Here is a 72,089-nt window from a genome sequence, read left to right on the forward strand (position 1 = left end):
GGGATCAAATTCAAAAACATATGGATTAACTCATTGTGAATTCTAGGATTCAAAATATATAATAATATGTAATATATAAAATCACAGATAATGAATAAAAGTTAACAAAATAATTCAGGTTAATATAAAGCTGATCTTCGTACTCTAGCTTTAGAATACACAAAGGTCTTGTTACTACATTAAAAATTACAAGCTAGTGACTCTGGTTACTAATATATGGTCTACATTTTAAAGACATATACCAAATATGATTATGTGAAATAGAAAGTAAACTCAATTTTCAAATAAAAAATAATAAAACTTGAATTTAGAAGACTTTATTTGATTTTTGTTTTGGCTATATTAGGAAATTAAACTTAATCGTAGGAATAGATAAACCAAAAGGAAGTTTTCCAGTATGTTTATATGAAAATGAAAGACTCTAAAGCAAGCAAAACTGTCACTCACAGATGCTTATGTTTGTCTCTAGTTTATTCAAAAGAAGTTGCTATTTACCAACAAGAACTTATATACTTAATTTTGCCTTAAGTCCAAAGTTACAATACAGAAATATATCATTGTTTTTAACACTCAAAAAGTAAGGAACTTTCCATAAATAAATAAAATTTTAAAATTTAACCTGAGCAAATAATCTAATTATGATCATTATATTATTAGGTTCCTTCTACTAGTCTGTTCTTACTACTATCAGAAGCTTATATAGACTACAAAAAATTAAAGTCATTCCCCAAATAACATAAAGCTTCTTTGGACACAATTACATGTGTCTATGCAATTTTTCACTTGCAAAAATGTTGTACATCATTATTATGTAAAAAATATTGTCATGAGTATTGTTCATGATTATAAATAAAATACAATTTTATTTTTATTTATAAATATGGATGTTCTAATCCAAAGTGTTCATCCATATTAGTCCAAAATAAGAGTCATTTTCTAATAAAGATTTCCACTCAGAAATCATATTAAAATTTAAAAATAAAAAGCAAACCTTGTGAATTAATCAAGACATGTATTAAACTCAAAATTATTGTAGTAGATCTCTAACTTCCTTGCATCACTCAATTCATATTTTAGGAGACAGAAGCACTTTAGATATATTCTTACAGGAATCACAGCCATTGTTCAAGATATAGTAAGTTTTTCAATTATCTCAAAAATAAAGAAAATAGTTTGCTCTTTTAAACATAACTGAGCTAAGTAATTCATAGTAATTAATAAAATAATAAAGTAAAACGTTATTTTTTCCTTGGAACTACATATGGGATTTGAGGTTTTAAAAATAATTTAGTTTAAGGACCCAAAAACATATTATAAATTTGAGTATGTTGTCCCCTGGGTATAACCTTTCTACTCAAAAAGCTAGTTAACAGGAGGAAATTTTTGAAGTTTGAACTCATCATATGATACAGAATGACAGCCTGTCTCAAAAATATAGCAAGAATAAAAAGTGAATACTATGTACACTGCATTTCATACATTTGTACAGTGATAAAGCATTAATCAAACATTTTAGGAAGCATATTTATGTAGCGCAAAATAAACTTGATTTGACTGTTACACACACTATTAAATGTAGTGAACTGTCCTGTTGTATTCCATAAATACATGCTTTTTTAAAAAACTCAGATAAAACAGGAAACGATAGTAGATTACACTTAGACAGTAAGTACTGTTTCTGACATTTTCAGACCTTACATGGGTCCTATAGCCTATACATTTTTCCACACTAGACTAGTGAGTGACCAACACACTCACCCAAACAATCCCCAAACTTCCAGCCCTAGATGTACTCATGAATATAATATACCTGCTCAGCCAGCTGATCACACTAGCGTGATACATGGAGTCTTCATCCCCTCATGGCCGATAAATAGAAGCTATATAAATGGACATAAAGTAAAATGATCACTTGCTAAGATGCAGGAAATGGCTGTGACAAAATTTCACAGCCCATCATGATAAAATTTCAGAGAGAATATGCTAGAAAGGAATAAACTTCAATGTAATAAAGGTTGTGTATGACAAACCCACAGCTAATATCACCTCAGATAGAATAAACCTTAGAGTAATCTGAGGAAAATCATGAACAAGAGAGGACTGTCTGCTACTGCCATCCTTCTCCATAGAATGTGTGTAGCCCTAACCAGAGCAATAGCAGAAGAGAAGGAAATAACAGGTATATAAGTCAAAAGTAGAATTATTGCTATTTGCAGATATTGGGATTCATTTGTACAAAAGTGACCCCAGAATTTCCACCGGAAATTTTCTTTAAATAAGCAGCGTGTTCACCAAGATGGCAGAAAAAAATACACTTAAAAAATGAGAAGCCTTTTTATATTCCAATACTAATCATGCTCATAAAGCGAAACATGAAAACACATTTATACAACATTTAAAACATTATCTAGTAATGAACATTTCCAGGTAAGTGGAAGATATCCACAGTGAAATGTTAAATCTACTTAGAAGGAAAAGAAGATACTAGAAGATGGAAAAACATCCCCTGCTCCCAGATTGGCAGAATAAACATTGTGAAAATGACCATCCTATAAAAAAATCTAAAGATTCAATGCAAATACAATCAAAACTCTGTAACATTTTTCACAGAAATGGAAAAAGACTGCCTTAAAATTAGCTAAATAGATTCTGAGAAAAAAAATTGCTTAAACAATTGCTGTACTATATTTTAAGTGATATCTCAGAGTTAAAACAGTAAGGCTAGTATGGTACTGACACCAAACCAATCATTGTGGATCAATAGAATGAAACAGAAGGCTCAAAGATGAGTACACAAACTTCAGGGTTTTGTTTTTTGTTTTTTGTTTTTGTTTTTTTTTGTTTTTTGTTTTTTGAAACAACGGAAACAGAGTTTTTTGGATACAGTAGTGAAATCAAAATATGACTGCACATCCATTGTCACAACAGGCACAAGATTGCACAAACTAAGGACAGAAACAATCCTGGAATAGAAGTAGACGGTCACCATGAACTCATTGTGAGAACCCATTGACATTTGATGGTTGCTAGACAGAGTCAGGGTCACTTTTCTTTAAGTATAGACTTTTACTATATGGGTTCCTGGGATTCTAGTCAAGCTTCTCTGCTTAGAAGAAAAGACAATTACTGAAAGAGCAACTTCTATAGTCATTATATATATTATGTATATATATATATTATGTATGTGTGCATACATATATGTATGCATATTCATATAAATATATATGTGTATATATACATACATATAGATAGATATCATCTGTGTATGCAAACACACACAGACACACATATACAGACACACACACACACACACACACACATATATGTAATATGTTATGGCTTCGAGTTTTTTGTTTTTATGAAATTCCTGTTGGAGCACACTTGTGTGTCTTTGCTTCTTGTTCTTTTACTTTGACTTTTTTTCCTATTCTGACTATATTATTTTTGTTTTATTTTATTATATTTATTATCCCTTGAATGCTTGTTTCTTTTCTAGTGAGAGACAGCAATGGAGTAATTATATATAGAAAAGGAAGTGGGGAGAAACGTGGAGGGGAATGGGGTAGTAGAAACCATAATTACAAAATACTTTGTAATTTTTTTTCAATAAAATAAAAAAGTTAAAATGTATTTGAATAATATTTTAATAAATTCAGAACTAAGAAATTGTTTTATTTTTGATAGCTTTATTAGACTAAATCTAGAATCATGAGACTGTATTCAATTTTTTAAGAATATTTTACAGCGCATGTTAATGATATTTCTTCTAGCAAATTAAGAAACTGAATTTCAATGATTAAATGTATGATTAAACTTTAAATTAAGAAATACAAGAAATATATTAAGCATTAAGAAAATGTTTACTTTTTCTCAAGTGGTTTCAGTGAGGAGCTATCATTTTCTGTTAAAAAATATTAGAAATAAGGGCATAGAGAATGGTCATAATAGAGCAATGGTTGTCAAATTCACCTCTCTGTAATAAATAACAATCAAATCACACATACTAAAAGATAATAAATACATACATACATACTTACATGAAAATACATACATGCATAAATACATACTTAGGTAAATAGGTATGCAGTATAGTGGTGAATGTTGCTTGTTGATATAATAGGATTTTGTGTCACTATGGAAATGAATTGGGGCATGTGTGTGTTGCAGAGTCTAGATTGGGCTAGTTGAAGTGGAAAGATGTATCCTAAAAGTGGGTCATGCTGCTATGTGAAAAGGGATCATACCCTGAATAAAACATAACACAGAGGAAGCAAGGTGAGAAGTGGCATTTCTTCTCCCTGTTCTCTGTCTGGTTATGCAATGAGACTATCTAACTGTCCTGACTAGTTTTATATTAAATTGATACAACCCAGACTCATCTGAGTTCAGTGATAACATGCCTCCCTATGATATAGCTTGTAGAGAAATTTCTTAATTAGTGACTGATGGAGAAGAGATAAGCTCATTGTGAGTGGTCCACACCTGGTGTAATGATCCTAAGTTCTAGAAGAAAGCAGACTGAGCCAGCCACAAGCAGCATCCTGTTCCAGCTGCATCAGCTCTTTCCTTCCAATTCCTGGCCTGTTTGATTTCCTGTACTGAGTGATTTCAAGCATAAGCTATGATATTCATATATATGGGACATACATTCTTTCCTCCCTAGGTTGTCTATGGTCATAGTGTTTCATCATAATTTTAGAAATCCTAACTAAGATACTACCTCTTGTGTCTTTCCACAATGGTTTCCTTACAGTGAGTGATAGACACTAAAAGTATAAGAAAAGTAAACCCAATATCCCTTAAAGCCCTATTGTCAGGTATTTTAACATATCTACATGTAAAATTACTTATACAGACAGATTACAAATGATATATAGAGATAGACAGACATTAGAAAGATTATTACTATGACATGAATGCTGAAGAATTTTGATTCCCAACAAAGAATACTATTCAAATTGAACCAAATATCTAGTTTCTCTACCCTTCCTCTGTAAGGAGTATATCACTTTTCTACAATGAACTTTTTTTTTTTTTATTGGATGATTTATTTACATTTCCTATGTTGTCCCCTTACCCCATCCCCCACCACCCCCTCGGAACCCCCAATCCCCTCGCCCCTCCTCCTTCTTCTCTGTGGATGTAACCTCTATCTACACCCCCCCCACTCCCACCTCCCCACCCCCAAAATTCCCACCCCCTGGGGCATCCAGCCTTCATGAGGTCAAGGTTCTCTTCTTCCACCTATGCCCAGCAGGGCCCTCCACTTTTACATATTCAGCTGAAGCCCTGGATCCCCCCCTAAGTGCTCCCAGGCTGGTGGTTTAGACCCTGGGAGCTGTGGTTGGTTGGTATTGTTGCTCTCCTCATGGTGCCACAAACCCTTTCAGCTCCTTCAGTCTTCACTCTAACTCCTCTATTGAGAACCCCATGATCAGTTCAATGGCTAGTTGTGAGCATCTGCCTCTGAATATGTCTGACTCTTGAAGGCCTCTGAGGAGATATCCATATCAGGCTCTTATCAGCATGCACTTCCTGACTTCCACATCAGCATCTACCTTTGGTGATTGCACATGGGATAGATACTCAGGTGGAGTGGTCTTGAGACGGCCCCTCCTTCAGTTTCTGTCCCTCACTTTGTCTCCATATTTGCTCCCTTGAGTATTTTGTTGCTCTCTAAGAAGGACCGAATCACCCTCACTTGGTCTTCCTTCTTTATGGGCTTCATGTGGCCTGTGAGTTGCATCTTGGGCATTTCAAGGTTCTAGGCTAATATCCAATAATCAGTGAGTGAATACCATGTGTGTTCTTTTGTGATTGGCTTACCTCACTCAGGATGATAATTTCTAGCTCCATCCATTTACCTAGGAACCTCTCGAATTCATTGTTTTTAATAGCTGAGTAATACTCCATTGTGTAAATATACCACATTTTTTGAATCCATTCCTCAGTTGAAGGACATCTGGGTTCTTTCCAGCTCCTGGCTATTATAAATAAGGCTGCTATGAACATAGTTGAGCATATGTCCTTGTTATATGTTCGAGCATCTTCTGGGTATATGCCTAGGAGTGGTATAGCTGGATCCTCGGGTAATGCTATGTCCAATTTTCTGAGGAACCGCCAGACTGATTTCCAAAGTGGTTGCACCATCTTGCAGTCCCACCAACAATGGAGGAGTGTTCCTCTTTCTCCACACCCTCGCCAGCATCTACTATCACCTGAGTTTTTAATCTTAGCCATTCTGACTGGTGTGAGATGGAATCTCAGGGTTGTTTTGATTTGCATTTCCCTGATGACTAAGGATGCTGAACATTTCTTTAGATGCTTCTCGGCCATTCGAGTTTCTTCCGTTGAAAATTCTTTGTTAAGCTCTATACCCCATTTTTTAATAGGGTAATTTGGTTGTCTGGAGTCTAATTTCTTGAGTTCTTTGTATATATTGGATATTAGCCCTCTATCAGATGAAGGATTGGTAAAGATCTTTGAACTTTTGATACCATGTCACAGCAAATGAAATAGAAAATACAAATTAGCAAATTTTAAATAAAATCTAACAAATAAAATATGGAGACACACTTGGGGAGGTTGAGGTATGTTTGGGTGCAGTCACCACAGAGGACAAGATTACAGAGAAAAAATCCAGAGATGCATGCACATCCATACTTATTTTTTGTCCTCATAATAATCACAAGTATGTTCAGATTTCAAGAAATGAAGAAAGAGAAGCTATAAAGAAGTTAGGAAATTATGAGAAATTTAATTTTTAACATAATTGAGCAAGGGTGGTGTTTCAAATATTTAGGATCTCATAAAAAGTCTGGACATCCTCTTGGGGTTCCAATTATTCCACACAGTATATGGCTACTTTAGACTTAATGATATCTCCCCTAATAGTACATTCTAAATACTCTATTTCTAGTTTTATTTGTGCCTGTCTAAACTGGAACACAATAATTATTTGATATTAAACCACATCAATCCTTATATCAATAATGTAGAGTTTAGTGTAACAATTATGTAACATCTACACAGTTCAGCACATAGATTTTTAAATATTAGACATAGGCACTGAAACAAAAGTATAAACTGCAAATAGAAAAAAAAGTCAATTAGACAGACCAGGAGATGAAACACTTAGGTTTGAATTTTCTAGGAAATGACTCTATTAATTCATTGCGAGATTTAGAACAAAAGTTGAACAGTAAGAATGAATAGAATAATGAAGAAAATCATCTCTCCTGCTCTGAGATTTTTCTCAGTTGCTTGTATTTCTTTTTGCAAGGTTGAAGCTTTGTTGCCTTTTCCTACATCCACGTCTGCGCACCATTGATGTCATTCTTGTTTAGCTTATGTTTGAATAGTACCATTGGTGAAAGTTTATGAATGTAGTTTCTGATATCACATGAAGACACAATCTCACAGTCAATTCCATGGTCCTCTGGCTCTTATAACTTTTCAGTGTCCTCTTCTGGAATTTACTTTGAGCCTAAAATGTGGTAGTGTGTTATAGATGTACTCACACTGGGCTGCACTGTTGGGGGATGGTCTTGTGCACTATGTATTTAGATGCAGATGTCTGTATCCCGAGATCTGGTTTCAATGCCCAGACATATGTCTATGTTCTGGGAGTTGGCATGGTCAATCATCTCTGGTCTCAATACTATGTAAAACTGTTTTCTATCATCTCTGATTGGTCAGTAAAGAGTTGATTCAGCCTATCACTGGGCAGAGGAGATAGGAAGACTGCACTTCTTATCCCAGCAGGGAGTCTCAGGGGTAGAGGGAGGAGATAGGGAAGGACTGTGAAGAAGAGAAATGGCTATGGGGGATACTGTACAGAAGGAGTCCAGATGATCAGATCACCAAGGGATTCCTACAAGGAAACACATGGAGCAGAGCAAGCCAAAGCAAGACTCAAACTGCAAGTAACATGTGGCCTGAGGCAGGAAGGTAAATGACTTAAAGGGAAAGAAAACATGAATATTTACTCTTTCATAGTGCTTAAAGTTTGTTAATAAACTTAAAAGGTACTTGTGTCGATTATTTGGGGCCTAGAAGGGGAACAGATAAGATTTCCATCTGTAAATTACAGTCTATTCTTCATAACTGCATTTTGATTGGTTGTGGTTTCCTGTAGTAGAATCCATCTGGAGAGATAAAGGGGAATGGGTAAGTATTGCAATTATATTATAATCTCAAGAAATGAACAAAAGCAAATAAAAGAAAATACAAGGCAAGTTCAACAAAGTGTGAATACTTGGTATTGATTTGATGGGGAGAAATAATTAACACTGAGACCTTTGGAAAAAATCTTTCAAATAGGACAAAAATGACAATGTGGTTACATTCTATTTCTCTACTAGTAAACTACTACACAGAGGACAGGTAAGAAAATTATGTTCCTCAGTATCTTCACATGATCAAATGTTTTACTTATTATAGATAAAAAAACAAATTATTCCCAAGAATCCATATATTCGTAACTAAGCAACTAGTTATAGATTAACAAAGTGTAAGCAAGTAAGATAATATTCTTAGTCAGTTTCTCTTACTGGCAAGCTGAAATTTGCAGTTATAATAAATAGATCAATTATTTTGTTATTTACCTTAAAGAGTAAATTTATAAAAATCTTTTAAAAGTCACAAATCTAAACTTTTACATTAAACTTTTACATTACCTTTAGTCATCAGAGATTACTCATTAACAATTTTTTTAAAAAATATACCAGGAAGCTGAAAGCAAAAATAGGTAGAAGTAATTAAATATCCCCTTGGTTATCAGCACATCTTCAGCAAGAGAGGCATAGCAGTCAGTATGAGTCTGGATACTGTTTTTCTTGTTCCCAAACCCTAAAAACATCCCTGACTCAACAATGAGAAGTGTATCTTTCTGAACTCTAAATTATTCCCTAAGATTTTTCATGTCAAACCCTTATCAAAAAAAAAAGTTTCTACTCAACTTAATCAACAGTCTACATCTCCAAATTCTTTCCAAGTATCCCTAAGTTCTCTCTGAAGGGGTTGGAAGAGTCTTTAATCTGCTCCAGCAGCAATACTCGAAGAAGATCAATCACATTTAGTCCTCTGGGCTCTGCATTTCTGATGCACACATGTTGTGATTTTGCTAAACAGTGGGCCATATTCCATAAGTCCTAATGCTGTTTTGCAGTTCTTTTTGCATGCCCTCAACAGAGAAGTTTCATCAACAGACATCAAAGACAAAAATCTGGAGCTAAAATTTCTTGATTGGACATAAATTATGGTGTGTGTGTGTGTGTGTGTGTGTGTGAATATGTGTGTGCACTCACATGTGCATGTGTATCCTTGCATAAGGTATAATGAATTTTTGATTGGATATTTTATTTATTTACATTTCAGATGTTACCCTCTTTCCCATAGTGATTTTTAAAAATTTATTTTTCTTACTTGCTTCTTATTGCCATACTGAGAAACTAGAGAGAATGTAAGAAATGAACAGAGACATTGAGACATATCTGTATTTGTATTTACCAAACATACAATATAAAATCCTTATAAGAAAATAAGAGAAACTAAAAGCTAAAAATTCATCCAATATTAAAGGTAGTACATTCCAATTTTGATTATCATTGGTGTCAATTTTTGTAAATCCAAGACAGGATATATGATTTTAGTATAATATTTCCATTTGCAACAATGTTTACCATGTAAAATCAAGTGTTTCTATTTTGAGAGAATAAATCATTTTCATCTCATTATGAAAATTTACACAGTATTATATGGGAAGTACTTTTTGGTAGATGCAATATAAATAGAACTCGAAATAATTTTTCAAATTCATTGAGAAAGAAAGCAAGTCAGTTCATCTCACTGGACATGGCTTTAAGAAAAGGAAACAGGAAATAATAGGTAAGAGATTTTCCAGTGAATGACCAGGAATCTTCAGCATCTTAGAATCCTTATTCAGTGGATATTCCACAAGTTTACGCATATATAAAACACATGGAGGGACCCATGGCTCCAGCCCCATATGTAGCAGAGGATGGCCTTGTCTGACATCAATGAGAGAAGAGTCCTTTGGACCTGTGAAGGTTTGATTCTCCAATGTAGGTGAATGCCAGGGTGGTGAATTGGAAATGAGTGGGTTTGGAAGCACAATCATAGAAGTAGGGGGAGGAAGGATGGGATAGGGGGTTTCTGGCAGGGAAACCAGGATGTAAATAAATAAAATATCCAAAAAAATCCTTACAGCATATAAGTGATAACTCTGTGAAATTTATTTGTCATATATTTAATAAAGCTACAAAATGAATCAATTCATTGTAGACAGACTATTTATTTCATATCTAAATGCAAGGATATCTAGGTAAAAGATTAAAAATGGTTTCAGTAATAGAAAATAAATTTTCTCTATCTGTATTAAGATATTTATGAAAAGCCTACAGTATAATTAATAACTGGGTATTAAATGCCTTCCAATCATTATGAGAAGAAAATCAATTTTAACATTTGCCACTATATTAGAGATAAGAAAGCAAAGAGGAGTAATGGTATGTATGCATAGAGATTCATAATAAACATTAAAAACAGACAATAACTAAAGTTAATTAAAATGTACAAATTTGTGAATCTCATACACGTATATATGCTAACTCAAAATTGCTTATTTTCATAAAGCATGATCAACACATCTGATAAGAACAACATCTTAAATTGAGAAATTGCAAATTTTGCTTACACAGAATTTCAAGATAGGTGGTTTTTTGATAATTCATTTTGAATGTCTAGAAGTCATATATTGTGGATTAAATCAGTATCCTGATTTTGAAGATAAGAAATAATATAATTCTATAGTCAATTACTCAAATAACGAATTAACAACAGTATTCCAGCTGATTGCCACTGTGTCTAGCCTTTACATTTGCCTTTTCCTGTTCAGCTTCCAGAAATATCACCCAATTGCAAAAGCATCAGGAGATGCTCAATGTATGGCAGGCATCTTGACACTTCAATTTCTATGTGTGTGTGTATTTACTCATGTCTGTTTATCTATCTATCTATCTATCTATCTATCTATCTATCTATCTATCTATCTATCATCTATCTCTAACCATATATATATACATATATATATACAGATATATATATATATATGAGCTTTATGTATATGAATTATATATATATGAGTTTACATACACATATTTTACACACACACACACGTCTTCCCTCTAAGTTAGATAATGTCATAGGTAGGATATTCCTAAAAAGAACATTGATTCATTCATCTGCAATTGTTTTGTAAAGCTATTATCAAATTTAAATTAAGAGGTGAATTTAAATAACTTATCAACTTGTTACATACCTTTCTTCCTCAGTGGACTCTCTGTGGAAGAACAATTGGATATTCTGTTACCCCAGAAAATGTTGGTAGAAAAACAAGTAGAGATTTACACTCCTGGGTCTTCAGCACACACAGGAAGCTTCCAATAGGGATTCATATGAACTTCCATATGGTAGAATGATGTGCAGAATGCTAGGGAACCCCATAATATGTGACATAATTAAACGAAGTGCTACATTTATGCTCTAATAATAAAATTTATTGCAAGTTTGTAAATCATGACAATGGAAAAATGTAATAAAACCAAACAAGAAAATAGAAGAGGAAAGAACAATAAAAATATTTTTTAAAAAAAGAAAAACAAAACAAAACTAGGTGCTGGGGAGACTAGAGAAAGTATAAATGCATGATTCTATGCTTTTCTGAGTCAGCATTCCTAGTTAGAGAAACTAATTCCTTTTTTGTTAGTATAATTGTACCAACTGGAAGAATTAAACTAGAAAATTTAATGTAAGATTTGGAAGATGGATTAAGCTTGGAATTAAACTTAGTAAATATCCCTCTCCATTGTTTTCTTATAAATTTATTTTAAATACTTTTAAAAAATATTTTAATTGGTTGTTTAACTCATTTACATTTCAAATGTTATCCCCCTTCTTAGTTTCCCCTCTGAAAACCCTCTATCCTATCCGCTCTCCCTTCTGCTTCTTTTAGGCTACCACCCCACCCAACCACCCCTATGCTAGATCATCAAACCTTTGCAGGACCAAAGGCTTTCCCTCCCATTGATGCCAGATAAGGGCAGCCTCTGCTACATATGCAGCTGGAGCCATGGGTCCCTTGATGTGTATTCCTTGGTAGGTGGTTTAGTCCCTGGGATCTCTGGGGGTCTGATTGGTTGATACTGTTGTTCTTCCTATGGGGTTGTAAGCTCCTTCAGCTCCTTCAGTCCTTCCCCTAAGTCCTCTATTGGGTTACCCATGCTCAGTCTGATGGTGAGCTGAAAGCATACTCATTTGTATTGGTAAGGCTTTGGCAGAGCCTTTCAGGAGACACCCATATCAGGCTCCTGTCAGCAAGCACTTCTTGACATCAGCAATAGTGACTGGGTTTGCTGGCTGTATATGTGATGAGTCCCCAAATGGGGCACTCAGTAACCTTTTTCTTCAGTCTCTGCTCCACTCATTGTCCCTGTATTTCCTTTAGACAGGAGGAATTCTGGTTAAACAGATAGATTTTTTTTTTTCTTCAAAGAAGGTAGCTGATGGACATAGAGAAAAGAATCAGTGTAATGTCATTACATCTTGATGATATAGAATTGGTTCAAGTAATATTTCCTATTGCTCCGTAATAATCATGGCATATGCCATGTCATAAAGATCAAAGATCATATTTATGATAAATTAAAATATGAATGAGAAAATTTATTTCTAAATTGAGATTTATTTCACCAAATTTTTGATATAAAATCATTATTGTGATTTCATATTTGATCTTTTCGATGATCCTCCAGTTTTACTGTGATTACATTTAGAAAAGAGTATTATTACTTGTTCAAATGTCAGAGTGATAGCTTTGCTTTCAAACATCAGGCGGACTTACCATAGTGAAAATGAGGTAACAAATCAATTGTCTAGAAACTGAGAGCTACTCATTTCAGGAAATCTCTAATACAATAATAAAATGGAAGGCAGTCTTCTGGAAATTACTTTTGATTTACTTTTGATACAGTTTCCCAGGAGGAAATATTTAGTTATGAAATTCATAGAGAAAAATAAATAACCAGGTAAAATACGGGGTAAAATGTCCCTAAATCATTACTGATAGCTTACTAAGAAGTCAGCATGAGACCTGCACTGTTCATAAACATTGTCCTGCTTCTACTCCTGTACAGTAAGGAAGAAAACACTGTGTTCTTTTAGGTCTTAGATACTTGTGCAGCCTGAAAATCAAATATGATATAACAAAGCAGTTGGAAGCACCCTGTATTTTGATGCTGGATGTGGTAATAGGAACTAAGTGATGGTGAGATAAGTCTGAGAAGTAAAACTAAGTTTTAATATATTGATACAGAATGCTATTTGTAATGTAAATATTGGCATATCATTCGGGAATATTCCCTTTAAAACAAAAACCAGAAAAATACAAGCAATATGGGAAGGTGTGTTTATTCCTTTTCCCAAGCTTCTTCCTGGTGTTTTTAGTTCAAAGATCCCAGATTTTTACTTCAAAATGATTATGAATTAACACAAACTGATGCTTTAAAAATAAAACACTGAGTTTCAAAAAGATTAAAAAGCAGAGTCTTTCACTTGTCCTAGATACTTTTCTATTGTTGTGACAAAATGCTGTGAGGATGTCACCTTGGTTAGAATGAATTGTTGAATTGATCTTATGGTTCCATAATGGTGTAGATAGCACAGCATCTTGTGTTCAGACATGGTAATGATAACTGAAGCTGAGTCCTTTAGATCACATCTTAGACCTAAGAGAGTCAACTGGTAATGGTTCATGGCTTTGACGATTCAAACCCACTCCCCACCACCAGTGCCGTATTTCTACCTGCAAGGAAATACTGGACCAAATCAAGACCAAAACAAAGAAGGAAAAGCCCCTAGATTAATATTTACTGTCTTTGCCTTAGTTTGTTCTGTGCTTCCAGTACAGGTCCACCTTCCAGGCTTGTTCCACGATTTGTATGGGTCCATGTCTGCTCCACAGGTAGGCATAGCTGCATGGGGAGGTAGAAGTGGAAATGCTCAGTCTGAGATGTAGGCAAGCTGGAGCTGTTTCCAGGGTCTCCAGGCCTGGGATGAGATGGGGCATCAGGTTCTCTAATTCTTGGACATCTAGGCTCTGCTGAGCATTGTGAAAGCACTGAGAATGGAATGAGGAAGGGGGTGAGCAGGAGAACTCAGGTGTGTCCCAACTTTGATTGTCTTTAGCTAGGTAGAGGCAGGCTTGGTAGTGGTTGTGGCTGGGAGCATTGAGAAACCATCTACAGAATTAAGCACCAGCTCTGTAGTCAAATGCCTTCTTCATGGCTTCCCATGGTGGATCTTGACCATTGAGCACATTTTTTATATGAAGAGTGTGCCAAGCCAGTAATCTGGCAGTGCTGGGGAGACACCTAAGCCTTAGGTGTGTGAACACCAAATCTCCAGGTCTCAACCTGCTCTATACTACCAAATTTCCTGGCATGGTTTTAGGTCCTGCAGCCCTGTGTGCAATTACCTAACAGCTCTGGAATCACCAAAGTCTTGGAATCTCCAATATAAAGTAGGCTTCACTTCCACTACTTTACATGATGCCCTTTTGTAGTTTCCAAGCTTGGATTCTCCTGTCACATGTTGCCTGGTCTTCACTAGTCTTGAAACTGTGAAGGACAATGCTATGACCCATTTACTCTTGTATGCTTGCCACGTGAATGACACTGCCAATGTGTTGTTGCCAGCTTGGAATTGGACCTGGTCCTCTAAACCTCTTTTCAGCAGAGTTTGCTTATTGTTGCTTTTTAGGACCATGACAATACTTTTTGTTTCATAAGTTAGAACTGGATCCAGGTATTCTGCTAGAGCAGGAAACACTTTTCAGCACTAAGTCATTAGCTTTCAGTTCCCGAGCTTTCAACCTTAAGCACATGACTTAACTTTGATTTAAAGTGAAATGAAACTTTTATAATTTACTCACATAACATTTTGTTGGCTCCTTAAAGCAGGCAGGTCCAGGTGAGAGGAGAGAGCAGTCCTGGTCCAGCTGGGTCTCTTTGGGGCTCAGCTCGATGGCGAGTGTTGGCAGCCCAAAGAAACACACTCAACCTGGAGTCTTTTTGAAGCGGGAACTCAACTTTAAAGTAACAACTTCTGGTTTATATATACTTGTAGCATTGGGAGGAAGAGTTTTGATAGGGTGAGAGGACATAGGGAGCGGGTGACAGAGGGTATAGGGTGATGTCAGGGCAATTGTAAAGCTCTACATCAGCAACAGCTGGGCAGAGGCAGGGCCAAATAGGTCCTGTTAAATCACTCCAGTGTGGAAGTGTCTAAGACAGGTCTCAAACTCTAGCCAGGATTAGACTCTCCCGCAAGGCCACAGAAACTAGAGTCAGGCTCGTGTTTGTCCACAAGGCCCAAACCAGGGCCAAAATGGGACCCAAAAACATTTGTTGCTGACAAATTATATTTGATAGTAATTACATTAGTCGAAATACTGTGATAAATGTATATAATTTCTTCATATTAGCAAATCATTTCCTTTAACCAAAATGTAACACTTAAATCAGGATGAAAATGTGACAAAGAATATGTATTTGTTATTTATTCTTAGTTCTTGGCAGAGAGGTTCAAAAAAAAAAAACCTTACAATTGCATGAGTAATAAAAATTTGGAATTTTCACCTTCATTCTTTAGATTTCCAAGGATAGGAGATAAAGTGGAAATTGAACTATTCACACATTCTAAATGATTTACAAAAGCTTAGCATCTACAAACTATACATGAATGAAAATAGATGGCTTCTGAGTCATTAAACATATCTACATGATGGAAGGGAAACTAGAATTCCATGTGTCTTTTCCATAAACATTTCTAGATGGTTACCAGTGTACAACATCTGGCTGTTTATCTCTACAATCTGTATAACACTTAATGAAAAGAGAATACATACAATTCAAATATTTTCTTATATATCCACCCACATTATTAAATTATTACACATGTACAGGATGTCATGAAAACATTTTATTTATAGCCAATTATACATAATTATCAATGATCTGAGCAAAATATAATCCTAAACTGTTATTGTACAGATTCCAGTATCACATCCATGTAGACCATGTTAGATATGAGCAATGTCATTGGACTTTGAGCTCAAAGACATCTAGAATTGGGTGCTAGAAAAAAAAACAACAAAAAGTCCCCAAACCTTGCCATCACAGATATTTTAAGTATAAGTGGATCATACAAATGGTACCCTTGGAAGGAGTGTGATTTTTCTAAACCAAAGAAACCTGTGATTTGTAAAGAGAAGGGTCTAAAGGGCCAACCCAGATCAGACACATTATCCCTAGGTGGTTTTCTAGTCACCCTGCATAAGGATTTCACCTATTCTGCATTTGCTTTTTGAAAGTAACAGTAGCTTTTTATATTTAGAAATGCTGGTAGACTTAACTCCAAAGCAGTTAGTTTATTGGCTATGTAACTGACTACAGAGTGGTAAAATACCTGTTAAGTTCAAAATTATTATCAGATGGCATAGTTAGGTGAAAGGAAAAGAAAGTATTGGTCCAGACCTTGATTACGATTTTGGTTGATTTAAGATCTCTATGATCAATAACCTCAAGCTTATCACATTGGGGAAAATTACTGGTAAAATATAAACCAACTCTATTACTTATAATCAATAAAAATACTACTTGCCTGCTGAACTGTCTCAGGCCCCTGGTGATGAACTCACAATGGTAGCTAAGGTTATGTTGAGAATCGGTAAAAATCATATAATGTTGATGCCATTTTAGAGAAGGTTTGGATTAAAATGTAAAGTTTTTAAATGATCTTTACATGAGGTAGTGACATCTTCCATAACTGAAAGTATTAATGTGGTATATGTCAAAACAATATTGTTTTCTTTAATACTGAGAGCTAGAATGAACTATCTACCAGTAGAGTCTTGATTCAGACATGCTAAGTTGGAAAAAAAAACCTAGGCTTGCTCTGCCACAGCTCACATAAGTACCATATACAACATAACATAGAATGCCTATGCGTTAAATATATCACTTCAATTCATGAAGTCCTAAAACCTGAAGTGGGTGTTTGTTTGTTTGTCTTTCTTTGCTTTAAATCATCCTACATACCCTGTGAAATGTCTCAGAGAAACTAACAACAGACTGTGGAGGATTAAGTCAAATATATCTATAAGCTCAGTCAATCTAGGGGTGTTCTAACAGGTGAAGAAAATACAGTAGGTAAGAGGAGGCTGATAACAAATGATTGATCTCAGAAGTTCTTTATTCAGTCCTTCAACCTTGGATAAGAAGCAGACGCAGTTAACCTTCACATGAGAGGGCACAAAATATATGTTTGCTGTAGTACCACAGGGATATCTAAACTTATGTATTTACTGAAATAATTTTATATAATGGGATTTGGACAAGATTCAGATTTCAAATATAATTCAAGTTCCAAGTAGAGTGTTTAATGGACATTAGTATATAAGAAACAGAAAAGCAGGCTAGGATTGGTTGAATTCATTACTGACCCACCAAAGTTGGTTAATGAATCCAGCAGTGATCCGAGGTTCTACACAAATAATGAAATAATTAATAATATTCTGATGTTTCTCAAGAAACTTAAACAAACCTTTATCCATTAATTAGCATAAGGAAAACAAGAAACCCAAAGTTTATTCAGTTTATTTATATTTTAAAAATAGACATTTTCTGTGATTATTATTCCTACATCCATGTGACTTCGTGTCACTCATTCAATTTCTTACCACTGAATAACCCCAGTACTGTTTGCTAAGGTGACTCAGTTTATGAAGTGAATTAGACTAGTGTAAGAATATTCTTGTTTATATCAATGTATTGAATAAACTATATCAGAACCAAAGTAATATTACTCTACCTGCTAATTGTCATTAAAAAAATAATTGTGGTCATCAGATACAGATTTACATAATACTTAGGCAATTGTTTTCCACTTCTAGAAATGCTATTAGTCACATGAGAGAATTATGGTATGAGATTCTCTATCTACAGTGGACATGATAAAAGACATGTGCTATAGACTTTTTTTTGCCATGAGTCTACACAATTCATTTGCTGAAATTCTACCACTAATGAATAGGGAAAATAGGACTTATGAGATGGTTATATATTGAAGTTAGCAACTTCATGAATGAAACTAATGTCCTAATGAAAGAAGTTCCTCAAAGCTGCCTTGTCTATTTACCCTCAGGGTGATGCAGCAAAGGACTACTCTCTGTGAATGAAGGAGCCAGCCTGTGATTTTTTTTTCTTGGATTTCTCAGCTTCCACACATATAAGTAATAAAAGTTTGTGGTTAAGCATTATACTCTATGGCATTCTGTCATAACACTCTACCTAGATTAGGATGTTGTCTTACTGATTCTGTGGGTATCTTTCTTACCTTCGATTTATGACTGAAATTAAAAATGAAACGAAAACAACTAGATTCTTAACATGATGGAGCCCTTGCTAAAGCAACCAGTTCTTAAGAGTGGATCACATCTTTTATACCTAATTGCTGTTTTTATAATTTAAATAATCTATATAAAGTTCATTACAATAAAAATCATTCCAAATCATACTACAACTTTCTATGACCCCCCCCCCGAATTGAAGTATGATCTTCTGTCCTTTTGAAATTAATCGGACTTTGGGTTGGGGATCTGGCTCTGTGCTAATAATATTTTCTATTCTTTTGAAGGACCAGGCTCAATGCACATATCCCTTACCATAAAAGCTTACCATAATCTATAAATCTATAATTCCAGTTTCAGGGATTCAGACCAACTCTATTGGCCTCAGGAGCCACCAGGCATACCAGTGTTACATAGACATACATATAAAAAAACATTAAAAATAAAAATAAATAAACCTTTAAAAATAGTAATTTGACTTTACTCCAAAATTTTTATACATATTTTCGATTAAATATAAAGTTACTGTACTCATTACTTTTCCCTCCAACTCATCTCCTAGACTTTATAACATGTCTACTCCCAACTTCTCTCTTTTTCTTTGTATATCCCTCTAAGTACATTTTGTAGTGTAAACATGGGTACAAATATAGTACCATCCACTGTAACATGGGAAATCTACCAGTGGCCACACCCACAGGCAAGAATTCTTCTCTCTGTAACCAGTAACTACCAGTTGCTGTAACGTGTAGTGATTCATTCATCTGTGTCAAAATTTTGGCTAGCTTTATCCTTTGTAGGTCTTCTGCAGGTAACCAGAGTGGCTGGAGTTCATGCTAGCCACTTCACATTCAGTGGACACCACTGCACAACACTCCTTCTCAACTTCAGCTCTTACATTGTTCCCAATTTTCTGTGAAAATACTATGAGCCTTGGTGGTAGGAGGGTACTGTTGTCCCATTTAGAGCTTAATCTTTTAACTTTCAGCTATTTGATGATATATTCATCTCTCCACTGACTGATGTCAACTATGAAAAGGGACTTTTCGATGAGTAAAGGATGGTGGTCCAGAGTGGGAGGTCCCTAAATCCCCCATGACTGGAAGCATGAACTTAAGTTTTACCATGTGATTAAATGGAGGATAATAACAGAAAAAAAAAGAAAAGGGACTTTTCAGAACACTATTGAGAGCAGTCAATACCTATGAACATAAAAATGAATATTTAGACAACAACATGATCATTTACTAAAATGCTAATACCAGGTTGTATGCTGGGGCCTATAACTTACATTGACATGGATATTTCACTAGGGTTACAGCATGAGCAGGAATCAAATTCCATAGACTATTGCCTACATTTTGTCTAGAATTTTGACATTGTAGTACATAGACTCCAGGCAGAGTATGAACAATGATGTCTTTCACCTTTAGTAGCTCAAATAACATTGTATGAAGCATAGACAGCAAGGTGGTAGTGTTCCAATCTATTTGAGATGAATTTATCTATGTTCTCCAGTCAAACTAACAAGACTTTTCACAAATAGGTTCTAAGCATGTAGTTATGCCAAAAAGGCAATGGAAATAGTTTGTGTAACTTCAAAGACCTCTTGGGTCTCCTAAACAATAATTTGTAGAGAAATGTACCTTGCATGAAATTTTCAATTAAAAACCTAAGCTTTCTGGGAATGGCATTGCTCACCCTTGGAGTATAATTCTGTTCAAACTCATTTTTAAATTTATATTGTGCATTTTTGTAAGAGATCTTTTGTTTTAGAGAATGCATCCACTACCTCCTCCTTTTACCCAGACTCTCTCTCATTCTTACTTAATCCCTGACTCCTAGCACAGCTCCCTTCTCTTTCATCTCACTTAATTCTTCTATCTTTCAAGTTATATAATATTATTTGTATTGGCATAGCAGATTTTCATACATTTTTACATATATTTGTTTGGATTGCCTTTTTCCCGAACCTTCCTGATTTTTCATATACCCTGTAGAGAGCCATGGAAAGCAGAGACATCTCTGGCAATCCGGTGCTCTCACAAGTTCTGTAATTTACTGTCTTTGTGTGAGGGGAAAGCACGCGAAGTCACAAGCCCTTCCCGGGGCATATAGGATTTTATGGGCAATTAACCAACCAGATATGTACACATCACTCCAGGGGGTATTTAACCAGGGACTTCTCGGGGCTCGGGGCCTTTTCCGCCAGCCAGTTCCCACCAGCCGGCTTTTTCCCAGCGGGTCTTTCCTCTATAACATCGTAATAAAGATCTGCTGAAGAACTTTGGTGTCTGTGTTATCTCGCGGGCGAGAACACGCCACCAACAATTGGGGCCGAAATCCCGGGAAATTTGAAGGCACCCTGCGGAGAAGGACCTCCCAGCCGGAGTAAAACTTTAAGAAACTGCAGTGGAAGACAGAATCAGTGAGGTATGTTTAATCCTGAATCTTTTCATATTTCCCCTAAGTCACAAGCTGCAGTGGAAGCGTTGGCTATCCTGGTACCGGCTTTAATTTTATTTCTATTGCTGTTATATTGCTTTCACTGGTACGCCTGTTAAAATCTTGCCGCTGCTTGAGCCAGCCCTGCCCCCCGCTTCCAGCAGCCGTTCTGGGCTGCGAGGTTCAGTAGGCAAGTGAAACTTTGGCCCTTTCCCTTCTTCCAGCTCTTTTCTGGGGTTGTTACAAGACAGGAAAAAGTTTGGCTCTAGCTGCTTTGATCCAGCAGGTTTTACGAGCAGGCAGAGGCTTAGCATAATTAATCAGCGGCGAGTGAGCTACAGAGCCCTTCTCCCTGAGAGTCAGATTCTCCCGGAGATAAGGGAACAAACAACTTGTGGCCTTGCAGTCAATTGTGACCGGCTCTGCAGAAAAAAAAACTTTGTTAAGGAGAGAGATCCGTTTGCCTGCACGGGAACGCTGACACTCGCCTCCTGGGACAGGCTAAAGGGAGATCTGATTAAGGAACAGCAGAATGGAAAGTTGAGGCCAGGCACACGCTCATTGTGGAAATTACAGGATCAAAAGTATAGTTCAGCTATTGTGGCGAGTCAGGAGATACTGAAAGAGATTCAAGATAAAATTTTACCAGTAACTGAATCTGGGAGAGCGCTCACAAGCTCATAGAAGCTTGGGTAGACTGTCTACAGAAATTCCTGAGACATAGATCTGCGGGAGGGAAGTAGGGACCCCGGAGAGGTTCCTGGGAGAGTCTTTTATGAAGGAATTACGAAGGAATTGCAGTCCAGTAGAGGAATTGCAAAATCTGGAATTATATGAATATGAATCGGGGAGGTCTGGTTCTTCCAAGCGGGAACCAGAGAAAGATGGAAAAATAGTCCGTTATGAGGCGGAAGGATATAAAGAAGTAGTCCTCTTTGAGGCGGAAGGGTTCCATTCACGTGGGCGGCTGCAGCCGCAGAGTAGAGAACAAAAGGAGGCGGGGATTAGAAAGCGCGCACTTACAGCTCCCCCCCCCCCTGGAATTCTCAGGCAGCACTCCCTGCTGCAATTTTGAGAGCACCACTGCCTTATGCAGACAAGCTCGGTGCAACTACCTTCCTTTCAGAGAAAGATAAAAAGAAAGATGTTTCAAGCCTTTCCAGTGTTTAAAGCTACAGAAAGGAGTTGCGTTTACACATCGGTAGAATATACTTCTATTAAGGAACTTGCTGAGTTAGTTCAAAAGCATGGGTTTGATGCTAATTTTACAGCCATGAAGTTTGAGAGATTTGCCGCTATGGCAATAGCTCCGAATGTTTGGCAAAATACAATAAAAGCTACTCTTCCCAATAAAAATTAATAGATACTGGGACTGATGTAACAATTATTAGAAGACAAGAGTGCCTTTAACTTGGTGTTTGTCTGATCCCTTATTCAACTAAAAGGAGTTGCTTATTCAGTTAAACCAAAAACAAAGTTCAAATTTAAGATTTATGAAATTAATGAGACATTACAGCCTGTCTTGCCTACGTCAGTTACCATTCTAGTAAATACATAAAATTATTATGATTGTTTTTATTGTTTCTTTACATCCTGGTAAAGGTGATGAGATTTAAATCCAATGAATTTATTAGTGATTCTTGAGAGCCCATGAAACAATATCTTTAAACAGGTTGCTTCAAAGAATGATTAATAGTCTTATATAAGAATTTGTTATTGCTTTAATACAGAAATTAAACATTTAAATCTCTCAGTGTATTTTATTCATTTTGTTAACTGATATCTCTAAAAAGAGTTTTTCTGTACGCCCTTGCTCTAATACAATGAGTTTTGAAATTTTAGAGTACTTGTTGCTCCAGAAAGATTCAAAGACAGTATCTTTATAATATTTGAGAATTCAGTTATATCTTAAACAGATTGTCACACAGAAAATTCCAATAAGAATGGATAATGGGGGCTAGAGAGATTGCTCAGCCATTAAAGGCTAGGCTCACAACTACAAATATTTAGAGTTCACAATCATTCGTAGTGAGATTTAGCGCCCTCTTCTGGCTTACAGGCGAACATACAAAAATTGGTTTACTTTTAATGATTCTTAAAAATCAAGTTAACAGATATTAATTGGCTAAAACCTCATCTTAAACTTACCATAAGAGGATTTAAACCTCTGTTCGATGTTTTTCAAGGGAGATACAAATCCTAATTCCCCTCGACAGTTAACTGATAGGGATAGATACCTTTGTAAAAGTATAGAATAAGCTGTTGGTCATTAAAAGATAAATTATCTAGACCATGATACATTGTTGGCTGTTTACATTATTATTACTCATGTGCTCACAACAGACCTTGGCCAAAGAAACCATTAATGTGGATTCATCTATCTACAAGTAAAGTTTGAACATCTTATTTTGAAACTATTACAGTATTAATACAAGATTGTAAGATAGAATCCTAAAAATATTTTAGATGAAATGCTAATTCTTTATTCCAAATAAAAATTAAGTTGGTTATTAGAAAATAATGATATTTGGCCTATTACTTGGCAAAGTTTTTAGGCAAAATTGATAATCATTATCCATAAGACAAGTTGTTAACAGTTGTTCTCTATACATGCCTTTGTTTTTCCTATAAATTTACATGCAGCCCATAGAAAAAATATTTACTATATTTACAGATGCCTCATCAATTTATTAGACAGTATATGTAATTATATCACATGTTCATTTTCTTGAATTTTCCCCTGCTTCAACACAAATAAATTATGTGCTGTAGACACTGTTTGAAATGCTGAAAATTCAAGCTTTCAATTGGTACACTCATAGCCAGTATATGGCTCATGGTTTGTAACTACTTAAAATTGTTGCCCTTTTAGATATTACTAATTCTCAAATTTTGCAGTTAATTATAAAAATACAGCTTAATTTAAGAAACATGTACTGTTTCTTTATAAGACATTTAAGCGTTCATTAGATTGCCTGGAGCCCAGGACAATGCCAGAACAGATTTGCATACCAGTCAAATTATAGACCATATAGAAACAATTGGCCATACAATCTTATTCTTTATATCATCAAAATAATTATAGCTTGAGACAATAATTTGATATTTCTAAAAGTTTTACAAGTTAAATAACAAAACTTGTTCTCAGTGTCCTCAATTTTCATAATGGTGTTAAGCCTTGAAGACTTACACATGATTAATCATGACAAATAGATGTTACTCATGTCCCATCTTTTGGGAGACTTCAATATTTATATGTTTCTATTGACACTTGTTCCAGAATTATATTTGCCTCCCCTTTATAGGGAGAAAAGACAACACATGTTATCCAACATTGCCTTGAGGCCTGGAGTGCCTGGGGAAAGCCTAAAATTCTCAAAACCGATAATGGACCAACATATACTTCTCAGAAGTTTGGACAATTCTGTCGCCAAATGGAGGTGACCCACCTGACAGGTCTACCGTACAATCCTCAAGGACAAGGCATTATAGAACGGGCTCATCGTACTCTTAAATCTTATTTTTTAAAACAAAAAGGGGGAGTCGAGGAGGCTCTACCCTCAGTGCCACGAGTCACTGTTTCTATAGCACACTTTGCTTTCAATTTTTTAATTTTGGACAGTCAGGGCCATTCGGCTGCTGACCATCATTGCTTAGAGCCTGATAGGCCAAAGGAGATGGTCAAGTGAAAGGACATCTTGACCGGACAATGAAAGGCCCGGATCCTATTTTAATAGGATCCAGGGGAGCGGTCTGTGTTTTCCCACAGGAGGAAGACAATCCATTCTGGCTACCAGAGCGACTGACGTGAAGGCTCGTGATGACTGAAGATGACACTCCGAAGAATTCATCTACAGATGCTTCCAGTCCTAATTTGGATCCTCCAGAATTGGGTTCCTAGTATATGGGGAGAACAATGATGGGCTATATTATCTGCTTTTCCTAAACCTATACCTGTTAGACATGATGCCATGGTGTTTCCAAGATTTCTTACAACTAATAGAACCATGGGGCTGCCTTAGCTTCCCTATGATAAAACGCAGGCCCCCCTGGGAGAAAATCGTTCCTTGCCTGAACGGGGTTCTCTCTGTTTTCAGATTACTGAGACAGGAAACTGTATAACTCTCTCGAAGAGAACCTTGGGGTGGTTTTATGAAAAGAGAAGCTGGGTTAAACTAACAACTAAAATGAATGATAATGAAAAAAGACAATAGTTATGTCAAAGAGTTCTCACAGTCCTTTTTGCAACCAGCCATTTGGATAGATGGAACATTTTTATCACCCAAACTTATTGATGGAGAACATCCTCGTCAACCTAAGGTCTCTCCTTTTTGTAGTCTAGGAGATGAGGGAGCTGTTCTACCTTGGTCTGATTGTCAATCCAGAGTAACACGATGGGCAGATACCAATGAAACTTTTTCCTTTTCACCCAATATGTTGGGAGATCCTGGAGCTGACGCGGTAATGAGAAAGGGTCCTTTTCTACAGAGCGCTAGTATGAATCCTTTTCACAAATGGCTACTCTGTGGAGTTAATGGCACTTGTACCGACCTCAACTCGCTAGCCTTTCTCCAGGGTGGAGCGACAGGAAGAACATCCTTTACAGGAGTTATTAATGGAACTATGGTGAAACAGAGTTCAGATCTGATCCCTCAGTTGACAAATCCTATTCAGTTAATTACTGGAGTTAACAGGATCATTGTAAATCAAACAGTATTTTCACCTACACCAGTGTGTGTTTTTCCACCTTTCTTGTTTATTCTTTCAAACTCCTCATTTGAAAAATGCACTAATGATTCATGCATGATGTCTCAGTGTTGGGCTGTTGGACAAGCTAAACGTGCCATGGTTGCCAGAGTGCCACGATGGGTTCCTGTTCCTGTTGAGACACCCTCTACTTTATCATTATTCAGACAAAAGAGAGACTTTGGCATAACTGCAGCCATAATAACAGCGATATCAGTCACTGCCATTGCAGCTACAGCTGCTGGGATTGCTATGACAACCAAAGTCCAAACAGCAGCAGCCTTAAATCAGCTGTCCGCTACAGTGACAGAGGCAGCCAACTTCCATACTTCAGCTAATGCTGAATTGAAAGGCGGATTGATGATTGTTAATCAGCGCCTAGATTTGGTAGAAGAAAGGATAGATATCCTCTTTCAATTGGCACAATTGGGATGTGAAAGAAGTCTGGGAGCAATCTGTATTACTAGTGTTCAATATGAAAACTTTACTTGAGCAGCTAATTTGTCTAGACAATTGTCTCGTTACCTAACAGGAGAATGGTCAGAAGGATTTGATGAACTTCTCGAGAAGTTGCGAGCAGCGGTGGCAGCCATCAACTCAATGCGTGTGGACGTTTCGCTGACTGAAGGACTCTCCACCTGGATCTCTTCAGCCTTCTCTTTCTTTGAAGAGCGGGTGGGAGTAGGCATGTTTGGTACAACCCTGTGTTGTGGATTAGTGTTCATACTCTGGTTGGTTTGCAAGCTCAGAGCTCAACAGAAACGTGACAAAGTCGTGATTACCCAAGCACTTGCAGCCTTAGAACAAGGTTCATCTCCCGAAATCTGGTTGTCTATGCTAAAGAAATAGCCAACAAATAGATCCTCAGCTACTGCACCCCAAGGGTTCAGCCCATTGCATTGGGTCAGCGAGGAGTTTTAGTCTGACTGGTCCTTGTCTGTGTAGCTCTGGTACCTGAATTTTGAGACAAACAGCCCTTGCACCCCTAGGAGGTGACTCCATTGCACAGGGATGGGTGTTTGCATCACTCTCGGTTTCCCCTAGCCTTTGCACCCAGAGGACTCGTTTCCATTGCACTTGGTAAGGTGGGAGAGACTGTATCAAACTATTAGTCCTTGATCGCTTATTCCCCCATAATGGAATTTGCTTGATCGGGCTTGAGTTTGAGTTATGATTGGTACCGTGCCAGACAGACCAAGGACAGCTCTATCTTTTGTCTCCAGGCCAGCTGCCATTGGTCCCAACGACGAGAATAGGTTGATGCTATATGCCAGAGGTACACCATGTGGTGTGAGTTTACCCCATGACGGGCATTACGAGTGGCCACAACCTGGGGCGCACATTCAATGAATGCCAGGTGTGGGTGCGCAACCCTCGTAGCCTAAGACAGGGAGCTCACCATTCTTTGATGCTGCCTATGGGAGAACATCAACTAGCCTAAGACACGGGAAATGGCCAGTGCCTGTGATTCTCATTTAAAACAAAAAGGGGGAGATGTAGAGAGCCGTGGAAAGCAGAGACATCTCTGGCAATCCGATGCTCTCACAAGTTCTGTAATTTACTGTCTTTGTGTGAGGGGAAATCTCGCGAAGTCACAAGCCCTTCCCGGGGCATATAGGATTTTATGGGCAATTAACCAACCAGATATGTACACATCACTCCAGGGGGTATTTAACCATGGACTTCTCGGGGCTCGGGGCCTTTTCCGCCAGCCGGTTCCCACCAGCCGGCTTTTTCCCAGCAGGTCTTTCCTCTATAACATCGTAATAAAGATCTGCTGAAGAACTTTGGTGTCTGTTATCTCGCGGGCGAGAACACGCCTCCGACAATACCCCTCCATTTATGGTTTTCCTCCTGCAGATTTTTACCTTTCTGCTTTTGTTTCCCAAAATATACTATTTCTAGTTCATTTATGTATGTTTCTCCCATTAAAACAATGCCTTTTAAAAAATTTTTGCTTCCAATTTTACTTGTTATTAACACAATTCAGAAGATTTAGAGCTTTGATGGAAACATATTTACAAATTTAAAATCTCTCCATCAGTGAAAAGAATTCCTTTATCATCACATCCAGGTCATCATCTGCATCACTAATTCCGACTTGGTAAAGACAAGTGTTAAAGCAAAAATAGTGTTAAAGATTGAAGTATTTTTGTCTCAATTCTTTGATGGTTAAGAATGTTGAGGAATTTTTATAGTGTTTATTATCCAACTGTATTTTTTTTTTCTTTTGAGAAATTTTGGTGCTGGTTTGTATCCCATTATGCAATTCTATTGTTTATTTTCTCAATCTTTTTACATATTGGTTTTATTTTCCAGATTCAAGTTTTACCTCCAAGACTTACTGCTGAATATACTCACCCTTCTTTGTTTTTTATGAGCTATGGCTGGCTTGTTTAACTCAGCTGTTCTGACTCAAACTCCTCTCCAAATTGATTGATTCAATATGTCTTCTCCCAGCTTCTCACTGAATTGCTCTGCCTAGCCTCAAATTAACTCTGTTGTAGTCATCTGGCTCCTTAGTATTCTCTGGCTTCAACTGCCTCTGCTGACCTCTACTGAACTTCATGGACTCAGGAAGAGCTCAATTCCAGCGAAATGCACTCATTGGATTGATTCCCAATGGATTGACTCCCTGTGAGGCTCTGATATAGCTTCTATTTCCTATTACATTACCACAAGATTAAGGTGTTTCCTATCTCTGACTCATTCTGTTAAATATTTCTCTGATTTGTCACTCGATTTGTCCCTCAATTATACTTCACTTCCAAATATGGCAGCCTCCTTATCCAATCTAATTTTACCTTAAATGTATAATAAGACCTAGTCTGTTTTCTAGATAAATGGATTAAAAGTGTGTTGTTTGTCTGCAATCTAGAGCGAGCACATAGACCTAGGTCTTCTAATATAACCACTTGGCAGACCAGCTATGTTGTTGCATTAAAACTCTTCTATAAATCTTTCTTCCTTGCTTCCTTGCTTCCTTCCTTCATTCCTTCATTTCTTTCTTTCTTGTATTTTTTTAAATTTTTTTTGCATGATTCTTGTCAGGTGAATAGCAAGCAAAGATTTTCTCAATTCATGCTATCACTTTTTATAGAAATAAAATGTTTCTTACACTCTTCTCAGTAATTTAGGAACTATGATTACAAACAAATCTGAATATTAACTGTCTTAATGAATGATGATTGGAAGTATACAGTATGTATTGATGGAATAGAAAAATGTCATATACACATATGCATGGTATAGAAATACCTACCTGATAGCTCATGTCTTACGATAGTTTAAAGGAAATTAAAACTTCCTTTCAAGAGTCTTATTTCAAACCTCCTAGAAACTCTAAGAGGAAATCTCCATTTTATGGATGCTGGTTCTCTCCTTTCACTTTTAGCTTCCTGGGGTCCAACTCAGGTCATCGGGCACAGTGTCGGGTATCTTTTCTAAAGAGATATTTTGCCAGCTCACAATCATAAACACTTTGGACAAGGTCTTTCAAAATCACATATCTCCAAATTTGCTCTGAGTCTATTCTGGTGCTCAGCCATTTTCTTTGTGAATTGGTTTGTTAATGTAACTTGAAGTCATTTGTTTATTCCTGGTTATAAAATATTTTTACAGCTAAAATTCCCTAATGTGAAACAGCACATTATCTACTTCCTGCTGGTTAAGTGAATGAAAAAGAAACAAAGCAATCCATCTCATAAGCAATTTTACCCATCAGTCCCTTTCAAAGAGTAACAATGGGGAAAGCAGAGCATGCATTTCTGCTGATAGAAACTCATTGTTTTTATTCTTTCTTTATAGCTATCTTTTTTAATTGGAAGTGCCACAAAGGGTACTACAGAGAGGAGTAAATTTTGGATGTGTTCTTCAGCTCAAAGTAAGGATGTGTTCAGATTTTCCTTCTCTTTATTCTTCATGCATAAAATTATGTTTATTTGAAACATGTTTTGCCTCTTCATAATTCTGTAAATAGTTTCAGTTTTTATAAGGAAGACTATTATATTATTTAATATTTAATGGTCATGATGCCAATTAATATAAAATGTTACATTTTAAATATTTCATTAAAATTTAGTAGCACACATTTGTTCTTGAGGGGTCCTGTGAATGCCACCATTATGCATGAAAGAGGAAAGCTGGATCAGACTGAGACTGTTGCTTCCCAAATCCTATCACCATATTCATTTCTGATTCTTGTATGAAGTCTGCACAAATTGTCTGTGATTAAAATCAGTACTGCTCTTATTTATCATTGAGCAATCGGAACATTTTGTCTTCTAGAAATACAAAGCATTGACAAACCAAAATACAAGCACAGAAGGAAATGAATCAGCTGCGGGAATGAGAGATTCAAATTGGACTTGCCTCAACCCATTTTAAGCTATTGTAGCAGTCTTCTACTGGATCTTAGAACATTAAACAATTCTGAATTTATAAAAATGACAAAGAGCATTATGTTATTATATTCAAATGCAATTTGTTTGTAAAGGACAGACTTAGATATACTTGGCAAAATATTAAACCAAAGTCCTGTCTTTTCTATAAAATTATAGAGGACCCAATTTATGGACTTCTATATGCGCATAAATGCATGTTTTAAAATTAATATCAGTGATATTTAATGTGTTAAGATTGATTTTTATTTCCTTTATTGAAAACCCTACCCTTGTTTACTTCACTTGTTATCCTTAGAAAAGGAAAAAAAATTCTAAGAAATGATAATTATTTAGCTTAATGATAAGGATCCATGTGCTTTCCCTAAAGGAACTTTCTCTTTGTTTTAGTGAGTTCAGATGATTAACATAGTAAGTTATATTAAAATTTCTTTTTAATTATCAATTGTCTGGATTAAAACATTTTAACTTACAAAATTGAAAAATTAGAAAAATATGAATCATACAAATTTTTTATAATATAAACATTGAAGAAAATATATAATTTTTCCTAAAAATGTTATACTTAGCATGGCTATTAATCAAATACCTTTGTTCCTGAGGTAAAATAACTTTGTTTATGTGTGAATGTATTTTGTTGATCGTCTTTATGAGAGATTTCAGAAAGATAAAAAATAGTGCTTTGTACATGAAATAATTTCAACAAGTTATTACCAAGGGTAAAATTAGAAAAGCCCTAGCTGGTCATATGTTAAGAAATACAGAAAACAAAATAAAACAGATAATCCAGTATTCAGTATGTTATATTGACACTTATATAATTTAATATTTGATTCTCGTGCTCAATTAACTAGCCTCTACATTATAACTCCCTTTAAGCATTTATTATGAGTGTTGTAGAAAAAAATTAATTTAGCAAATCTTATCACATCCAAAGTCCTTCTAGGTCTGTGCGATCCAGCTGGAATGCACGACTTTATCACACACTTTAATCACTTTCCAGGAATCTTTAATCCATACCTTTTATCCTAAACAATGATATAATTGAGAGGCAGACTAAGTGAAAAATCAGGAAAAAAAATGATTCAGAATTTGGATATGGCCAACTCACTGAAGAAAAGCTATTTAAGAGCACCCTAGGAAGAGAGTCAGTTCAGTCCAGTTCAGTTGAGATTAGTTTGGTCTGGTAGATGGTATTCATTGCAGTGACTACAGGGCAGTGGAGTTTGATTAGTTCCTGAGTCCAGTTTAGGTAAGCAGGCAGAGGATAAGAAAGAGTCAGAAGATTAGAATGAATAACCAGAGTTAGTTTGAGACCAAGCAGAGCAATTCAGTGAAAAGCTGAGAAAAGCCATATTGAATTATTCAGATTGGAGAGAATTTTGAGCCAGAATATCTGAGTTGAACTAGCCAACCAGAATTCAGAAAGAACAAGAAGGGATGATTGTATTCAACAGTAACCCTCTAAGATAAGATTACATCAGGTGAATAAAAATTATAATTACATCTGGTACCCAATTGTATTGTCTTTGAATAAAAGATGTAAAGTGAACTAGAACATACCTAAATATACATAAGAAAATCATATGTATATATGATTTCACTAATATAGAATAAATATTGTATGTACTTTCTCTTGCTTATGTAATGCTGTTAGATAGTTAAAATCAAGAATGTTCTATATCTCATTGCCTAAATAATTATTCTTAGAAAACAGAATTCTTAAGATGTATTTTGATAGAAGGAAGGATGGAAGGAAGAAAGGAAGAAGCTGGACGTGTCTCAGTGGTAAAAATCGCTTGTTGCTGTTTTAGAGGATCTGGATGTTGTTGTTAGCATAATTATGGTGCCTCACAACAATAGGTAACTCCTGTTCCAGGGAATAAAATGCCCTCTTTTGGCATCTGTGGGCAATAGGCATACATATGATTTATATTTTTCCATTGCAGAAATTTTAAAGATGGTAAAGATAGAGAAGAAATAGATTTTTCTGTGTGACAGTGACACTTAATCAAAACTAATTCATAAAAATACAACTAATTTTAGCTCATAGCAGCAAGGAAGGCTGAACATCTTAGCTATGGGTCAAAGAACCCTGTTCTAGAGACTGTTCACATTACTTCAGATGAGGAACTACAGCATTGACCAAATCAGGGACTGCAGGAAGCTACACAGATTTGCTTCTAGCAGTCTTCTGCTATTCAAACCTCATCACCTCAAGACTCCACAGGCTCTCACAAATATCATTACTATATGAAAATTAAACATTTAAATTAGAGGTATGGAGGATAGTCTTGATTTAACCACAATAGCAGAGGACACTTTTGGAGAGCTATACAGCAAAATACAACACAAGGACAATTTTATAGGTGAAGGTATTGTTTTAAGGGAATTGTAAAATAAAAATATGAAATGCTTATACAATGATGAAGTCTTTCATAATGAATATGATAAGCTCACATTAGAAAGAAGAAAGCCATCCAATTAGAAGAGTCAATCTCTTATTAGAGCATGAAACTACTACAATTTAAACTGAAATTGAAGTGAGAGTTTAAGGGTTAAAAGCTTTGCTGGAAAGGACAAGTAAGCTTTCATTTGCAACAATTTCTGGTTTCTTTCAATAAAACACAGATAAAAGACATTAGATATGATTTAACAGGAGGGAAAATAGTCTTGTGGATTGAGGTAATTTAAATCATCATACTATTCTGACTTTTATTCCATTCAGTTTAATACTGAATACACACTGAATACTGTTTTGAAACATCAAAAAGTTCAACAGACATTTTCTTCTGCAAAGTAAAGATATGTGAATTCTATATAAATGATTTCTCAAATTGTTAAAGTTATAGCACTGCGTTATTTTATTTTCAGTTGGGTCAACATGATTGAAGATTCATTTCTCCTAAAAGTCTTAAATCATCTTTTAGATATGATAGAACCACTATTGCATTACATTCACGAATTAGCTTTGTAGCTTCAACTTTACTATATATCTTATTATAAAATAATGTAGTTTTAATCATTGATAACCAAAAAGTGCATGATGTAACTAAATATTCTATGTGACTCTTGTCAACTATAAGAATACTTAGCTCTCAAAAGTTCTCTTTCTATCAATAAAGCTAAGACAGCCACATAGAAATAAGTCTTTAGTTGTTTTTAGGGAACTGTAGATAAGTTACTTTAAACAAATTTATATTTATAAAACAACTCTCTGTCCCCTTATCACCAAATCCAATTTGTTGTTCTGTGTTTTTGGTTGACTTATTTTCAGTGTTGTTTTCAGGTTGGTTGCTCTGTACCTGGGTTGCAGATAAGTGAAAAACCACTTGATGAGTGGAGGATGCTGATGTTACATGGTCTGGTTTCTGGTCTCATTTGATCTGATACAGATTCCCTTAATAATATTTAATTCCTCTGCCGGTCTGAGGAAGCATTTGGGAAATATGATGGGCACAGTACATTACTTCAATTTGATTTCAGCTGGCAGCTCTTCTGTGTCATCATATTAACTAGAAAACTACTTAGCTGTATAAATCTCAATAATGTCACTGATAAACACACCCACTTGCTTTATTTCATTGCTTGACAGACAGAAAATAATAGTGAAGATTCTATGTATGAATAATGTATTAGGAAAGACCTTAAAATAACTATGACTATTCTGAGTGCACCACATGAACTTCCACAAACCAGACAGAGAGGTAAAAGTAACATCAGAGGCTACATTTTTTAAAACTTTGCAGGGAAGAAATGAAAGTTTTTAAAGTGAAACACTTTTCTGTGAGATTTTAACCTGGCTTACTCACCTGCAAAAGCCTGTATACTCAGTTTTAAGAAGCACTCTATGAAAAAGATTTTCATTAGAAAGAAAAAAATTGGGAAAATATGGAAGAAAGGAAAACTATCAGCAATTCCTTTTCTCTCTGGCTAATATTTGATTCGCTACTCAAGTCTCTGTGAGGTAACAATGCACAATGCTTTGACAGATCACATTTCAACTAGACCAGGTTGAAATTTCCTTACCTGGCTAGAGCCAGAGACATATTAAATGGTCAAAATCACAGGACTGCAAGGACGGATGGCTCAAGTTAAGAATCTCGGCATTTTGAAGCTAAGAAAATAGATCAGGAATTCAAGACCAGCATAATTTACTTAATAAATCTGATGGCAGATGTTTGAGATGATTACAACCCTCTCTCTCTAAAAGAAAATATAGAAAAAAGAAAAATATAAAACGATAGCATCCATTTTTATTCTTCTGTATTTGTATGCACACACACATATATGTAATGTGTATATCAAATTTCCATTTATTTATGTAGTTTTCTTTATTTGCAGTGTTCAATATAGAAACATATTTGTCACATAGAGAACTTCTTTCAAATAAGAAGGAATAATTTAAACTTTTATCTGTTACAAGAAATAGTGTAAAAAGAGTCATGAGAATAAATTGTACATTTTGTTGTTTGTTTGTTTTGTTTTCTATGATAGGGTTTCTCTGTGTAACAGGTCCTACCTATCCTGGACTCAGTTTGTAGACCAGGCTGTTATTGAACATACAGAGATCTGCCTGCCTCTGTCTCCCAAGCTGGCATTAAAGCATGGGCAATCACACTTTGCTGCTCTAGGATTTTTAAAACATTTGTTGTGCTTAGTTAGTTAGTTTGTTGTGTGTATATTTTTGTGTATATGTGTCTGTGTGTGTATTTTTGTATGTATATTTGTGTGTGTGTGTGTGTGTGTGTGTCTATGTGTGGCTAAGCACAGATCTCTTTACATGATACAGTGTTGCATGTGGAGGGCAGAGAAAAATTTGGAGCTATTAGTTCTCTATATGACATGGGACAAAATTTAAATTCTGTTTTTCAGGATTAGCAATATGTACCAATACCTGGTTGAGTCATTACACAGGGTCTTGACTTAATATGATTATTTTAGATCACGTATTTTCACCTGAATATCTATGGTTTTGAAATAATTATGTTTTGTTTTTAGTACAACACAGAAAAGGTAATGTTTTTCAAAAAAAGTAGACAAAAAGAGAAAATCTTGAGGTTAAACTGAACATTTTCCTATATAGTGTATAATTATAAGTAATAATTTTTATATGTAGGCTACAAGAGGTGTGAATTCTGAAATAACATGAACAATAATTATTGTCAATTTATGAAATGGCTTTTTTTAAAAACCTGGTTTTGATGCAGATTTAAAAAAATAATTTTGCTAAAACAAAACTCTATACTCATCCTAAAATTACTATTTCAGTAATTTATCTTTGCTGAAAAAGTATGTGAACTTTTTTTTTTAGAATACCCCATATTCCAGCAGAACCCATTTAACTGTGGTTCTTAGCACAAAGGTACAGAGCTCAGTGCTCATGGATAAAATGACAATCAGCTCTGTGACAAGTAGCCTTTCCAGAAGAATATAATTCAGGAACATGATCACTACTAATCGTACAGAGTGTTATTCCGGCTCAGGCAAACTTAGTCTATTACCACCACAAAAAAAAAGTGTCTTAAATGGTCTCATCCCAATTTCCACTGCTAGTGGAGTACACATTCTGCAATTTAGAATGAACCTTTCTCACAGGCTCTCACCTGGCTGTCTCAAAGTCACTGTCAACTCCTTTCATCCTTTGTCTATATTTAGTCAGAAGCAACAAACAATGGTCTCTGCATTTCTGCTTCCCAAATTCACCAGGCTTTATTTCTTTTTACTTCTCTCTCTTTTTGCTTTTTTCATTCTTCTCTCATACAATACAGGATTGCTGCCTTTCGTTTCTGGGTTTTATTTACTTATTTTTTAATGTTTACTTAAAAGAATAACCATAAAGAAATACATTCCGAAACAAAATATTTCAAAACGCATTTTTTCAACCAGGATGTCTTTTCTACTTCTGTATGAAAGGGAAAAAGGAGAAAGGAGAACTATTTAAAAAGAAACCATTCTAAAGAATCTCTTTGAAAAAATAAATGTGAACTCTGAGCTTTAAACATTTGAGCATCTGACAAAGTAACTTAAGAATCTACATTGGAAAAAAAAGCAACACTAAGAAAAGAAGTACAATGATTGTAGTAATAAACTTTATCAAATAGAAACAAAAAAGTCTTAAAAATGAATATCCTATATGAAGTACAATTTCATCAATTGCAGTGATTTTTAAATTACTTTAATGCAAAGTCTACCGTTTTAGTTCAGGGTAGTGTGTGTGTGTGTGTGTGTGTGTGTGTGTGTGTGTGTGTGTGTGTGTTTATCCTAAGAAACACTAGCTGAGATTGAAAAAAAATGATACTGAATGACAAGAGTACATTTCCTAGATCTTTGGGATCTCTGGCAAATACCTCCTATTTTGTGTCCAAGTCAGGGATTACCAGAAAGAACTCACTGCTGTACTCTCCAGCATGTTTTTAGACACACACACACACACACACACACACACAGAGAGAGAGAGAGAGAGAGAGAGAGAGAGAGAGAGAGAGACAGACAGACAGACAGACAGACATATTCATAATAAGCATAATCATTTTTACTGTCTATTGGGCAGACTCTAGTCTGTCCTCCTAACTGGTACTTTCCCTGCCATATCCTGCCCTTTTCTCTTCCTTGACAGATGCCATACATGACTTTCCCAGCCAAACATTTGTCCCTTCAAATATAATTTTCTTCTACCAACAAAACATTTCTATCATAAAGCAAAGATCAAACTACCAAATAATTAACATTTAAAAATAGTATAATTATAATAAAAGAAAAATATTGGAATTCAGTAGAACTGTCCAAAGGTAAAATTCTGCTGTTTAAAGAACAGAGAAAGATAGGAATATAATATTTTATGAACTAAAAGGCAAGACTTACTAATACATGTTTCCTTGAAATTAGACCATAAACATCAAGAAATCAGAGAAAAAAGACCTGTAGGTAAAACTCTAGTCTGCTAAATTTGAGTGAGTGAACAAAGAAAACAACAGAGAAGCAAAAATTTTTTAAAAATCACATAAAAAACAGAAAACTGAGCCGGGCAGTGGTGGTGCATGCCTTTAATCCCAGCACTTGGGAGGCAGAGACAGGCAGATTTCTGAGTTCAAGGCCAGCCTGATCTACAGAGTGAGTTCTAGGACAGCCAGAACTACACAGAGAAACCCTGCCTTCTCGAAAAACAAAAAACAAAACACAAAACAAAACAAAACAACAAAACAAACAAAAACAAAAACAAAAACAAAAACCCCACAAAAACAAAAAAATGAATAAGGGGATAGGCAGCAAGCCAACTTAATAAAATTGAATATGTCAGAATAAGGCAATGTTGGGAGAACAATATTTAGTACCTTTTCAAGTAAGCAGAGAAAGACAATCAAGTAGTACTGTTGTTGCAAAAATGCAAAAGAAAGAAATCAAAGTATAATAGGTTTGCTAAAGAAAAACAAATCTATATTCTAACAGGATAAACCAAGGCCCAAATCACTTATCATCATTATTAAAAAATGACAGACAAGAGACCTATATTTTTCTCAGGTAATCAAAGTAAAATCATTGGCATTTTTGAAAAAAGAAAAAAAGCATTGTTATTCTCTCTTAGGTTATAAACATAGCAACTACTCAAATACCAGGTCAGGACAAGACAAGTCATTTTCCTGTTTGTTTTGTAATAATTCAATATTGAAATCAAATGATATCTTACACCAAGAGAAGCAGTATAAACATAAACATATTTATTAAGACAGGTTTCTGCAAAGGGATGGTATAATATTCTTGAAAGGAAGTAACAGAAGAATGAAGATGAAAATGCTAATTCAGACAGTAACATTTATACAGAATTAATAAAATGTAGAATTAAAGGATCATTTAAAAAGCATGAATAATTACCACTATAAAATTGATACTATTTCAAATATCTGAACAACCCATATAACAATAGTAAAGACAGATTTTTGGGATACTATCAAAGATAAAACAATCATTATGACAAAAATAAAGTAAAATATGCAGCATTTAAAATGTAAGGAGGCTTAGCTTCTGCTGAAAATTATTTTCATATCATGCCGTAAACAAATTGGTACTCTAGTTTTATGAATATCTCCAATATGAATGTTAAAAGTAAAATATTGAAGAAAAAGCAAATTTTATACCAACAGAAGGAAAATTAAAGCAAAGCAGAGCTAAAATATTGAATAAGACAAATGAAGGCACATGATAGTGCCACCAGGTTTTTAATCCATAAGATAAAAATAAAGAAGTTGTGAATATTCAAACATGAATTACCCTAAGAGCAAAAGTCAATCACAAGATAGAAATTACATGAGGTATAAATAGAAATACGCAGAAGTCATTGAGAGTAATCATTCTTTTTTAGTTCATCCATAATACAGCAGTAAAACAAACAAGCAAATAAGAAAATCTAAGAGAGTTCAAGCCATAAATAAAGGCTAAGTTTGAAATGGTTCTTTATATAAATAGATATTTGTTTTATTTGTTATACTTTAGGAGGAGATACATATTGGTATCTTTTACTACTTGATAAAGCTAAGACATTGTTCATAGTATTTTCCTTAATGACTCAATCTTTTATATTTTCATTTCACCATGTTTTACCTTGTTTGACATTTTTTCCCTTGAATCTAACTCTTCCCTTAAATCCCTCAACCCAATTTATGCCTAATTCAGTTATGTCTGGGCTTGGCCTATAAATTCCCAGAGATTTCTGCACTATAATGAAGCAGACTGATGCCAGAATTCTGTTGCCAATCTCTATTTCTTTTTATGGCTTCTTCCAGTAATAATATTTGAGGATCCTTTATTTCTAACTAAATTATCTACAAATTCCTCCATATGCCTTACAAATATCTCCATTTAGGATATTACTCAATTTCCAGCTTTATTTCTTGGCTTATTTTACACTTTTGCATCCTGAACTTGTTTTCAATTTTTCAGAGATTTGTTATCCAAATGTTTAATTTACTTTGAATTACATTCTTTATCTTTGGTGGCTAATTCAGCTAGTAGCTGTAGCTTTAAATATTACTCATTGCAATTTTTGCCATTTCTTGAAAGAAATTGAAGAACATGTGTATTTCAACTTATACCTTACACGTCGAATCACCATAATCTTTTATCAGCCAGTGCTATGAATTATAATGACTCTCAGATTTCTGTCCTTAAATTAATTTTTGGAGATTATGAAAGTAATTGAATATCTGCTTTTGCCTGTACAGGCAAAATATTGTGTCTTGATTACGTGTGAGTGTGATGCAGAAAAATTACACCAATTAAGAGTGATTTAGGATTTAGTGATTTTCATTTGTTCATAGTAGATTAGAAATAGGGTTTTCTTATCTTAAACAATTCTCCATCTAATTCTGTTAAGATAATTGTTTACCTGTTGTAAAAGATAGCTATATCAAACCTGTAATCCTTCACAATTCATTTCAATGTTTCCTAAAATCACCAGTGACTCCAATTTAGAATTCAATGTTTGTCATCATTTTTATAGATTATAAACTCATGCTTTGATGGGTAATCTTGTCAAATTGATGAGATTAGAAAAGGAAACGGAAAAGGAAAAGGAAAAGAAGGAAAAGGAAAAGGGAAAAAGGAAAGGAAAAGGAAAGGAAATGAAAAGGAAAGGAAAAGGAAAGGAAAGGGGAAATTTATGTAATTATGTTATAATCTTTAAAAAGTAATTTTAAAACAAAGAAGAAGAAAGGATGCAGAACACCAATATGCATCAAAACATAGCTTTCTCTGCTTCCTAATTGCAAATGTAGCATTGCCAGCTGCCCCAGGCTCTGGTCTACGTGTCTTCTCCTCCATGATGGAAGATACCCTTGATCTGTGAGTAAAAATATACTTCTTTACATTGCTATTGTCAAGAGTTTGTTTGTTTATTTGTCTGTTTGCTTTTATTTTCATAACAAAGGCAAATACCTAAACTGTTACTGTGTCTCTATTAGTCACTCATGTTGTTAGGCATGTCTATCTCCCCTTGTATTTTAGAGACCTTTAATTTTCCTGAGTTAGCATTAGCCATCCTCTCTTTGTCAGAAATTTAAATTTGTTTGCAATTAATGCTTTCTTAAATAAAGCAGCTGTCCACATAATTATTTATTTTTTCAATGCATTTAACATTATCTTGGTCATCCTCTAAAACGAATTAGTAAGATATAAGATAAATTCATCTTTTGAAATATTATAAATCAATTTTGAAACTGACAGTATTATTTAATGCTTCACCAGTTGTGTTTGCACAGTCAAGTTGCACTATATCCTGTAGATTACTTGTTGTTGCAAGTGTTTTAAACTTCAGTCATTCAAGTAGGTCTGAATTAGACCTGCTGAATTTTAGAACTGTCAGCCTGTGTAGTATTATCCCATTTTCTTTGATGATATAAATTCTACTCTAGTGAAAGTGTAATTAATTAGTGAAAATTTATTTAAACCATTTTGAGTAAAATACTGAAATCTGGACTAGGTGAGTATGTTCTAATCTAATCTAAATATAATTTAACACTTTAGGAAGCCCTCTTGCTGGCAAAAATGGATACTTTTAGGAAAGTAGAAAATAGGAACCCCAAAAAGACAGAAAGCACAAAAGACACAGAAAGACATAGTTCTCCATTTTTCCATCTCCAGACATGGGCTCTCTCACGTGCTATAATTAGGAAGACATGGGTTCTGTCGAGGCACTGGGTTAAGGTCTTCAGTCCATGATTCCTCACAGTTACACTGTCAAAGGCTGCCAGGCTCTAACGACCAGCAAGTCTAATGTAGGTTAGCATATTTCCATCTAAATGTCATTGCTAATTTTAAAATTCTTCTCAATTTTTCCCTAATATTAACTGTCTGAGTCACTAAGACATGTGTGACTTTACATGCTCATAACGGTATTCATTCTAGAAATGCTACAATCATAACTTTTACACTTATGTCCATGATATATAAAATTATGCATATATACATATATTCTTATATATACACAATGCAGATATATTATATTTACTTTGAATTGTGATCTGAGGAAGAGTATTACCCATATTTATCAATTTGATTGAGTATCACTCTTTGAAAGATATTTTGGCCTTGTTGATTTTATTGAAACTTTACTTATTGAGATGGGTTTCATGGATTTGTACCTGAATCCTATCATTTAATTGTTTCTGCATGACAATTTGAATCATGTGTGTAACTATCAGTTAAGTATCAAAATCAGATAATGGAAGTTGGTCAATAAAAATAAGTATTCCAAAATTTTTAATTACAGAAAAGAGGTGAGCATTTTATTTTCCCTTATTTTAAATAATTTGGGGGAAAATAACATTTTAATTATTTAGTGTTCCTTGTCATTAATACCTACACAGCTTTTGGAATCTTTTAAAAATTTTTGTTTATAACTTTTGCTATTCACAAAGCACAGACATTTTTACAACCCAGTTAAACTGTCTCAAGTAATTTGAGTTTTAAAATACAAATTACCTTTTATTTATTATATGTATATTCATGTATACACCTGTATAGTGTACATTCATGCATACACCTGTATAGATTCACATCATAAATACGCACATGTATGGAAATTCAAATAAACTTGAGGTTGTCAGGGCAGTTCGTCTACCATGTGGATTCCTGTGGGTAAAATCAGGGCTGGGCCATGATAGCAAGGGCCTTTACTCACTTTGCCATCTGGGCCCCTTTTATGATTTTGATGAGATAATAAATATTAACAGTGATTCACAGGGGAACCTTGCAACCTGAATTTGATCTGTTGAATCACATAAAAATAAAAGTGGACAAAGAAAAGTAACTCCATCATTGTTCTTGAGCTCATGTTCAACACAGCACGTGTCAAAATGAACACATCATGGATAGATGCTCTGCACACATACACAAGCACATACACACACATATACAGGTGTATACAGATTCATAGTAATAATAAATAAAAGCCCTAAACACATAGAACATTAATAAATGTACACTTTAATAATAATGAGATAATTTATTTTTCATTTGGCTCATTTTATACTAAAATATATAAGCATATTTTCTGAACTCAATTATTGGCTTTCATTTACTGTCAATATTTAAAGAGTTTCTCAAGAAAATCAAGGTTGTTTTCACTTCACACTAAATTTGGAATCTGAGCAGTGAATACAGTTTTCTTCTTTGCTAATATTTGAATAAAACCTGATCAATTTAATTCATCTCTATCCACCTGTGTGACTACCTCAAGGTTGATTAATACAAATATTGTTAGAAGTATATTTAAAATGAGATAAAGTTACAAAACTATTTTTGGTCCTTCTTCTCTTTCTGTAGTTGTAATGAAAACTATTTTAAGTTTATTCATATAAATGCAAATGAAATGCAAATAAATATTTTTAAAATCCCATCACTGGTGTATGAACCATATATTAACAAACTGCCTTACCTAACTCAAATGGAAGTATTGATCAACCATCACCTTACCTAGCTTCCAAGATCAGATGAGTTCAGTGTTCAACAATATTATTGTTCTTAACTCCATGTGTATATGTATCTATATCCATATCCATACTTCTGCAAATTAAAATGCTAAACACCTGTAAATCCCACTGATTTTAGATTTACAAGTAACCATGTTAAAAATAGCACATTAGTAACTTTAAATGTGAAAAAATATCTTTAATGAATAATTTCAATATATTTATAAAATAATTAATACATTTGAGTAAATAATCTCTAAGTAGTGAAGGTTACATGCTCTTTACAATTGAAGATACAAGTAATTCTAAATAAAACAAATTATTAAATTTTTATTGAGGAAAGTTTTCAATTGTATTGAGCAGTCGGTCCTATATATGCCTTATATAATACCAGACAAAAGGAATATACTTATAGAAGCATTAATCTAGTTAACTCTTCAAGGAACTACACGACTTTTGACATGAGTGTTTTAAATGATAATTGAATAATTTTATACTCCTTTGAAAACATATTATTTACTAGAGTATAATGGTTTAACTTGGAAGACATATTTTTGATTCTTAAGAACTATGGAATAATAAGACCTACTGAGACGCAAGCAGAAAGAACCCTTTCCTAGTTGCTACATAAAGATACTTAAAGTTACTGAATTCCAATCATGTAACTATTTCAAAATTTACAGTTCTATAAGAAGTTTCTTTTCTTTCTTTTTTCCATAAGTTTGGCCCTTGAGCTTTTACTACTATTATCTATGTCTCCTAATTGTATTTATTTTTTAGTTTAACATTAATACAATTGACTGATTGCTTTTCAGACTTCACCTTCTGCTTGTATTATATTACTCTGTATCCAGTTCCTCTGAAGTGATAATGATATTTTCATGTATGATATTTTCATATTTTCATATGTTATATCTTTTCTGAAACATGTTATGCCTCTCTGACTGATGAGGAACCATTTATTAGATGAATCAGGTGTGTCATAAGTCTTCTTCCTAGTTCTTTGTCTTTTCCCACTCAAAATTAAATTAAATTCCTTTGTGATGCTGAGCAATGATATTCGCAGAACTTTAGATTAGTACATTTACACCTTAAAATCTATCCATACCTTATAAAAAATTTCTGTGATTTCAATTTTTGATAATATTTGGAAATGACAAAAGAATGCATTGCAACCTCACAACATTGAGGTGTATACTCAAAACATTACAAGGAACAAGAGGCAGTAAAAGTATGCAACAGCACGGTACAAGACATTGTAAGTAAAAGTTGTATAATGATATATTGGGTAAGTTGATATGAAAGTATTTCAGAAAATGTATAATAAGAATGACAATGTTTTATATTAAAGACACGTGTTCAATAAAGTACAAGGAAGCACTTTACCTTAGCACAAATGTTGTATGAGTAAATTAAACACTTTCTTTTTTAAAACAAACATTCCATAACATTAGATAAAATAATGAATAGATAAAATAATTTAAATATTTTATTCAGGAAAACCTTTAATTAATGTTAATTACTCTTTAATAAGTCTGTAATTTTTAAGGATGGCTATTTAGACACAATTTTGTTTAAATATGAACTGCGGTAATTATTTATTCATTTTCTTATTTATTTATTTTATTGTTTGTGTGGGATTTGAAAGTGTTTATTTCATATACAAGTTACAGCCCATGATCAAGGGAAGCCAAAGCAGGAACTCAAGTAAGCAACCTGGACACAGATAGTGAAGCAGGGACCAAAGAGGAACTCTACCTCTCTGGTTTACTAAGCTTATTGCTCAAGTAACCCAAGCCCACAATTACAAGGATGGAAAAACCAACAGTGAGTAAGGGTCCTTCTACGTCAATTGGCAATTAAGACAGTGCCTCACAAACATGCCCAAAGGGCATTCTGATTGATGTAATTTCTCAGTTCAGATTCCCTCACCCCATAAACATCTAGGCTTGTGTCAAGTTGACAAAAACTAACCAGTGCAGAGATGATAAATTGTGAATATTTAAATTACCCATTCCAATCTTTTGATAGTATTCTTCTAGATACAAATTCTTTCAAATAAAGCAAAATTAGATTTTAAAAGAAGGAAGAAAAAAGTAATTAAAAAAAGAAAAGGAAGAGTAACAATACAAATACTTTGAGAATTTTTTGGCTACCTTAACATTCAATGAAGACATAGGAACTCTAGACAATTACATTAAAAAATGAGTTTGATTACAGAAAAAAAAGCAGTTCAAAAGGGGAAACAAACACATGCAGCTATGAGTGATGAATTAAAACATAATCATTCAATCTTCCTCTCCCAAATTCAAAAAAATTGAATGTTTGTAATTATACTTATACTTCCAAGAAGTTATACTATATGATAACCTAGGATTTACATGTATTTATTCATTTCTTTGTGGGGAGCACATGTGTATATGTGTGTTTGTGCATGTATATAGTGACATGAATGTGGTAACATACATTTTATTGTAGGCATGTGAAGGGCAGAGGACGACTTTAGGAAATTCTCACGCAGAGAAGTTTGTAGTATTTGAATTGGTCCTGGAGACAGAAATATGAGCAGTGACACCAAATCAAGTATAATCCATCATTGCAAAATCAGGTCAGTTTCCTTCATATAATAATGTAATAATAGATTACTAAAGCTATTCTTAGATTTTAGTTTATCTGCAATTTGCTGAAATTTGCAATAACTCTATTAGTGGGAAAAACAGATGTCTCCAAAATGTTGACAAAATCAGAAATGTAGCATATTTCTCTCAGAAGTTCTCAAGCCATTATTCTAGATTCCGTTGTTCTTGTAGAATCTCTGTGAGGCTAGCTGGATCATTTAGATGTTTGTCTTGAACTACATTCTTAATTGATCTGAGGCAAACTCACATCACAGTCAGTAACTAGTGTGTATTTTAATTAATCCTAAACCTTGGATAGTAATAAGAGATTTTTAGCAAATTTCTTTGTAACAACTCGTGTATTCCCAGTCAGTAACAGAACCTCTATTCCAATCCAATGAGGAAGGTCAGATCATCCAGAAAAGTGCCAGCTTCCCCTTTTCTGCCTGCTTTTCATACAACAAAAACTAAAGTGGGAGGATACAAGATGGTTTGCTATTGATGATCACTTTTTTCCCTAAGAGCAAAAAATCGAAGTATGTACAGTTAAAACTGGTTTACTTCAAGTTCAGGACATTAAGGAAACGGTTCTGTCAAGACTCTCAAAGATATTAACCTATGCATTACTTAGATACCATTAGCCTCTTGGCAAAAGTTATTCAACCGTCACTAGATCTGGTAATTTTATGATGAAGTCAATATTTTAAGATGTCAACTTGTCTACTCCCTAAGAAAATTATATTTCCTTTTTAAAAATTTAATCTTTTATTTTTTATCTATTTATTTACTTATTTATTTATTTAAACCCCAGATTTTATTTCCTTCCCAGTCCACCCTCGAATTGTTACACATCCCATACCTCCTCCTTGATCCTCTGTTTCTACGAGGATGTCCCCACCAGCCACCTCACCAGACCTCTAAACTCCCTGGGGCCTCCAGTCTCTTGAGGGTCAGATGCATCTTCTCTACCTGAACCCAGACCCAGCAGTCTTCTGCTGTATACGTGTTGGAGGCCTCATATTAGCTGGTATATGCTGCCTGATTGGTCGTCCAGTGTTTGAGATACTTAGGGGGTCCAGGTTAATTGAGACTGTTGGTCTTCCTATAGTGTTGTCCCCCTCCTCAGCTTTTTCCAGCTTTCCCCAATTCAACCACAGGACTCAGCAGCTTCTGTTCATTGGTTTGGTGCAAATATCTTCATCTGACTCTTTCAGCTGCTTTTTAGGTCTTCGGGAGGTCAGTCATGATAGGTCCCTTTTTGTGAGAACTCCATAGCCTCAGTAATAGTGTCAGGCCTTGGGACCTCCTCTTGAGCTTGATCCCACTTTGTTCCTGTTGCTGGAACTTCTCTTCCTTAGGATCTTTTCCAGTTCCATCCCTGTAGTTCTTTCAGACAGGAACAATTATGGGTCAGAGTTTTAACTGTGGGATGGTATCCCCCCCCTCACTTGATGTCCTGTCTTTCTGCTAGAGGGGGGCTCTATAAGTTCCCTCTCCCTACTGTTGGGCATTTCATCTAAGATCCCTTCCTTGGAGTCCTGAGAGTCTCTTATTCTCCCCCTCTTCCCCCACCGAGATCTCTGGTGCCCAGGTTCCCCTCAACCTCTTACCTCCCGAGGTTGCCTGTTTCTATTCTTTCTGCTGGCCCTCAGGGCTTCAGTCCTTCTCCCTCACCCAATACCAGATCAGGTCACCTCTTTCCCCACTCCTGTTCACTTTCTCTTCCAGGCCCCTGCCTCCTTCTCCACTTCTGATTGATTTCTTCTCCCTCCCAAGTGGGACTGAGTTGTTCTCACTTGGGCCCTTCAGCCTGTTGGCCTTTTTGAGTCCTGTGGACTGTTTGTTGGGTATTCTATACATCTTCTCCCTCTTCTCCCTCTTCTTCTTATCTCTTCTTCTTCTTCTTCTTCTTCTTCTTCTTCTTCTTCTTCTTCTTCTTCTCCTCCTCCTCCTCCTCCTCCTCCTCCTCCTCCTCTTCTCCTCCTCCTCCTCCTCCTCCTCCTCTTCCTCCTCCTCCTCCTGCTTCTTTTGGCTAATATTCACTTATTAGTGAGTGCATATCATGCATATCCTATTGGGTCTGAGTTACCTCACTCAGGATGATATTTTCAGTTCCATTCATTTGCTGGCAAAACTCAGGGTGTCTTCGTTCTTAATAGCTTAGTAGTATTCCATTGTGCAAATGACTTTTTACATCATGAAGGAGTTTTCACTTGGTTTCACTCAGAAACTTTAACTATTGGTTAATTACTTTTCTGTAATTTATTATTTTTCATCAAAGCATCCATTTCCCCTAGTATCTAGCAACTTAATCTCCAGACATTATAATAATGCTTTATTCATATTTCTGGATTATTGATATAATTTCCAACTATTGCTAGTGAACAATATCAGCTTAACTTTATATTCCTAAAAGTTGCGGTGCTATGTATCAAGTGACTAGGAGTGATTTCAGCTCCAAAAGGAATATTTCAGAGTCTTCTTCAGACCACTTCTGGCACCAATTGTCTCCAGGAGATGTGCTGTAAAAGGAAATCTGTTACTGTAGTTCAATGCATAGCATCTTCAAAGACAGTGTCTTCAATGAAGTAAAGGTAGCAACATAAAGTAGAAAGTGTTTGTGCTGAAACAGAACAGTCAAAATAAAGAATCTGCCTCATGAATCAATCATTGTATGTGGCTACCTCCTGTGGATAGTGGCTTTTGGAAAAGCAGACGCTTTATAAGGTGCTTGTGAAGCATCCAAATCTGAAACCTTTCATGCCTTCTATAATGAGTTATTTCCTTCTAACATAATGTTCTGATTAACATACCAGAAACACACTGTAGCAATTTAGATCAAATATGTAATTCAACCCTGCCTATGTGCTCCAATACATCATCTGAATATAATTTCATTGAAACATATTTTTAATTAATTAATTAATTTATTTATTTTTTATTTTTACTTTTTTTGAGAACTACAAGTATGGATATTTTATTTACAATATTTTCATACATCTTTTTTCGTCTGCAAATCTTCAGTGTACCCCCTTAATATCCCAAATTCATCACCTTTTTTCCTATTTTGTTATTACATGTATATGCATATGTATATAGTTCCATACATGTCTATCATTTATTAAATCAATTTAGCTTTATTCAAATTTACATGTCTCCCAAATTGACCACCAGGAATTGAATAAACTATCCATGGCCTGTTTCTGTAAAGACTGTCACTCCTTATCTCCTCAGATATTGTTTAACCCTTGTTCTCCCCCTAAGAGTGTGACCATGTAGAATTTCCCATGTCCATGTTGTCATATCAACTAGCTGATCTTACTCAAGTGTCCTTACTGTTAAGGGTTCATAGGTACAGCTTCTCTGTCATATTTAGAAGTCACTACCTCAGAGCAGATGTCTACTTCAGGCTCTGATGTTCTTTTTGCCACCCTCTTCCATGGTTTCCCCCATGCCGTAGGTGTCAGGGTGGTAACTGGGAATTTGTTGCAGTTGGTTGCCTCTAAGAACATGAAAGAAAGGCCTCATTGGTAAAGATACCACTTACCTCAGACACAGAGCTTCTAGAAATCAAGCTGCACCTGATGTGGAAGCCTTTTTCCTGAGGACTCATTCTCATATTCTTAGAAGGTGCTGTTCAAGCTACCAAGAAAGGAGCAATGGGCAGTTCTAGTCAGCAGTAAAGCCTGTACAAAATAACCATTATTGATTCAAATGTAATAAGATGCAATAGCAGCATTTTTATAATGAGTGTTCTTGAGTAGGATTATTATTGCTATGATCAAACCAAGGCAACTTGAGGAGAAAGGGTTTATGTGACTCAAACCTCCATATCAGCATTTATCACTGAAGGATGTCAGGAGAGTAACTCAAATAGGGCAGGAACCTGGAGTCAGGAACTATTGTACAGGCAAGGAATGGCTTTTTTTATGCATCATAGCTTACTCTGCCACCTTACTTACAACCTCAAGGCCATCAGCCCAGGGAAAGCACCACCAATAATGGTCTGAACCCCCTGCTCATTTAATCATTAATTAATAAAATAACCTAAAGCCAGATTTTTGGAGGCATATTTTCAAATGAGGCTCTCCCTTTACAGATGACTCTAGCTTCTTTCAAGATGACATAAAGTTAGTCAACATATTGCAAGTAACCAATAATAGTCTAATTGAATGGAAAGCCCTATCAAACTAGACTGGTGCCATGTCAGCTACTGTAAACTTAGCTGATTACATATGGATGCTAGCTTATACACATGAGAGGGCAACTCCTGACACTTTCTTAAATCCTAGCAATTTCTAAGCATATTCTAAACAATAATCCTTGTATGAATAGATACATAAAGCTCTCACCTCACATCAAAGACATTTATTATTATATAGTCTCTCATTCCTAAGAAAACTCTAAAGATTTGGAATTTTCAGAATAAGCACTTGATCATTTATACTAAACCTGGCATGGATTGGTACTTTAACTATTTTATTGTTTTAGGAATGTTTCAATTCATATCCATCATATATTATTTAATTAGATTAAGAACAATGTATATAGACAGAAGTCTACGGCATGCCACCATCATGATGTGTGTGTGTGTCTGTGTGTGTCTCAAAATCCAAACTGTATAGAAAAATAACATTTGTAATTTGAACGTAAAAGGCATTGATATTTTAATGAACTCATGGAGAAAGGCAGTGTCACCCAAAACTTTCGACTTGATATCAGGTATTATTGTTTTGGAAAGCAAAGAAGACAACCAGAAAACAGAGGTGAAAGTCGGGCAATTGACAACTATGCCACATTGCAGACATATTCATAGAGAAACAACTGTTTTCATTTATTAGTATATCACACACAGAGGGAAGGCTGGTGTCTTTCTCCTTCATAGATAGGTCAGAAAACACAACAAAAAAACAAAAAACCCCAAAATCTAAAATATACAAAAACTAAAATCAAACAAAAACAAACTCTAAATGTAATTCCTATCCTTTCAGCATATTTTTAAACCTGGAATCCTTATAGGAAACATCAATTCTAATAAATAGTCTGTGCCACTCAAAGAAATATAGCACATGGTAGTTTAGATACAATATTTTCAGGAATTGTATAAAGAAAGTTACCTTTTGAAAGGTTGAGACTATATCAAGGTACACTGTTTTCTTAGTTTTCCTCTTAGTTTTTATATTGATTCCCTTGGAATCAATATAATTTTGTTGTTACTGTGAGAATAGACTTTTTCTATTCTTACTTCAGCCTAAGTACAATGAAGAGTCTCAATATTTTCTTTTATTTACAGCATATCACTATTGTTCCGTTTGTTGAATTATGATAAGAAATGACTGAAGGTTTTTCTGTACCGTTTTTTGAAAAATTAAAATGTTACTATACACAAAGTATAAGAATAAAGAAAAAGGAAAATCTAGGCCAAATATTACTTTGACAAGGAGCCTTTGGATTTATTTAAGGGACTGATAAAGGTTTAGAAAATACAAGAAGAAGTAACAGTAAACACACACAGATTACAAAGGAGTTTTCATGCTGATAACACTGCCACTCTTCCCAAAACTAATTCTGGATAAATATCCATGTGAATCAATATCAGGTACCAAATTTGAAACAAAGTGATTGCTTTAAACGATTTCCAATACATCACATCTTATTATATTAGGATATGACAGGTTATGCTGTGCTTCATTGAGTTACATAATATCATTTGAATATAACTCCAAGTCTATCTAATGTAAGATGATGAATCAGAAAATAAAATGGCAAGAATTCATTTACTTCTAAATCCTAAATTAGATTTCTGTGTCCACACACAAGGAAGTAAGGAACCTAGAGAGCTTCTTGGATGGTAGGTTCATCATGTCAATTAACAACAACCAATCACTGTCCTTAATCCCTTATGGCCATAAAAGTCTTCTGAGTCTATAAGAATGGACAAAAATAAGATAGAACTTCTGTGAACAGTTTATATCTGCGTATATGGATTTGTGCAGGTTGAGGGGTGAAACAGTCAGAAGTATTTTCTCAAATCTAAAAAATCAGAAATCTATTGTAGTTAAAAAGCATTATATTGTCAGACAGTGCCACGATGACCTGCTTCAATTTCATTATAATACATTTAAAGAAAGGAAGTAAAATTAATGATTACATGCAAGAAAATCCAAATCATAAAATCAGTAAATAAAATGTGCATTGCTGTGTATTCCAAGATAAACACAGGGAATAGACATTAAGAAACAAACTGTTTAATTAAGGTAAGAAGAACATGTTCTCAATATGGCATAAGTTTCATCAAAAAAAAATAAATGTTCCTTTTATTTTATCGTGAATGAGCCCACTCAGGAACTGACAACCAAAAATATGGGGACCTTGAGTGTGAATTATTTTAAGAGAAAGATATGTAGAGAGCAGTACTGTTGTTGCATATTTTTATATCTGGTTTAAGTATGGATGCCCAAGCAGGAAGAAAAATATTTTTAGTTCATCCTTCAATGGTATGCACATCAACCTGAGAAGAATAAATTATTTAAGTGTTAACTAATACATGTTCAAATCTCTTCACTCATCAGTCTCAAAGAGCATCATGTACAACTGTGGCCTGCTTGATGGGAAACAGCCTTTGTCCTTGGCTTCTGTTAAGAAAGTTAAGTCCTTATGGAAATAATTTATCATCTTTCAAAATTATTTGGATTCTGTATCCTCTCCATTTACTGAAAGGAGAGTATAAATGTCTCAGGATAATTTCATTTCACAATACATTGGATTCTACTATTATATTTAGGTTTAATTTTTCTCCTTTTTAATATATGATTGCTATGTTATTACAGAAAGCTTTCAGTGGAAAGAAATAAAATTTTATTTTTATTTCTATAATTGTCTATACAAAGAAACACTTGTAAATAACAAATATCAAATATTTTATAAATAAATATATAAAATATATCACTGGACCAGCAAAATAACTCACTGGGTAAAAATATCAATCTAAAGTCAATATGTTTTTTCCAAGTTCAAGCTTTGAAACCCACATGGTTTGAAAAGTGGCAGGAGACAACAAAGTTAACAGAGTTTACATGTGAACTCCATGCATTGCCCTGGACCATTAGGCCTCCCCAAACACACTCATGATTATGTACATAGTCAATAATGAAAAAACCTGTGTGTGTTCCTGATTGTATGAATGCACAAATTGGTACAAGTATCTTTGGATATCATTAAGAGGGGTCAGATTTACAGGCAATTGTGACCTATCCAACATGGTGTGTGGAAACCTGGGTCCTCTATAATATTAGCAAGAGATCTTAACTGCACAGATATCTGTCTATCGATCTATCTATCTATCTATCTATCTATCTATCTATCTATCTATCTATCTAAAGCCAAAACATATTTAAAAAATCAACAATTTGTTAGTACAGAAACATGAAATTCTTTTAATAAATAGAACAATCATCAAATAAAATAGTATTTTTGAATAAATAATATAGTTTAAATATATCAACATTCTCCATACCTACACATATAAGAAAAATAGACAGAACTCATCATGAATTTTACCAAATTTTCTTGGAGAGAAGGTAGTTAACAGTAGCAGTATCTGTAAAACTTGAATCATCATCCAAGGAGAGTAATGCAGAAGTGTTGATAATGTAAATTTCATTAGTTTCATTTTTTGTCAGTAGTTAGACAGGAAGAAATCACACTATTTGCTATGGTTTGAGATATAAATTTGAATGTACAACTATACTAACGTTAGGTATAAATATACCTGTCAGTATTTTAAGAATATTTAGATGCAATCAAAGGCCAAAAGATACAGGTGCACCATGTGTACCAGCATCTAATACACCTGTTCCATTTGGAGCATGCTACTTTGACAGATAATTAAATAGCAAATATGTATTCTTACTCGTTCATACAGATATATTAGCATGACTTTCAGCATCTCAAACTATTTTGCTCAGGTTCTGGCTTCATTTCAAGGTTGATGATTATATTATATAAGGTAAAGGTTTGCTGTTTTGAAAGTTGTGATGTTTTCACTCTCCTGATATATAATTGGCAGAGGAGTTTCCATTGCCCAATACGAGAAAAACTGTATTTGAGGATCAAAACAAAATATGTCCATATTGACATGATAGTTTTTGATGCTTTTAGAAAGATGACATTGAAGAAAACCTCAGAATTTATAAATATGTTAACAAAATGGTTGCCTTGCTGCAAATGCACAATTATGACATACAAAACATACCAATACGACACTTAAAAATTTATTATCACATGAAGTACACTTTTATTTCTAAATTCTTGAGATTGCATTTTGCTTAGTTCACTATAAATAGGCACACACAAAGCAAAACTCATCAAATTGTAATGGTAAAATGAAGTAAATCAGAATTCATACATCACAAAGAACATAAAGTTTTCTTTATGGACTAACCAAAATGTGTTACATTTTTTAGTTACGTTTTCAAAAATTTTATGAATATCATTCTAAACTATGTTCTGTAGAACTATAAAAACAGGATGTATCATTGAACTGAAAACAATACTCTATTCAGATTTGTTGCTAAAGAATAGTCTATTAAATTGTACAAAACAAAGAACTGGATATAAAATTATAATATTTTTCCTATGAAATATAATGGTTTAGTTTTTCAAATAAGTCATACTGTAAGTAGATTAGTAATACAGTTAATTGTGTATATATTTATGTATATATATATATATATATATATACTCTAAATTTACTTGAAACTATGAATAAAGATGTATATATAAGGAAACATTCAATAAACATTCAATGTTTGTAAGATTAAACTTGGAATCATTTTTCAAAATTCAGCATAATTTTTTGAAAAATATATTATCTGTCACATGTGAGTTAATGTAGGACAAAGCACCGAAGAACATTTCTTTCAATTTTAATTATTTAATTTATTTACATTCCAGTCATTGCCCCTGCTCATGGTCCCTCCTCTCACTATTCCTCCTCCCAGTCTTGTCCCCCTTGCTGCTGAGAAGGTGCTCCACCCACCAGGCCTCTTCATTCCCTGAGATATCAAGTTTCTCAAGGATTAATCCCATCTCCTCATATTGAGTCCAGACCAGGCAGACCTCTCCTACATATGTGCCCGTGGCCTGGAACAGGCTTATGTATGCTCCTGCTTGGTGACTCAGTCTCTGGGAACTCTCTATGTTCTGGTTTAGTTTAGACTGCTGGTCTTCCTATGAGGTTGCTCTTCCCTTCAGTTTCTTCAATCCTTCCCCTTATTCTACTATAGGAGACCCCAACTTCAGTACAATGGTTGGGTATAAGTATCTACATCTGTCTCAGTCAGTGCTTGTTTGGCCTCTTAGAGGACAGCCATGCAAGTCTCCTGTGTGTAAGCACATCATAGCATCAGTAATAGTGTCAGGCCTTGTTGCGCCCCCTCCTCTCATGAGATGGATCCCTAGTTGGGCCTGTTACTGGACTACCTTTCCTTCAGTCTCTTCTCCATTTTAGTCTCTGCAGTTCTTTTAGGTAAGAGCAATTCTAACTCAGAAATTTTGACTGTCAGTTAGTAAACTAGACACTACTTGAGGCCCTGTCCATTTATTGGAGGTGGACTCTTTGAATTCCCTCTCCCCAAAGTTGGGCATTTTGGCTGAGGTCACCCACCATTGAGTCCTTACTTTCTTGGTTTCTGATACTGTCTAGAGGGTCTCCCTACCTTCTACACCCCCCAAAGTTGCTTCTTTTCATTCATTCTCATGGTCCTTTGGGCTTCTCTCCTCTTCCCCCAAAACATATCTAAACCTATTCCCCTTTACCCTTCCCCTCCCATCTTCCATACAGGTCCATCTCCTGTCATTATCCCCCACCCACACACACACACATTTCTAAGTGGGATTGAAGTATCCTCACTTGAACGTTTCTGCTTTTTACACTTCTTATGGTCTGTGTGTTGTATCCTAGGTATTCTATATAATTTGGTTAATATCCACTTATTAGTGAGTACATACAATGTATGTCATGTGGAATCTGAGTTACTTCACTCAGGATTATATTTTCTAGTTTCATCCACTTGCCTGCAAAATTCATGATGTCCTCAATTTTAAAAGCTGAATATTATTCCATTGTGTAAATGAACCATAAGTTTTGTACTCATTCTTTTATTGAGTGACATCTGGGTTGTTTCTAGCTTCTGGATATGACAAATAAGGCTGCTCTAAACATGCAGGAACATTTGTCCTTGTAGTATAGTAGGGTATGCTTTGGGTATATGCCCAAAAGTAATATATTTGGGGTTTCAGGTAGAACCATTTCCAATTTTCTGAGTAACTACCAGATTGATTTCCAGAATGGTTGTAAAAATTTGCAATCCCATCAGCAATGAAGGAGTCTTCCTCTTTCTGTATTTCCTCACTAGCATGTCCTGTAAACTGGTATTTTGATCTTAGCTATTCTGATTGGTGTGTGGTAGAATCCCAGGGTCCTTTTGATTTTAATTTCTCTGATGATTAAGGACTTTGAGTATTTGTTTAAGTGTTCTTGGCTTTTTAAATTTGTTCTTCATTGAATTCTCCTCTTAGGTCTGTACTCCATTTTATAATTGAGTTATTAGGTTTAATGGATATTAACTTCTTAAGTTCTTAATATGTTTGGATATTAGCCCTCTGTTGGATATATGGTTAGTGAAGATTTTTTTTCCCAATCTATAGGTTTCTGATTTGTCTTATTAATGGTGTCTTTTGCCTTACAAAAGATTTTCAGTTTTATGAGGTCCCATTTATTAATTGTTGATGTTAGAGTCTGAGCCATTGGTGTTTTCTTCAGAAAATTTCCCCCTGTGCCAGTGAGTTTGTGACTATTTCCCATTTTAACTTCTTAGACAAAGAGTATCTGATTTTACATTGGGGACCTTGATATACTTGGACTTGAGCTTGTAAAAGGTGATAAATGTGGATCAATGTTCATTCTTCTACATACAGACTGCCAATTACACCAGGATCATTTATTGAAGATGTTTTCTTTTTTCCACTGTATGATTTTGACTTCTTTGTCAAAGATCAAGTGTCCATAGTTGTGTGGGATTACTTCTGGGTCTTTGATTCTATTCCATAGATCAACCTGTCTGTCACCTGTACCAAAACCATGAAGTTTTTATCACTATTGCTCTGTTGTACAGCTTGAGATCAGGGATGGTGATTAACTCAGAAGTTCTTTAATTGTAGAAAATTGTTTTGGTAATCCCGGATTTTTTGTTTTTCCATATGAAGTTGAGAATTAGTCTTTCCGTGTCTGTGAAGAATTGTGTTGGAATTTTGATGGGAATTGAATTTAATCTGTAGATTGTTTTGGTAAAATGATAGTTTTCACTATGTTAATCCTACCAATCCATGTTCATGGGAGATTTTTCCATCTTCTGATGTCTTCTTTGATTTCTTTCTTCAGGGATTTGAAGTTCTTTTCATACAGATCTTTCATTGCTTGGTAAGAATTCCATCAAGATATTTTATACTATTTGTAGCTATTGTGAAGGTGTTGTTTCCATAATTTTTTTCTCAGCCTGTTTATCATTTGAATAAATGAAGGTTACTGATTGGCTTGAGTTAATTTTATACACTGTGTTTAATTGAGGTTAGAATTCTGCCTGAATTGACTGTACTTTTTAAACTCTGTAATAATAACAGGAATGATTTGAAAGAAAATGTTAATTGATATTATTAAAAACTTGTAAAAGCATAATATAGCAGTGATCTTGAATTATATTTCCCTTTTTAGTGAATAGGTGAACAAATACACACTCCATATAATTTCATTATTCTTCGAATAAAGCCAATTTTCTCATTTGATCACAAAAAAGAAAATAGAGGCTACTTGTTAAGCAATAATATCATGTTAGGTTTTACTTTTTCTCGTCTCGAATGCAGTTACATCCTTTAAAAAACCACCTCCTTATGAAACCAAACTTTAATTAGATCCAGTAACTTTGGTTTTAATATGCTGACCTTAAATGCTCTGATTCACACACTCAATGAAATCCATATGTGGTGGTTGTCTTTGGAGGTGATGGATATTTTTGTACTTGTGAAATCAAGGGACTGTTATTGAAACTCAAGCTCTAAGGTTTCTGTTTTCTCACAGCAGGGATGTCCCTGGGTCCTGGAGAGCATCAAGAACATGTTTGATTGTCAGCATTTCCTGGTGGAATTTCAGAGGCTTTGAGAAGCTCCTGTATCATCACAGACTCTTCAATTGCCAGACATGTGAAATCCACGGTATCCTAGAGTCTGTTACTTAGCCACAAATATATGTAAGGAAAAAGGAACACATATACACATATAGAATTCTACATTGTCACTTGGCCTTTCAACATGAATAATGACTTTCTAAAATTGAAAGTACTTTTAATAATTTTGAAATGTTATGGAAGTGTATGAAAGACAATCTCAGAACACAATGTTAATAAAATACTTAAAATACTATTACAAAGATGAATAAATTATTTCATCATTAAAATCCTAGAAAATAAATGAAACAATGAATAGAGAATATTTCAGATACAGCTTACAATAGAATAGAAGGGAGACAGGAGGTTGCAAAGAAAACAACACATTGTTATTTTAAAACAATTTTAATGCTATGAAAACAAACAACAACAACAAATTGTGCCCAATAAATATCACTATAAAAATATCTGTCTCTAAGTATGCATTAAGTATTTCATAGAGAAACAAACAAACCTTTAAAAATTATAGGTAACTAACATTAATAGATTCAATATAAAATCATTAAGATATAACAGAATAATATTTGGTTATTTTATGAATGTAAAGATGAGGCTACATACAAAATATTTTATAATATCTCATGTAACAGATATTTTGGGAGAATACTACAGAAATGTGGCTGGGAAAACTCTTTAGAATATGTCTTTGGAAGTAATAGATTATAAAATAAAAGATTGCAGAGTAGATATTTATTATAATAAGGAATGTTGGAAACAACATATTGGAAAGGCCAGTTACTTATTGATTGTATACTCATAATCTATCCAAAAATAATGACATGCCTGTTAAGAAAAGAATTTCTGCTAAATCACAAGAAAATTTTTCCACATCAGTAAACTTCTTCATATTTGAACATGATAAACTACTACACTTTGCATTTAGCTCTTTTTGAAATACATTAGTGAAGAGGAAGAGACAGTGTTTTATTATGATATTTTTACATATGAATTAATCTTCTAATATGACAATTTATTGTTATAGCCAGTTTGGAGTTTGGAATTCTTTGCTTTGTATGCCAATATTCATTTCAGATACTTATATATTTGGTATGATCACCACTATCTAATGACAATGTGAGTTTAACACAGTGTCAATAATTTAAAATAGATTTGTGGGGATTTTGTTTGCTTGTTTGTTGTTTTTGATGTGCCACATATTCATAAGCAAATAAGAAAAAAATAGTTTTAGAGAGTCCAGAAAAAATTGTTTTATTATTCTTTAAAAGTTAAAAACTTAAATCAGAAACCCCTTATTTCAACCACATGGGAATAAATCCAGTAAGTGATGAGACTTAAAAGATAATATAAGCAAAACTATGTTATAATTAAGTAAATGTAAAATCTTTGAATATTTTACTCACTTTTCCTCATTTTTAATTTGAATATATACATGTACTCATGTGAAAATATTTCCTGTGTATATGCATTTTCAAAAGGATTCCCACTAGTATTTTCCTTCTCTGACAGACACTGTGTTTTGAACAGTGATTTGTGTTTGGTGTTACTTTTGATGGAAAAAAAAAGTATTCAATTTTGTTAGTAACGTATTCTTGACCATTGCACTAGGATTCTTTGTCCTCTGTTTCTATAATTCTAAGATTTGATGTTTTCATAGTGACCCAGTTTTCCTGAACTTTTTATGCCAGAAATGGTTGAGAGACCCATATGAAGATTGAGATGCATGTCTGCTACGTATACCCCTGGGCCCTTGGTCAAACCATGTATGTACCTTGGTTGGTGGTTGACTTTGAGAGCTCCCAGTTTACACTATTGTCCTTCCTATGGAGTTCCTATGCTATTGGCCTTCCTATGGAATTCCTGTCCACTTCAGGGCCTATAATCATTCCCTCTACTTTTCCATAGCATTCTCAACCTCCATCCAATGTTTGGTTGTGGGTATTTTTTCTGTTTCAGTCATCTGGCATGTAGAGCCTCTCACGCAACAGTTATGCTAGGCTCTTTCTACAAGCATAACAGAGAAGCATAGTGATGCAACTCACAGGCCACATGAAGCTCATGAAGAAGGAAGACCAAGTGGGGGTGATTCTGTCCTTCTTAGAAGGAGCAACAAAATACTAAAGGGAGCAAATATGGAGACAAAGTGAGGGTCAGAAACTGAAGGAGGGGCCATCTGAAGACCATTCCACCTGAGTATCCATCTCATGTGCAGTCACCAAAGGTTGATGCTGACGTGGAAGTCAGAAAGTGCATGCTGATAAGAGCCTGATATGGATGTCTCCTCAGAGGTCTTCAAGAGTCTGACATATTCAGAGGCAGATGCTCACAACTATCCATTGAACTGATATTGGGGTTCCCAATGGAGGAGTTAGAGTGAAGGCAATTAGAGATGAAAGGGTTTGTGGTCCCATGAGGAGAGCAACAATACAACCAACCACAGCTCCCAGGGTCTAAACCACCAGCCTGGGAGCACTTTGAGAGGGATCCAGGGCTTCAGCTGAATATGTAAGAGTGGAGGGCCCTGCTGGGCATAGGTGGAAGAAGAGATCCTTGACTTAGTGAAGGCTGGACGCCCCAGGGGGTGGGAATTTTGAGAGTGGGGAGGTGGGAGTGGGGGGGGGGTAGGCAGGGGTTACGTCCGCAGAGAAGAAGGAGGAGGGGTGAGGGGATAGGGGGTTCCTGGGTGGATGGGGGATGGAGTAAGGGGACAACATATGAAATGTAATTAAAACATCCAATTAAAAAAAAAGGAAAAAAAAGAATAGTGTCAGGGATTTGTACTTACACATGAGATGTGTCTCATGTTAGGCTGGTTATTAGTTGGTCATTTCTTCAGCCTCCGCTCCATTTTTGTCCCTGCATTTCTTGTAGATAGGACAAAATTTAGGTCAAAAGTTTTATGGATGGATTCTTGTCCTTATGCATCCACTGGGGCCTCTACAGAGGTTGCCTCTTCATGTTCAATGTGGATGACCTTAGCCTGGATGCCTATACAGTGGGCCATCTATTTCTTCTATCAAAGTTTCAATGCTTGGTAAAGAAGAAAGTTTAGGAGGTCTCTCTATGTGTGTTTCTGGCTTTCCTAGGGCTTACTACTTAAGCTAGGCTTGTCTATATCACAGAGTTCCTCACACATCTGTTATGTATTAAGATTAAAGGCATATACAATCATAACCTGTTCAATATTTTTAAATTAAATTATTTATTTACTTTAAGTCCTGATCACAGCTTCCTTCTAAATTCTCCTCCAGTCTCTTCTTTTCCCTTCTTGTTCCCAACTCCTTCTTTCTCCTCAGAGAAAGGGAGTCTTCCCATAACTATCAAACAGTCTTGGCAAATTGAATGAAGGATGTTATATTTTTACAAATTTTGGTTGTGTTATCTTTTCAAGAGAAGTTTGGCCCCATATCACAGGGTAGAATCCCTTACAAGAGCAAATGTATGGCTACTGTTGAAGTACAAGAAGGGACTCCTGCATTTAAAAATACCAGTGCCATAGAATACCATCAATGACAGCAACAGTGGAATTGAGAAACTGTGCTGGATATAAATGTTAGCAAGAGTGGAGTAGACTGGCCAGGCCCTAAACAATCTGAGTGATTATGAGAAGGTCCAAGGTATCAGACCATACACACTAAGCTATTGAAGTTTGAAGCAAAATGCTTGCCATAGTTTTCATTTTATAGGAAATAATAGTTGAGATTTAACTTATAAAGATATTTATGCATTCTAAAGAGACTTTGGAATTTAATAGAAATTTAAAGATTCAGGTCCCTTTCATCATTACCCTCTCTTCTTCTGCTCAGAGAAGAAGCCCCTCTTGGAAACCACCCCAACTTGGGATAAGTATTCCCAGCAGACATAAGCATATCTTATCCTACTGTGGCCCTGATAGTAAGTCCAGTTAGGGAAAGGAGACCCAATGGCAGGCAAGAGAGTCAGAGACAACCCCTATCCAATTTTTAGGGGACCTATGTCAAGAACAAGCTGTGTATTTGCTACATATGTGTAGGGGGGCTTGGTCTAGCCATTGCATACTCTTTGGTTGGTGGTTCAGTCACTCGGTGTTACCATGTGCCCAGGTCAGTTGACTCTGTAAGTCTTTTTGAGGTGGCCTTGACTCCTTTGGCAAGCTCAATTCTATCCCTCAACTCTTCTACAAGACACTCAGAGGTCCACCTAATGTTTGGTTGTGGGTCTCTGCATATGATTCCATCAACTACTGGATGAAGTCTCTCAGAAGACAGTGAAGCTAGGTTCCTGTCTGCAGGCAGAGTAGAGAATTATTAAAGTTCACGACCATGGAATGGGTCTCATATTTGACCAGTCTTTGATTAGTTCTTTACTCAATCTCTGTTCTAACTTAATCCCTGAACATGTTGAAGGCAGAATGAATTTTGGGTTGAAGGTTTTGTAGGTGGATTGATTTCCTCCTACCTCCTCCGGAAGTCCTGAAAGGCTACAGGAGGTGGCTACTTAAGTTTTCATATAGCCCACTAGTTGGAAGTCTCAGCTAGGGTCACTCCCATGGACTTCCCCAAACCACCTCTACCCAAGATTTCCAGTTACTCCCAAAGTTGCCATTGACTGCCTATCTTGATCCCAACACTCTTCCACATCCCATCTTCCCACACCTGATCCCTATCCATGTTCCCCTCCTCATCTTCTTTCCCATCCACTTCCCTCGCTCCATCTACCAATGATGACTGTTTTATTTCCCCTTCAGAATGAGATTCAAGCATCCACCCCTGAGCCATCCTAATTTCTTAGTTCTATGAGTCTTTGGACTGTAGCATGTTATCCTGAACTTAATGGCTAAAGTCCATTTGTAAGTGAATAGATACCATATGTGTATTTCTGAGTCTAGGTTACCTTATTCAGGGTATTTTCTAGTTCCACCATTTTCCAATAAATTTCATGTCATTGATTTTAAAAGCTGACTAGGGTTACATAGTGTAGATGTACACACTCTTTATTCATTTTTCAGTTGAGGGACATCTAAGTTGTCTTTAATATATAGTTAATATATATAAAGCAGCTATGAGCATACTTGAGAAAGTTTCATTATGGTGTAGTGGAGCATCTTTGTGTACATGTCCAGGAGTAGTGTAGCTATGTCTTGGGATAGAAATATTCCATATTTTCTCTGAAACTGCCAAATTGATTTCCAAAGTGGTATTACAGATTTGCATTCCCATTAGATATGAAGGAGTGTTCCCCTTACTCCATATCCTTGTCAGCATGTGCTAGCACTAGAGTGGTTTTTTAATCTTAGCCATTTTGTTGGGTGTAAGATGAGATCTCAGAGTTGTTTGATTTGCATTTCCCTGATGACTAAAGATATTGAACATTTCTTTATCTGCTTGTTCACCATTCCTGTGTTGAGAATTCTCATGGTAAAAGATCTTCACAAACTCTACATCCAAAAAGGACTAATATCCAAAACACATAAAGAACCCAAGAAATTACACGTGAACAATATAAATAACTAAATTAAAAATGAGGTAGAAAGTTATGGAAGCATTTCCTTAATTGACGTTTAAAGTGAAAGGGTCCAGTACACCCAAGCCATTACCATTTTTTGAACAGGTAGTCCTGAATAATATAAGAAAGCAAACAAGCTGATCAAGCCTTGGACAATAAGTCAGTAAGTGGCACCCATACATGTCTTTTTCATTAATTCCTATCTCTAGGTTCTCTTACCTACTACTTTCATGATAAGCAGTGATAAAGACGTAGAAGCTGAAATAATCTCTCTGTTCCCCATGTCATTCTGCTCATGTATTTAATTATAGCAATGGAAACCTTAGTTAAGTCATTGATAATAATAAATTATACAAACATTTGATTAAATTATTAAGAATTTGATGTCTGATACAAAATAATTAGGAAGTAACCTGTCAACTTTAACAGCTGTTTAAAATATCTTCAGACCCATTTTTATGTAATATGAATGCTTAACTGAATATGCAGTGATGTCTTTTAGAAGAGTCATGGTTTAATGAAATGCATACTTTCACTATTATAAAATCCTCTAAGGAATTTAACAGTAGCCTTTTTGTTTCCAAATAGAATTGTAGTAATTTTTCTTATTATATATTATTTATTCAAGCTAAAATTCAAATGTCTCTGCAATGAACTATGCATGAATTATGAGAGTCATTGCCTAGAATCTATGATTTTTTCTTTGCTATCCAGCATACAGAAACCTACTGGGTATTGATAAATATCTGTAACCTTAGTATTAGAGAATAGAAACAGGATAAGAATTTCAAAATCATCTTCAATTATGTTCAAAGTCAGGCTGCAATTCAAGAAAGATCCTGTCTCAAAAAAAAAAAAAATTAAGCAGGATAAATAAGGAAAAAAACAAGAAGAAAGTACGAAATAAAGAATAAAGAAAAAGGCTGGAAAACGGCTCAGTGCTTAAGAGCACTGACTGTTCTTGCAGAGGTCCTGAGTTCAAATCCCAGCAATTACATGGTGGCTAACAACTATCTGCAATGGGGTCTTATGCCCTCTTCTGGTGTGTCTGAAGTGAGCAATGATGTACTCATATACACAAAATAAACAAATAAATCTTTAAAAAGAAAGAAAAAAAAGAATATATATATATACACTATTGATCTCTATTTGTTATTTATTTATCAATTTTGACAATATAAGATATTTGTGTGGGGAAGAGAAATAATGTTCTCAAGCATAGCATATATTATGAAATTATATATATAAAAGTCTTCAGTTGCTCAAAGGCTTTCTATTTAACATTGGAGTGCTATATTTTTCATTTGTTTTTACTATAATTTACTATATATACAATTTGTATACATATTAATTTATATAAGTTGCATATACATGTAATTATATTAACAGCAAGCAGTAAACATAAGAACTAGTGATATTTCTATCGACTGGAATACTTACAAAGCATATTTGAATATCAAATTTTTTCTTGACATCAATTCCTCTTGGTTACTTTCCTTATTATTTTCTCACTTAAGAATACATTTTTGGCTCTTTTGTCAAAAATCAAGTGATCATAGGTGTGTGGACTCATTTCTGGGTCTTCAATTCTAGTCCACAGATCTTCCTGCCTGTCTCTGTACCAATACTATGCACTTTTTATCACTATTGCTCTGCAGTACAGCTTGCAGTCAGGGATGGTGATCCTCCCAGAAGTTCTTTTATTGTTAAGAATAGTTCTTGCTATCCTGGTTTTTTTCATTATTCCAAATGAATTTGCAAATTGCCCTTTCTTTATCTATGAAGAATTGAGTTGCAATTTTGATGGGCGATTGCATTAAATCTGTAGATTGCTTTCTGCAAGATGACCATTTTAACATTATTTTTGGTAGGGAGACTTTTAATGACTGCTGGTATTTCTTTAGGGGTATTGGGACTGTTTAGATGGTTTCTGCTCCTTATTTAACTTTGGTACCTGGTATCTGTCTAGAAAATTGTCAAAGGAGCTAAAACCATCCAGTGGAAAAAAGACAACATTTTCAACAAATGGTGCTGGTTCAACTGGAGTTCAGCATGTAGAAGAATGCAAATTGATCCATTCTTAGCTCCTTGTACAAAGCTCAAGTCCAAGTGGATAAGGGATCTTCATATAAAACCAGATACACTGAAACTAACAGAATAGAAGGTAGGGAAGAACCTCGAATACTTGGGCACAGTGGAAAAGTTTCTGAACAGAACACCAATGGCTTATGCTCTAAGATCAAGAATTGACAAATGGGACATCATAAAATTGCAAAGTTTCTGTAAGGCAAAGGACACTGTCAGTAGGAAAAAATGGCAACGAACAAATTGGGAAAAGATCTTTACCAATCCTATGTCCAATAGAGGGTTAATATCCAATATATACAAAGAGCTCAAGACAACCAAATATCTCTATTAAAAATGGGGTAGAGAGCTAAACAAAAAATTCTAAACTGAGGAAACTCAAAGGGCCGAGAAGCACCTAAAGAAATGTTCAGCATCTTTAGTCATCAGGGTAATGCAAATCAAAACAACCCTGAGATTCCATCTCACACCAGTCAAAATGGCTAAGTTCAAAAAACTCAGAGAATAGCAGATGCTGGTGAGGATGTGGAGAAAGAGGAACATTCCTCCATTGTTGGTGGGATTGCAAGATGGTGCAATCATTCTGGAAATCAGTCTGGTGGTCCTCAGAAATGAGGACCCAGCTATACCACTACTGGGAATATGCCCAGAAAATGCTCCAATATATAATAAGGACATATTCAACTATCTTCATAGCAGCCTTATTTATAATAGTCAGAAGCTGGAAAGAACCCAGATGTCCTTCAACAGAGGAATGGACACAAAATGTGGTACATTTACACAATAGGGTATTACTCAGCTATTAAAAACAATGAATTCATGAAATTCTTAAGCAAATAGATGAAACTAGAAAATAACCTGAGTGAGGTAACCTAATCATAAAAGAACACACATGGTATTCACTCACTGATAATTGGATATTAGCCCAAAAGCTAGCAATACCCAAGATAGAACTCATAGACCACATGAAGTTCATAAACAAGGAGTACCAAAGTGTGTGTGCTTCATTCCTTCTTAGAATGAGTAACAAAATACTCATGAGAGCAAATATGGAGACAAAGTGTTGGACAGAAACTGAAGGAGTGGCTGGCTGTCCAGAGACAGATCCACCTCAGTATCCATCCCATGTGCAGTCACCAAGGCAGATTCTGATGTGGATTCCAGGAAATGCATGCTGACAGGAGCCTGATATATATGATAGCTTAGATATATAGATATATATCATATATATCATATCTAGATAGATAGATAGATAGATAGATAGATAGATATGAGAGACCTTAGAGGTCTGGCAGAGCCTGTCATATACAGAGGTGAGTGCTCACAGCTAACCATTCAACTGATCATGGGCTTCCCAATGAAGAAGTTAGAGAGAAGACTGAAGAAGGAACTAAAAGGGTTTGTGGCCACATGGGGAAATCAATAATACCAACCAACCAGAGCTCCCAAGGTCTAAACCACCAGCCTGGGAGCACATAGGGAGAGACCCATGGCTTCAGCTGTATATGTAGGGGTAAGGGGAATACCATGTTGACCATATTTGGGAGAGGAAGTCCTTGGTCCTGTGTAGGCTGGATTCCCCAGGGTGGGAGAATTCGAGGGCGGGTAGGTAAGAATGGGTGGGTGGGTTGGGGCACATCCTCATAGAAACAGGAGGAGGGGAATGGGATAGGGGTTTTTTGGGTGGGTGGAGAAATGGGGAAAGGGATAACATCTGAAATGTAAATAAAATATCCAATAAAGAAGGAAAAAAGAATGCATTTTTAATTAGTATTGATGATTCTTACATAATCTGTATTTTTATTTATATTATAATCTTCAGTTTGATCAAATAAAGGAAAATCTTTTGAAATATAACCTCCTTATAATTATATCCCCCCAAATTGCTACACCTTAATATAATTAACTGTTTGCAGTTTGATGTATCAGTACCTTTCATTCTATCATGTGGCTTCTGATGTATTTATGATAATGTTCAATGACATTTTTACATTCAAAGTGAAATTTGGAATTTTCTATTCTCCTATATTTACTTGCACTTTTGAAAAAGTGAGTATTGATGTAGACACTCATGCCCAAGTCATTTTGTGCTACTTATCTGTGTATTTCCTGACATTCATTTTAAATATTAAAAGCATGAATTAGAGAAATATTTTTATTGACTGTAATGTGCTTTAAAACTCGGTGGCACAAATAGCTTTTCAATAATACTTAGCCATTACTTAGAGCTGTCTCTTGTCTCAATATAAAACGTAATAAAATCATAAATATTTAATAGTGTAATTTCATTTAATTATTTAATATTTTGAATGGAAATTCAGATAACATTTTAATATACTTTTGTGTGGATGATTTATATATTTCATATTTAATTTAATTTCTGTATATTACATATAATTACTCAATTTTTAGCTAAAAACTAAGGGATACCAGTTTTTGTTTGTTTGTTTGTTTTTTGTTTTTTTCGAGACAGAGTTTCTCTGTGTAGCCCTGGCTGTCCTGGAACTCACTCTGTAGACCAGGCTGGCCTTGAACTCAAAAATCCGCTTGCCTCTGCCTCCCAAGTGCTGGGATTAAAGGCATGCACCACCACCGCCAGGCCGGATTCCAGTTTTTTTATATTTATAAAGTGAAGATTAATTACAATTATTTTCTAAAATCCAGTATAGCATTTTTCATTAAGCAAGAAAATCATTTTATACACCAGATAAAATCAAAAATCTTTTTTCATAGAAATATAGAAGTATTCCTTTGAGTTTGAGTCCAAAAATCTGAGTGATTTTGAGCAAAGTACAATGTTTACCTACTAAAGCCATGACATGACACATAAGTCAGAAGGCTCTATTGACATTAACTGACTTATTTATCAAATAACTGCCTAAACCTTTTATTTACTGAACATTAAATAAAACTTTTCAGTTTACAGTGATATATATATGAACACACATATACTTAAAACAAAAGCAGGGAGTATGTGCTTTATGAATTTCCATAATTTTCATACTTACCACCACTGGAACGGAATAAATCTGGCCATTATTAAGAATTACTTACTCAGACTACTTTCTAGTTAGATGAATTTCTTTGCTGCACACATTATCTTACCTTTAATCATGGTAGTTCTTTTTCTTGATAGATGACACATTTCCATTAATATTCACATTCATGACTATAAGAAAAATTTCTGTAATAAAAAATCTATTTGTATAACAAACGCAATATTGAGTGTGATTGAACAATAAAACTAGTGGGAAATGATCTTAGAGAAAGTATATTCTAATTCCTACATCTTGGCACCCTTGCTGTTTATTTAAATATACCTCTCGCTAACTGTGTGCATGTTTGTATATATACACATACATTTACTCATATATACATCTCATATATGTATATCTCATATATATACACACATATTTGTATATATTGATATATATTTGTGATGTGTGTTCCTTCAAACATACCATGACATACATACATATATATGCATGTATATGTGTGTATATATGTGCAGAATGTGAATTAAAATATTAATATCCTTAATATAACTTAGGTGGGTTATAACATCTCTATATCATTATACTATTTCATTTTGTAAATCCAACATATGGAGTTAATAACTAATTTCTATTACAATAAAACAAATTGGCTTAATTTTCTGAGACTAACTACTCAGATTATCTGTTGTTGCTTTTATTAAACCTTAACATATGTGTTACTCTAGGCATATTTCAATCAAACACTACATTTACTGACTTTTACAATATATTAATGTGCAAATGCTCAGAGAATCAGATAGATAATGAAATTATCTAATCCTTTGAGAAAGAAAGAAAGAAAACCACCACAAAATGAATCATGCGGTACCAGGAAACAATTACAAACAAAACAATCAATAAGCACATATTTCAGGTGTGAATATTGCTTACTGAAACTGATAAAGTCTTCTTAGTGTTTAGGCTGGAGGCACTAGTTTAAGGCCTCTTATTTCATGGATTAATCATTATCATTTTTTACTATTTCATCTTCTCTTTACCATTTGTTTAAATATTCTTGTTATGTCTTATTTTTTCACTTACAGATGTTTTTAAAACATCCCATGTGCTCAGTAGTGGGTATATCTTTATTTATGTTCCTTAAAAATATTTAACCACCCACTCCTCTTGCTATGTCTTTACTCACAATTGAATATAAGGAAAATTATTAAAAAATAAAAATAATCATAAATTTTCTTCATTCTACTATATTTTCTAATGATTGAACAATTCTGGATTAGAGAAAAATGATACATAGAAAAACTGAGAGAGAAAGTTAATGAAAATCTATGACAAGAGACTTGTAAATATATGTTTGACATATGTAATTGAAAACACCAGATTTTATCTATATTTTAAGACAAATGTGGCTTAACCATAAGAGACCAGACAGGTAACTCTAAAGGAGACTTATTTATTTAGGAAATTGGAAATGAAAACTAGACTGATGTTGCTATCATGCATCTCTGTTACCCAGGAACACAATCTACCATTTTGCTATTTCTTTTTATAAATTGATTATAATGACATTGCCTATGAAATATCTATCACAACTTCTAGAGCAATATACCCTTAAAACATCATAATGTGTGAACAAGAATTTTAGAGCTATTTGAATAAGATGATCTAAATACTTCCTAAAATTAATTGAGATATTATTGGATTTAAACAAAGCACAGAGGACCTCCTCTCTGATGGTAATTGCTTTAATAATTTGCTCAATGTCAATTCTGTCGCCAAGGTCTGCCAATGCCTGTCTGGAGAACATATGCAAAATCAGATCCTAGATGAGATAGGGAGAGGAAAAAAAGAGAAGAGAATTCTTTGAAGCTGTTCATCTTTCGTTTCAATTTAAAATCAATTTTTTTCCAAAAAATATCTCAACTATAACAATGATCCCCATATTATTGCCAAATACTTTTTAATATTTCTCCAATTAATATGGTTAATGTTATATAATAAATGGAGATTTATTTGTCAATTTACTTTGCCTTTAGTTGTATTCGATATATAAATTTGAATGATTTTCTGATTTTCTAGATGGTATGGTACTTGTTCAGAAAATATATGTTGAATAATCCTAAAGTTACAAGGTTTTGTTACTAGACAGTGTGTAGTGCCAGGGAAATGTTAGTGACTCCCCCAGAAAAAACAGACAGGAGCTGATGTGAATCAACTCACAGTAGGGTCTTTATTCTATTTGAGCTACCTCACACTCTCAATGCACCACCATCAGACAGGAAGGATTGGGGGAGCCTTGGATATCTACCTGGGCAAGGCTTTTTAGTAAGCAGCAAGCATGGAGTAAGTGTGAAACTATCTAATCAGAAAGCCAGTATGGCCTTTAATATAATTGGTTAGTGCTGGAAGTCATATCAAAAACTTAATTTTTGAGAGTTCACCTTGGTAGCTTTTTCCTTTGATGAGTATGAAGTGTCCTTCCTTATCTTTTTTGATTAATTTTGGATGAACATCTATGCCCCAAACGCAAGGGCACCTACATACATAAAAGAAACTTTACTAAAGCTCAAAACACACATTACACCTCACACAATAATAGTGGGGGTTTCAACACCCCACTCTCAGCAATGGACAGATCATGGAAACAAAAACTAAACCGAGACACTTTGACATTAACAGAAGTTATGAACCGAATGGACTTAACAGACATCTATAGAACATTTCATCCTAAAACAAAAGAATATACCTTTTTCTCAGCACCTCATGGTACCTTCTCCAAAATAGACCATATAATTGGTCACAAAACAAGCCTCTACAGATACAAAAAGATTGAAATAATCCCTTGCCTCTTATCAGATCACCATGGAATAAGACTGGTCTTTAATAATGACAAAACCAATGGAAAACCCATGTGCACATGGAAACTGAACAACTCTCTACTCAATGATGACTTGGTCAAGAAAGAAATAAAGAAAGAAATTAAAGACTTTTTAGATTTCAATGAAAATGAGGACACATCATACCAAAACTTGTGGGACTCCATGAAGGCAGTGCTAAGAGGAAAACTCATAGCTCTAAGTGCCTACAAAAAGAAACTGGAAAGAGCACACACTAACAAGTTGACTGCACAACTAAAAGCCCTAGAACAAAAAGAAGCAAATACACCCAGGAGGAGTAGAAGGCAGGAAATAATCAAACTCAGGGCTGAAATCAACCAAATAGAAACTGAAAGAACAATACAAAATATCAATAAAACCAGGAGTTGGTTCTTTGAGAAAATCAACAAGATAGATAAACTGTTAGCCAGATTAACCAGAGGGCACAGAGAGAGTATCCAAATTAATAAAATCAGAACTGAAAAGGGAGACATAACAACAGAAACGGAAGAAATTAAAAAAATCATCAGATCCTACTACAAAGGCCTATACTCAACAAAACTGGAAAACCTGGATGAAATGGACAATTTCCTAGACAGATACCAGGTACCAAAATTAAACCAGGAGCAGATAAACCATCTAAATAGTCCCATAACCCCTCAGGAAATAGCAGCAGTCATTAAAAGTCTCCCCACTAAAAAAAGCCCAGGACCAGATGGTTTTAGTGCTGAATTCTATCAGACCTTCAAGGAAGACCTAATACCAATTCTCTTCAAACTATTCCACAAAATAGAGACAGAAGGAACACTACCCAATTCGTTCTATGAAGCTACAATTACACTCATTCCCAAACCCCACAAGGACCCAACAAAGAAAGAGAACTTCAGACCAATCTCCCTTATGAACATCGATGCAAAAATACTCAATAAAATTCTAGCAAACCGAATCCAAGACCACATCAAAACAATCATCCATCATGATCAAGTAGGTTTTATCCCAGGAATGCAGGGATGGTTCAATATTCGGAAATCCATCAATGTAATCCACTATATAAACAAACTTAAAGAAAAAAACCATATGATTATCTCACTAGATGCTGAGAAAGCATTTGACAAAATTCAACATCCCTTCATGATAAAAGTCTTGGAAAGATCAGGAATTCAAGGCCCCTACCTAAACATAGTAAAAGCAATTTACAGCAAACCAGTAGCCAACATCAAGCTAAATGGAGAGAAACTTGAAGCAATCCCAC

Source organism: Grammomys surdaster, unplaced genomic scaffold, assembly GCF_004785775.1.
Source record: "Grammomys surdaster isolate TR1022 unplaced genomic scaffold, NIH_TR_1.0 126066, whole genome shotgun sequence".
Taxonomy (NCBI): domain Eukaryota; kingdom Metazoa; phylum Chordata; class Mammalia; order Rodentia; family Muridae; genus Grammomys; species Grammomys surdaster.